The sequence below is a fragment of the Schistocerca serialis genome, chromosome 4, assembly GCF_023864345.2.
Source record: "Schistocerca serialis cubense isolate TAMUIC-IGC-003099 chromosome 4, iqSchSeri2.2, whole genome shotgun sequence".
Lineage (NCBI taxonomy): Eukaryota > Metazoa > Arthropoda > Insecta > Orthoptera > Acrididae > Schistocerca > Schistocerca serialis.
Window position 1 is genome coordinate 9,932,302 of NC_064641.1, and position 72,089 is coordinate 10,004,390.

The 72,089-nt window shown below is 43.3% G+C and overlaps 1 pseudogene; it reads left to right on the plus strand.

Moving 5' to 3' along the window:
* Positions 1 to 19,054: 19,054 nt before the first annotated feature.
* On the plus strand, positions 19,055 to 19,172 carry LOC126476083 (5S ribosomal RNA; annotated as a pseudogene).
* The last annotated feature ends 52,917 nt before the right edge of the window (positions 19,173 to 72,089 follow it).

Here is a 72,089-nt window from a genome sequence, read left to right on the forward strand (position 1 = left end):
AAAGTCAATTATAAATAGTGCATTGCAGGAAATAACGCAAAATGTCAAAAACTGCAGATTTCAAATGAAGCCTATCGACATTAGCCACTGCTAGCAAGAGGAGAAGGTGCAGACTATGTAAAGAAACACCGTAAGTAGCCTACAGACTAACTTCATAAAGAAAATGTTGTTTTTAGTCTAAAAGAAGCAAAAAGTAAATGTGCAGACGTATGTATCCAATTTACAGAATCCCCTAGAAGATGCTTTATAAATAAAAGCGAAACGCGTCTGGTCTAATTCTTCTTAATTACGTTTCAGTCAGCTCGAGACAGATAACCTAGAATAACAAATATAAATTGGTTATTAATTATAAACATTTGAAGGAACAACTAATAGTATTCTTAATGGATCTATTTGGCTCTATTCGAAAACGAGTTAGAAAAGCCAGCCCTTAATTAATTACAAAGTAATTAACAGTTTTGTCAAATGTGTTGTTTGCATAGTTGTATATGTTAATTGCATGATTTAAACAAATAATTCGGCTTTACCCCGTGTAGTAGGAGAAACTGTAAAAAAGACGGAAGTTTTCGATGTATTTAGTTAGTTTAATGAGTAAAGTTTAAACTGTAATTTCTGTAAATTAAACATCGAACAACGTGTAGTTTCAACACCTATTATTATGAGGATATGTAAGGGCCCGATTGTTGATCCAGAGTCAGTGTGTCCACAGCCGAGTTTCAGACAAGGAACCCGTATTGGTTAAATCAACAACAATGCATCAACTTAACTGTGAAATAAGTACAACACAATTAGGCCGTGTGTTAAAACAATGACAGTGTCTGTTCCATACGTACCTGATTATTCTGAAAGATCTGTGAACTATGTGGTTATGTTTTTTACTGCTCATAGATATTCAACAGTAAACTATTATAGCAGAGAGTGGATGTTTACCTGCAACCTATTAATGAGGCTTATCGGAAGTTAAACAACAGTGCACTGGCCATATAACTGCGCGTTATTGGGGGGTTGTGAACAGTGAAATTAAAGTACTGTGAAACGCAAGTGTGCACCTGTCGGCTACATCGCTTAAAGTAGTCAGTGCTGTACTTCCACATACCATTTTTCAGCCAGTATCACAACGCAGTGCGTCGACACCGAGGACCACAAACGAAGAATTAAGGCAGGCGAACGACACAAGCTGGCAGCCTCCTAAACCAACTTGAGGAACAAAAGTAATAGTATACCTTGCCTACAAGACATTAAGTTCTACAATAGTCATCAAGGTTCGCAAAGTACCGGATGATCAAAAAGTCAGTATAAATTTGAAAACTTCATAAACCACGGGATAATGTAGATAGAGAGGTAAAAATTGACACACATGCTTGGAATGACATGGGGTTTTATCAGGACAAAAAAAAAGTTCACAAAATGTCCGACAGATGGCGCTGGACAGCTAAACGTCAGTGACTGCGCATGACAATCGTGTATAAAAGGAGCTGTAATGAGAGAGAGAATCAGATGCGCCAGCAGTCGCAGCATGTTGACGTTACCTGAAAAGGCGCTTTTAGTGAAGCTGTATTATCAGAATGGGGAATGTGCTAGTTCAGCGTTACGATCCTATCGCCATAGGAAGGTGATTCGAACGGGTAAACGTCCGTTGACAAATGCAGCTGTGGCGAGAATGATTTCGAAATTCGAAGCCACGGGTTGTTTAGAAGATAGACCCCGTAGTGGCCGACCTAGCACATGGCGTAATGCTGCTGAGACAGTTCAGGAAGAAATGGAGACTCTAGCGGGTTCGTCTATGCACGGGGAAGTTGGCGCTCGTGCAGTCGCACGTCGGACCGGCATTCCATACACTACTGTTTGGTTGGCACTTAGGCGTACCTTCCGATGCTACCCGTACAAAATCCATCGGCATCATGAACTGTTACCTGGCGATTTAGTGAAGCGGAGGGCATTTGCGGCGTGGGCGTTTCAAAAGATGGCGGAAGATGACGATTGGTTGAGTAACGTGTTGTGGACCGACGAAGCTCATTTCACGCGCCGAGGGTCTGTCAACGCCAACAATTGCAGAACGTGGGCTACCGAAAATCCTAGAAATGTCGTGGAAACTCCATTGCACGACGAGAAAGTCACGGTATGAGTTGGATTTCCCACATCTACCGTTATCCGGCCTTCTTTCTTCGAGGAAATGCGTGACTCTAGTTTTGTAAATGCTACCGTGACAGGTGAGAGGTAGGCCGATGTGTTACAGAATCGCATCAACCGTTATCGCGCCTTTTTTCTTCGAGGACATGCGTGACTCTGGTTTTGTAACTGCTACCGTGACGGGTGAGAGGTACGCCGATATGTTACAGAATCGCATCATCCCAAGCCTTGCTGATAAACACCTGCTGGAACGTACGATGTTTGTGCACGATGGCGCTCCACCCCACATTGCTAGACGCGTGAAAGATCTCTTGCGCGCGTCGTTTGGTGATGATCGTGTGCTCAGCCGTCACTTTCGTCATGCTTGGCCTCCCAGGTCCCCAGACCTCAGTCCGTGCGATTATTGGCTTTGGGGTTACCTGAAGTCGCAAGTGTATCGTGATCGACCGACATCTCTACGGATGCTGAAAGACAACATCCGACGCCAACGCCTCACCATAACTCCGGACATGCTTTACAGTGCTGTTCACAACATTATTCCTCGACTACAGCTATTGTTGAGGAATGATGGCGGACATATTGAGCATTTCCTGTAAAGAACATCATCTTTGCTTTGTCTTACTTTGTTATGCTAATTATTGCTATTCTGATCAGAAGAAGCGCCATCTGTCGGACGTGTTTTGAACTTTTGCATTTTTTTTTTTGTTCCAATAAACCCGATATCATTCTAAGCATGTGTGTCAATTTGTACCTCTCTATCTACATTACTCCGTGATTTATTCAGTTTTCAAATTTATACCGACTTTTTGATCACCCGGTATTCAAAACAGAAGGGAACAATAAGCAAGAAGTAGATGTAATTTGCATAGTAACATAAAAGTGAAAACTTAATGAAAGTTCTCGTCCTCACCATCTCCAGAAAAGATAGCGTAAAAATTTATTAGCATCTACAGAAAATCTAGAACTACAGATAGAAACATGAATTCATCTCCATGCCACCATCACGCCTACAGACCAGAAGCATGTATGTCTATGAACGCGTGATGTAAAGTAATACCTCCGAGTTTTAATGTGAAAACTCTTAATACTTTTTAAATAAAACAAACATTATTGACATTCTCCACCTTTATTCTTCATGTCTACATATTTGTAGCTCTCTGCCGGTGGAGGGCTTCGAACTGTAGCGTATAACTGTGATGGTGCGTGAGAAACAGCTTGCTGTAATCTAGATTCGAATCCTAAGAGTTCTTTCACGTCTCCTGCAGCATTAAAATGCCAGATCGCACACGAGCACTTCGACATCTGCGACATCCGAAGCCCTGGCTTCACTGTCACAGTTCATCCTTCACGCTGTCACTACTTGGCCCCATCTGATTTTCACCTGTTTCCAAAATTTAAAGAACACTTTGGAGGACTCCACTTTGGCAATAACAAAGCCGTTCAAGCAGAGGTGAGGCTGTGGCTCCGTCAACAAAATCAAACGTTCAAAACTAACGATATCAACAAACTGGTCTCCAGTTGGAAGAAACGTGTTCATCGCCAGGGTGACTGTGTTGAGAAGTAAATACGTAGACATCAAGATAAAGACGTAGAATATTTGTAACGCTTGCTTTATTTTAAAAGCTTTAAGACAGTTCACATAGAAAATTCGGAGGCATTACATTTCATCACGCCGTCGTAATCTTGTCAGAGACGGCAAACTACTGGAACAACATTATGTTACAGTGAGCACATAAAATCGACTCTAGAATGAAACACATCAATATGATGTAGGAATAACAAATTAATTAGAAGTTGCAAGTGGTTTCCAGTCTGCGCTCGTAGATAAATGTCGAAGAACTTCAAGAATGGCACAGATAAAGGTAAACATAAGGACAATGTTAAGTCCAGATTTTGGTGACTTTTTACGGAAAATTGCAAATGTCCTGAGAACATACAACGCAAGAGTCGCTTGTGTGACGAGCAATAAATTATGCAATAGACTGCCACACAACGTAATAAGTATCAAAAAATTTCCACCCAGGTGAAAGTAGTGCAATGCAGTTAATGTTCTGTACAGTACTTAGGAAAGGCTGGGCTAATTTTCCGACCCTAAAATGAGAATCAGATGAAAGCAGTCAAATACAACACCCCAAATAAATCCGTTGTCGTTACCGACTACAACGACAACACAGACGATAATCTAGTAATAATCATAAACGACTCAAATGCCTCTTTGAAGAGGTGGAAATTTTCGTGTACAACAGAAGACTTTGACAGAACGTACTCAAGGGAACTTTTTTAGAAGTTTCTCAACCACACTAGATGACATACACTAACTTTTACTGCCACCTCCACTTTAGTATTGAAATAACAAAACCAGAACGTAATAATCAATCCATCAGTCGGATTCATTATCAAATGAATATGCGGAAATCAGTGTATATAATTCTTTAAAAAGGCACTTAACACAAACGCTGAGTAAGTTTCAATTAATAAAGAAAGAGCTTATCAGCTGTCGGAAGTGTATTTAATTAAACTTGAGCTAGATATGTATTCTACTATGAGTAACTTACTTACGACTACATGGCGTTGTTCGGTTACGTTAATTAAAACATTTAAATAAATGTTTTAATTAATGTAGCTACTCATTGTTGTATCGAAACCTAGGTCGAGTTTAAATAAATAAACTTCCAGTAACTGACTGACTGTTTACTTTATTAATTGAATATCCGAACATGTAAACAGCTGTGCGTATGTTATATGTGTCTTCGATTCGCGCAGTATTTCTGTATAAGTGCGATATCCGGATAGTTTATGTTTTGTATTTATGTGCGATATTCAGTGATGCAAAAGCGTGTATATAAAAACCTACACCGTGCTGTTGGATGACAAATTTTTAGTAGTTTCATTATTTTTTTAATATGTGATTCCAATGCTGTATTATGATAATAAGGGTTATATAACAACTATAGTGAAGTAAGCATGTGTCAGGCTACATCCAGGAAAAGAAATTGCACATGTAACCCAATGATCAGCCTGAAGATGATGGTGCAAATAGCTGAAAGATGTCGTGGTACAAAAAAATCAAAGTGAGACAGATAATTGGCTTGATTTGTATTTTTCATCGTAAACAATGCCAAATCACAAATCGCAAAGCAACATGGACTAAATATAATTGACTTCCGTCTTTATCTTTAGTATTTCAGAGCTAACAAAGTTCAAAAGTCTTCAAAAGTCTTCAAATGTTTAACTCTTGCCCATCCGGCGCGTTCACATTTTTTCCACACACCATTACCTTAGTTTTCCCTTCTCTTTTGTGTGCAAATTGTAGCCATCAGCTAAGACAGACCCATTTCAGTAAGCAGCCGGTAATAGTATAAAACATCAAACTGTGTACCGGACCTAGTTATAATTTAAAATTGTAGCCATCAGCTAAGACAGGCCCATTTCAGTAAGAAGCCGGTAATGGTATAAAATAGCAAATTGTGTACCGGACCTAGTTGTAATTTAAAACTACTCAGACGTTCTCGCGAGTGTTCTGCTTCGGTATTCATAATGAAGAATTGTGTTTGAAGGAACAGAATTAAATTCTAAACACTCAGCCTAACCTACATTTTTATAAAGAATACAAATCGTGTCATATAAGAAAAACTGTATCCTGCAAAGTGCCTCTTGTGAATTACATTGATATCTTTGTGACACGTTTCAAGTGACTGTATTGTTAATCAAGCACATCGTTGTGATTACTGATCAATGATACTACACACATCAAGAAAAATTTTGCATCACCCCAGTTCCCAGAAATGCTGAAGATAGATGTTGACTGTGGATATTGTATCACAGACACAGTGTCTTTGAATGTTCAGAGATGTCACTAAACCCGCCCAAAGATGTAAACAACTGTGCATGAGCAGCGCCTATTAGACGGAGGGGGTCCGACAGCCGATCGATTCCAGTCATTCCAACAGGAAGGAGGTACACGGCTCGTGTTGTCTGTAGTTCAATTATGCCTAGACGGTTAATACCGCGGTTCGATCGCGTCCGCATTGTTACTTTGTGCCAGGAAGGGCTCTCAACAAGTGAAGTGTCCAGGCGTGTCGGAGTGAACGAAAGCGATGTTCGGACATGGAGGAGATACATAGAGACAGAAAGTATCGATGACATGCCTCGCTCAGGCCGCCCAAGGGCTTCTACTGCCGTCGATGACCGCTACCTTCAGACTATGGCTATGAAGAACCCTGACAGCAACGCCACCATGTTGAATAGTGCTTTGCGTGCAGCCACAGGACGTCGTATTACGACTCAAAATTTGCGCAATAGGCTGCATGATGCGCAACTTCACTCCCGACGTCCATGGCGAGGTCCATCTTTGCAACCACGACACCATGCACCGCGGTACAGATGGGCCAAACAACATACCGAATGGACCGCTCATGATTGGCATCACTTTCTCCTCACCGATGAGTGTCGCATATGCCTTCAACCAGACAATCGTCGGAGACGTGTTTGGAGGCAACCTGGTCAGACACACTGTCCAGCGAGTGCAGCAAGGTGGAGGTTCCCTGATGTTTTTGGGTGGCATTATGTGGGGCCGACGTACGCCGTTGGTGTTCATGGAAGGCGCCATAACGGCTGTACGATACGTGAATCCCATCCTCCGACCGATAGTGCAACCATATCGGCAGCATATTGGCAAGGTATTCGTCTTCATGGACGACAATTCGCGCCCGCATCGTGCACAGGATAACGACAGCGGTCGACTAGAGCGGACAGGATCTTCTCCAGACATAAACCCTATTAAACATGCCTGGGATAGATTGAAAAGGGCTGTTTATGGACGACGTGACCCACCAACCACTCTGAGGGATTTACGCCGAATCGCCGTTAAGGAGTGGGAAAACCTGGACCAACATTGCCTTCATGAACTTGTGGATAGTATACTACGACGAATACAGGGATGTATCAGTGTAAGAGGATGTGCTACTGGGTATTAGAGGTACCGGTGTGCAGCTAACTGGACCACCACCTCTGAAGGTCTCGCTGTATGGTGGTACAACATGCAGTGTGATTTTCATGAGCAATAAAAAGGGCGGGAATGATGTTTATGTTGATCTCTATTCCAATTTTCTGTACAGGTTCCGGAACCCTCGGAACCGAGGTGATGCAAAAAATTTTTTTATGTGTGTACACTATCTGGTCAAAAGTATTCAGACACCTCTCAGTGGGTATTGATATTATGAGTGTACGCCCTTCACCTTTGTGATGGTTTGTACTCTGCTGGAGATTATTTCAGTGAGGTGTGGGAATGTCTGTGGAGGGTTTCCATCCCATTATTGCTCAAGAGAGGAATGCAGAGAAGGTAGTGACGTTGGACCTTGGGGTCTGCAGCAAAGTGGACGTCCTAATTCATCCCAAAGGTCTTCCACTGGGTTCAGGTCGGGATTCTGGGCAAGTCAGTCCTTTTCCGGACTGTTATGGTCAGCAGACCATTGTCTCACAGACGCTGTTTAACGACATAGTGCACCGTCACGTTAATACAATCTTCGCCTCCGAACTGTTTCTCTGATGCACGCACTACACGGTGGACCACACCCTAACCATGAAAACTAGCCCCCTAGCGTACCACCACCTCTTCCGTACTTCAATGCTAGCAAGACACTTTGGCAAGCAACGCCCTCTAGGTATTTTCCAAATCGAAACTCTTCCATCGGATTGGCACAAGCTCTAGCGTCATTCATATTTCCAAATCACTCGTTTCCAGTCATCCACTGTCCTGTGGCTCTGCGCTTTACACCACATCACATGTCGCTTAGCAACGACTACAGAACTATGTGGGTTACTTCGAGCTACTCGACCATTTTATCCCATTCTTTTTAACTCCGTTCACACAATCATTGTCCTATCTGGACTGCTGCTGGCACTTTGGAGATAGCGAGTGATTCAAAATGCTGATTCCGTGCGATATTTTACAATGACCCTCCGCAATGCTAGCCAGGTTCTGTCTATCAGTAGATGAGGTTATTTTTCCACTTCACAATCTAATAACCAACTGTCGACTTGGGCAGCTTTAGAAGGGTTTGAATGTCCACGATGGGTTTGCTACTCACGTGGCATACAGTGACAATTCCATATACGGAGTCACTGAGCTGTCCTGACCGACTCATTCTGCTGTTGGTGCTACTCGACAACACGATACCCCCTCGTTCCTTTTACAGTACCAGGTTTGCCTCTAGTAACACCTAGTGGGCAATTCCTATCTCATAGTGATATACGGATGCTTTTCATGGGGCAGTATATATATACAGGGTGAGTCACCTAACATTACCGCTGGATATATTTCGTAAACCACATCAAATACTGACGAACCGATTCCACAGACCGAACGTGAGGAGAGGGGCTAGTGTAATTGGTAAATACAAACCATACAAAAATGCACGGAAGTATGTTTTTTAACACAAACCTTCGTTTTTTTAAGTGGAACCCCGTTAGTTTTGTTAGCACATCTGAACATATAAACAAATACGTAATCAGTGCCGTTTGTTGCATTGTAAAATGTTAAATACATCCGGAGATATTGTAACCTAAAGTTGACGCTTGAAACATTGTCCTCACTTCATTGCAGGGGCCCAAACAGCTGCAACATACATCGCGTTTCTACAGAATGATCTGCCAACGTTGCTCGAAAATGTCCCACTGGAAACGCGTCGACGTATGTGGTATCAGCATGACGGTGCACCTGCACATTCCGCAATTAACACTCGGCTGACCCTTGACAGGATGTTCGACGGGCGTTTCGTAGGACGTGGAGGACGCATAAATTGACCAGCCCGTTCTCCTGATCTTACACCTCTGGACTTCTTTCTGTGGGGTACGTTAAAGGAGAATGTGTACCGTGATGTGCCTACAACCCCAGAGGATATGAAACGACGTATTGTGGCAGCCTGCGGCGACATTACACCAGATGTACTGTGGCGTGTACGACATTCATTACGCCAGAGATTGCAATTGTGTGCAGCAAATGATGGCCACCACATTGAACATCTATGGGCCTGACATGTCGGGATACACTCTATTCCACTCCGTAATTGAAAACGGAAACCATGTGTGTACGTGTACGTCACCCCTCATGGTAATGTACATGTGCGTCAGTGAAAAAGACCAATAAAAAGGTGTTAGCATGTGGACGTAATGTACTGTTCCAGTCTGTTCTGCACCTAAGGACCATCACCGTTCCCTTTGGATCCCTACGTAATTCGGTGCTCTCCGATACACATGATCGAACAGCGGAGGAGTGGTACTCAAGCGTCAACTTTAGGTTACAATATCTCCGGATGTAATTAACATTTTACGATGCAACAAACGGCACTGATTACGTATTTGTTTATATGTTCAGATGTGCTAACAAAACTAACGGGGTTCCATTTAAAAAAACGTAGGTTTGTGTTAAAAAACATACTTCTGTGCATTTTTTTATGGTTTGTCGTAACCAATTACACTAGCCGCTCTCCTCACGTTCGGTCTGTGGAATCGATTCGTCAGTATTTGATGTGGTTTACGAAATATATCCAGCGGTAATGTTAGGTGACTCACCCTGTATATATGGGCAGCTGTGTGGTGTTGCTTTCGTAGATAGCTGTTAATAAATTCTATTGCGCAATGTAAATTTTCTTCGCATGTGACTTAAAGAAACATGTAATATCTTTTTTGGCAGTTGCTTTAAGTGTCTTTATCAGTTATACAAATATAAAGACCTTTAACTCTTACTTTTTAACACACTTTAAGTTTGCTAAAGATTAATGGTTTGCCCTTTGGTTGCCCAGCTGGGTGAGTAAACGGAGGAGTTAAACGTTAAGACTGCTCCGCTTTCGAGGTCACTACACACAGCACTTGTGTTGCTACTTCCCACACACGGACGACTCTAGAGATGGAGGTTTTTAGGTTCCTTTTTAGGGAAACGTTCTTCTTCTGTAGTGTAAGATTCACAAATATTACCTGCGTGGTTAAGAGCGACGGTGTAATTTCAGTATTTTACTTGCCGGCCTCTGAAAACTAACGGAGTTACCGCGTTTGCTACAGCTGTTGACCCCACACGTGTATGGGCGGCACCTTTAATGGCAAGAGGCCGGAGAGTCTTACAGTGCCAGCAGGGTGACGTCACCAGGAAATTGCTCACACGCCTTCAGCCGTTCTATGATTTATGTTCCGCCTATCAGTATCTATTCTTCAGAATTTATACATTTACATCTGCCTAAGTGCTGCCGCTAAAAAGAAATCTACTGGTACAACAAGAGACATTAGTTTGAGGATAATATTTATGACAATATATGTTGGGAGCCAAGCACAGTTCAGAACTGCGTTATTGACTGTGGCAAAACCGGAAAAGAAGATATTCGAAGATTTTGAGATATGTTGCCACGAAAGGAAGTTAACATTAAGTGGACGGATAAAATAAGAAACGTGGTGACTCTCCGTAGAACCGGCGAAGAAAGGAGTATACGGCAAAGAGACAAAACGAAAGTACGCGTGATAAGTCGTTAGGGAATAAAGTCAATGATACCAGAGGGAGTCGTGGGTGAAGAGATTGGCACAGGAGAGAAATTCCTGGCGGGCTGCATCAAACCAGTCAGAAGGCTAAATGAAAAAATAATCTCTAACGTAACTACGATGTGTGCTGAAAGAAAAATGGTATAGAAAATTTCCAAAATTTTTGCCAAATTGACATACGCACGATGTCACCTATGTAGTCACTTAGTTAGCTCCTAATGCGGAACTGTTACGTTCGATTCCCGGTGACCATCTGTCATTTTTCTGTGGTTTTAAGGTCTAAAACGGAGTCTACTCGTCGTCGTAAGGTAAAATAAGAAGTTTTTCGACTAAATAAGCACTTAGTCTTTAGGCCACGAGTGGCCTACCTGGACCAACCGACCGCCGTGTCATCCTCAGTAGAGGATGCGTATAGGAGGGGCGTGGGGTCAGCACACCGCTCTCCCGGTCTTTATGTTGGTTTTCTTTGGCCGAAGCCGCTACATGCGGTCGAGTAGCTCCTCAATTGGCATCACGAGGCTGAGTGCACCCCGAAAAATGGCAACAGTGTATGGCGGCCTGGATGGTCACCCATCCAAGTGCCGCCCACGCCCGATAGCGCTTAACTTCGGTGATCTCACGGGAACCGGTGTATCCACTGCGGCAAGGCCGTTGCCTTCGACTAAATGAGAAAACGAAATTAACACTCAAGATGCCGAAGACTTCCACCAGTCAATTTATCACACATGGCACACGGTCGTCTCCTTTCAAAAGGCTAAGAATCCTCGTCTCTGCAGCCATAGCTTCCTGCCTTCGGCTGTTGTCTTCATTTTTATGTACCAAGAACACACCATCCCACCGATCATATTTTAAAAAAGAATGTTCTCCGTCGTTCCTTCTTTTTATTTCCTACAATCCCGCCCTCAAAAATGTTTTGTAGAAGAATGTCACGTATAATTCAGTACCCTACGAGTTTTGCTTTTCATTGGCCTGTAACTTTCAGTAGTTCTTCCGTCTCTCCTATTTCCTGCAGAATCACTTCATTCGTTTTTCTACCACTGCAACTACTTCTTCTAATTCTCCTCCAGAGCCGCATTTCCGCAGCCTCGAAAGGAGCTTTCTACTGCTCCGTTAACGTCGAGATTTCACGTCCGTAAATCAGAACATTCCAGCCTAACATGTTTACAAATCTTTTCTTAGTGTGGAAGATGATGTTCAGTAGAGATTTTTTCATATTTTGGAAAGCATTTTGTGATACAGTGAAGACAAAATAAAACCGGCTCCTTTACGAGTGTTATTTATGCCGTCACCTGTCTACATCTACATCTATCTACATCTACGTCCACTCTCCGCAAGCCACCTGACGGTGTGTGGTGGAGGATGCCTTGAGTACCTCTATCGGTTCTCCCTTCTATTCCAGTCTCGTATTGTTCGTGGAAAGAAAGGTTGTCGGTACACCTCTGTGTGCGCTCTAATCTCTCTGATTTTATCCTCATGGTCTCTTCGCGATATATACGTAGGTGGGAGCAATATAGTGCTGGACTCTTCGGTGAAGGTATGTTCTCGAAACTTTGACAAAAGCCCGTACCGAGCTACTGAGCGTCTCTCCTGCAGAGTCTTCCACTGGAGTTTATCTATCATCTCCGTAACGCTTTCGCGATTACTAAATGATCCCGTAACGAAGCGCGCTGCTCTCCGTTGGATCTTCTCCATATCTTCTATCAACCCTATCTGGTACGGATCCCACGCTGCTGAGCAGTATTCAAGTAGTGGGCGAGCAAGCGTACTGTAACCTACTTCCTTTGTTTTCGGATTGCATTTCCTTAGGATTCTTCTAATGAATCTCAGTCTGGCATCTGCTTTACCGACGATCAACATTATGTGATCATTCCATTTTAAATCACTCCTAATGCGTACTCCCAGATATTTTGTGGTATTAACTGCTTCCAGTTGCTGACCTGCTATTTTGTAGCTAAATGATAAAGGATCTATCTTTCTGTGTATTCGCAGCACATTACACTTGTCTACATTGAGATTCAATTGCCATTCCCTGCACCATGCGTCAATTCACTGCAGATCCTCCTGCATTTCAGTACAATTTTCCATTGTTACAACCTCTCGATACACCACAGCATCATCTGCAAAAAGCCTCAGTGAACTTCCGATGTCATCCACCAGGTCATTTATGTATACTGTGAATAGCAACGGTCCTACGACACTCCCCTGCGGCGCACCTGAAATCACTCTTACTTCGGAAGACTTCTCTCCATTGAGAATGACATGCTGCGTCCTGTTATCTAGGAAGTCCTCAATCCAATCACACAATTGGTCTGATAGTCCATATGCTCTTACTTTGTTCATTAAACGACTGTGGGGAACTGTGTCGAACGCCTTGCGGAAGTCCCAAGGGAAAGTGGCTTCATCAATAAATAGCATTAACGGGATTAATCGGCGATTTGCAATTACTCAGCAACAAAATTCCAATTGCATGCCTTCATCTTCTTTTCGGTGTTTAATCCACTGTAAAGTACAGGGGCTGTGTAGACGTAGTGTACGTAATATTCTTGTAGGAGGGGCGCTCAGTAAGTAATGCTACACATTTCTTTTTATGCAAAGAGATTGGCTTTATTCACGATCCCGGCACACCATGTTATTCCCCACTCTTCTGGCTAGAAAATCCTGTTATTCAACATAATCTCCGTTCATTGTGACGACCTTACGCTACCTTACAGGGGGCGGCCGTAAGCCAGCAAGGTACCACTCTACTTGGCACGTTTTGCTGCATCAACAATGTCCCGATCATCAACGTAGTACTTCCCGCGGAGTGTATACTTCATTGGGCCAAACAGATGGAAGTCCGAAGGTGCGAGATCCTATCGGTAAGATGGATGAATAGGAACAGCCCAATAAAATTTTGTGAGCTCCTCTCCAGTGCGCGGACTTGTGTAAGGCCTTACGTTGTCATCGAGAAGGGAAGTTCGTTTGCAAGCTGGTGGCGACGAACACGCTGAAACCGTTTCTTCAAAATAATTAGGACGGCAGAGTACACTTCCGAGTGGATCGTTGCACCATGAGACACCCCTTCAGATGCCCAGAGGGCCGTTTCCATGACTTCTATGAATGGCCGAGGCTGACGGCTTTGAACTTCATCTTCTGAAGAGTGTTGCACCACTCCATGGACTGCTGTTTTGTTTCTGGTTCGAAGTGATGAACCCTTGTTTCATCGCCCGTGACGATGTTCGACAAAAAATTGTCACGATCAACTCGTAACACGCAAGCGATTCCGCACAGTTGGTCCTTCGTTTCTCTTTACGGTCTTCTGTTAGCCAGCAATGAACCCATCTGACACATACATTTGAGAACCCCAACTGGTGTACGACTGTGTCAGTACTACCAAAAGAGACGCGCAGTTGAGCAGCGAGGTGTTTGCTTGTGGTCCGTCGATGACCTCGAATGAACGTGTCAGTCCGCAGGAGTCACAGCTGTGTGCGGCCGGCAGAAATCTGGAGGAGGTAGAAGTTTGCGCGACCTTGTTGCCATGGTAACAGGTGTCTCGCCCGACGACTCACCGTGCTTTTGTTCACTGACAGTTCTCAGTGAACAATCCTCAAGCCCCTATGATTATCTGTGATGCTGTGGTTTTCCGCCTAAATAAAGTCAATGAGAGCTCTCTACTTGGAATGCACCTCCGCTACAGACGCCATTTTGAAGGCTACGTACGAGTACAGCGGAGCCATCCAACGGGACTTCATGAAACTATAAGGGCTGAAGTGGGAATATTCCATGATGTTCGACAGCAAATTCCGCATTTTTTCAACCAAGACTGGCCGAGAAAAAAATGGTTGCATGACGTATTGAACGCTCTCGTATATGAAACACCGATGCGTGTAAAAATTCTACGTGTATTTGCTGAAGGACTATGATGCCTTCTAATTCATTCACACTCTGTTCATTTGCACCTTCAGATGCAGTATGACCTGATGGGCATGATCCATTCTCACGCAATCACAAGTAAACACTTTTTATTCGGCACTCTTTGGTGAGAAAATCATCTACCGTATTCTCTACGAGCAACAACAACCTTCCATTACAAAACCTGTATATCATCATGCTAAACATTTTTGAAAAGGTGCGGCAACCGTAACGATGAAGCACAATTAGCCAACAAGTCGGAATCACAATGACAGTTGAAAAATTCAGTTATATAAAATAAAGCACATGTTTATAACTTTACTTTAACCAATAATGACAATCGGTAAATCAAAAGCAACTGGAGTAAAAGCTCGAGAAATGAAAACTTATGTATCTAATCAAGTGTATTTAGACACACATTATACGCAATTTTTCATAACAGTTAATTCATATGGTTGCTTCAAATGGCTCTGAGCGCTATGGGACTTAACTGCTGAGGTCATCAGTCCCCTAGAACTTAGAACTACTTAAACGTAACTAACCTAAGGACATCACACTCATCCATGCCCGATGCCGGATTCGAACCTGCGACCGTAGCGGTCGCTCGATTCCACACTGAAGCGCCTAGAACCGCTCGGCCACACCGTCCGGTACGATCTACTCTCTTCTACAAGAAGTAAGTCAGTACCAAGACTAAGTTATCTGTGCACCGTTCAATCTTTCGACCAACTTTGCTGTATGGGAGCGAAAGCTGGGTGGATTCAGGTTACCTTATCAGTAAGGTTGAGGTTACGGATATGAAAGTACCTAGGATGATTCCAGGTACTAGTAGATGGGAACAACAAGGAAATCAAAGAAAAACTGGGAGTGAACTCTATAGATGTAGCAGTCAGGGCGAACAGGCTTAGACGGTGGGGTCATGTTACACGCATGGGAGTAGCAAGGTTACCCAAGAGACTCATGGGTTCAGCAGTAGAGGATAGGAGGAGTCGGGGTAGACCAAGGAGAAGGTACCTGGATTCGGTTAAGAATGATTTTGAAGTAATAGGCTTAACATCAGAAGAGGCACCAGTGTTGGCTCTGATTAGGGGATCATGGAGGAATTTTATAAGGAGGACTATGCTTCAGACTGAACGCTGAAAGGCATGATCAGTCTTAAATGACGATGATGATGATACAAATCACTACAACAGAGTCAGACCACCACCACAGCTCTCTTCCAAGAGCACTGACGTGGCACGTGTTTACAGCCAACAGTCCAGTGAATATCACGTGAACAACTCGTTGCGCTAGTGTTGACCTCTCGTGGTGATTCCGAGAGGTTTTTACACCACCCTCGTAATAACTCTCTGTCATAGCTGATAACTGAGAGACAGAAAGCGTTGCTCTAGATACGCATTAGAACGCGGCAAGTCCTCGGTGAGTCAGTCGCATGACCCCCTACTCGCACCGTGGAGTGGGCGGCTGTCACAACAGTGTGACTGTGAGTGAAGGGGTGTGCAGGCATTATGCGGCACCAGATCAGAGAAAGCAGGGCCGCACTGGTACGCCATGGCACCGCTTACTCCCAGCCGTTAAGAGCTCGGCCGCTTGCTGGCAATCGCTGCGCACTGCGCATACGGGCTGCCATATGTCTACCGACGGCCGTTGTTCCCACTCGTGCCATCTACATCTACATCCACTCTCCGCAAGCCACCTGACGGTGTGTGGTGGAGGGTACCTTGAGTACCTCTATCTATTCTCCCTTCTATTCCAGTCTCGTATTGTTCGTGGAAAGAAGGATTGTCGGTATGCCTCTGTGTGGGCTCTAATCTCTCTGTTTTTATCCTCATGGTCTCTTCGCGAGATATACGTAGGAGGGAACAGCATACTGCTTGACTCCTCGGTGAAGGTATGTTCTCGAAACTTTGACAAAAGCCCGTACCGAGCTACTGAGCGTCTCTCCTGCAGTGTCTTCCACTGGAGTTTATCTATCATCTCCATAACGCTTTCGCGATTACTAAATGATCCTGTAACGAAGCGCGCTGCTCTCCGTTGGATCTACTCTATCTCTTCTATCAACCCTTTCTGGCACGGATCCCACACCGGTGAGCAGTATTCAAGCAGTGGGCGAACAAGCCTACTGTAACCTACTTCCTTTGTTTTCGGACTGCATTTCCTTAGGATTCTTCCAATGAAGCCCAGTCTGGCATCTGCTTTACCGACGATCAACTTTATATGATCATTCCATTTTAAATCACTCCTACTGCATACTCCCATATAATTTATGGAATTAACTGCTTCCAGTTGCTGACCTGCTATTTTGTAGCTAAATGATGAAGGATCTTTCTTTCTATGTATTCGTACACTTGTCTACACTGAGATTCAATTGCCATTCTCTGCACCATGCGTCAATTCGTTGCAGATGCTCCTGCATTTAAGTACAATTTTCCATTGTTACAACCTCTCGATATACTACACCATCATCCGCAAAAAGCCTCAGTGAACTTCCGATGTCATCCACAAGGTCATTTATGTATACTGTGAATAGCAATGGTCCTACGACACTCCCCTGCGGCACACCTGAAATCACTCTTACTTCGGAAGACTTCTCTCTATTGAGAATGACATGCTGCGTTCTGTTATCTAGGAACTCTTCAATCCAATCGCACAATTGGTCTGATAGTCCATATGCTCCTACTTTGTTCATTAAACGACTGTGGTGAACTGTATCGAACCCCTTGCGGAAGTCAAGAAACACGGCATCTACCTTTGAACCCTTGTCTATGACCCTCTGAGTCTTATGGACGAGTAGCGCGAGCTGGGTTTCACACGATCGTCTTTTTCGAAACGCATGCTGGTTCCTACAGAATAGATTTTCAGTCTCCAGAAAAGTCACTACACTCGAACATAATACGTGTTCCAAAATTCTACAACTGATCGACGTTAGAGATATGGGTCTATCGTTCTGCACATCTGTTCGACGTTCCTTCTTGAAAACGGGGATGACCTGTGCCCTTTTCCAATCTTTTGGAACGCTGCGCTCTTCTAGAGACCTACGGTACACCGCTGCAAGAAGGGGGCAAGTTCCTTCCCTTACTCTGTGTAAAATCGAACTGGTATCCCATCAGGTCCAGCGGCCTTTCCTCTTTTGAGCGAGTTTGTTTCTCTATCCCTCTGTCGTCTATTTCGATATCTACCATTTTATCATCTGTGTGACAATCTAGAGAAGGAACTACAGTGCAGTCTTCCTCTGTGAAACAGCTTTGGAAAAAGACATTTAGTATTTCGGCCTTTAGTCTGTCATCTTCTGTTCCAGTACCATTTTGGTCACAGAGTGTCTGGACATTTTGTTTTGATCCACCTACCGCTTTGACATAGGACCAAAATTTCTTAGGATCTTCTGCCAAGTCATTACACAGAACTTTACTTTCGAATTCGTTGAACGCCTCTCGCATAGCCCTCCTCACACTACATTTCGCTTCGTGTAATTTTTGTTTGTCTGCAAGGCTTTGACTATGTTTATGTTTGCTGTGAAGTTCGCTTTGCTTCCGTAGCAGCTTTCTAACTCGGTTGTTGTACCACGGTGGCTTTTTTCCATCTCTCACGATCCTGCTTGACACATACTCAGCCAATGCATATCATACGATGGTCCTGAACCCCGTGCACTGATCCTCTACACTATCTGTACTTGAGATAAAACTTTTGTGTTGAGCTGTCAAGTACTCCGAAATCTGCTTTTCGTCACTCTTGCTAAACAGTAAAATCTTCCTACCTCTTTTATTATTTCCATTTACGGCTGGAATCACCGATGCTGTAACCACCTTATGGACGTCGTTCCAAACGACCGTGTCTCCAAGGTGCGTGGGTTGTGTAGGAGAGAGCGGAAGAGTAAAAGTAACACGTCTCAAAGCGTGACAGAGCGCTATTTACTTCACGCGCTGAGACAATATGTCAAACCGGCCCGCCGTACCGAAGTAGTTCAGAAACTGGACTCGTACTCGAGTGGACGGCGATTCAAATCCGCCTCCAGCAGTCCAGATCTACAAGGGGTGACCAAAAATATGGGAATACCAGAGACGCAACACATTACTGTGCCTAATAGGGTGCAGGAAAACCCTTGGCATTCAAAACAGTTCTCAATCGGTATTGACAAATGAAGGTCCTGTACGAATAGCGTAACACGTTATGATGAACTTCAGGAAACAGGAGCACAATAAAACTCTGAAAGCTGCGCAAAGCAACAAATAATTAGAAAAGTTTTACGAGCGTAGCACACTACATCACCGAGTAACAGAACAAACTGTTTCAGTGAATAAAAAAAAAGTTAAGTGTCTCAGTAAGTAGAGAACTGAATGGCTGCAGTGACATCTGAGCCGTTAACGGTTGAGTAACAGCAGTAAACAGGTCGTAACTGGAATAATAAACTGGATGCAAGCCGTGCTTGACTGTTAGAAAATGAAACAATAAAACCAATAAAATGTGTTAAGAGAGGGCAACTAAAAAAACGGTTGTAAACCATTACCGGGTCAACGGCCTTGCCGCAGTGGTAACACCAATTCCCGTCAGATCACCGCAGTTAAGCGCTGTCGGACTGGGCTAGTACTTGGATGGGTGACCATCCAGTGTGCCGAGCGCTGTTGGCAAGCGGGGTGCACTCAGCCCTTGTGAGGCGAACTGAGGAGCTACTTGGTTGATAAGTAGCGGCTGCGGTCTCGTAAACTGACGTACGTTGACCACATGCCCATCCATATCCGCATCCAGTGACGCCCGTGGGTTGAGGATGACACGGCGGCCGGGCGGTACCGTTAGACCTTCATGGCCTGTTCCGGCGGAGTTTAGTTTAGTTTTAAACCTCGAACGGACTGGCTACTGCACTGGTTTACTGCTGTATGACGTTGATCATCAACTTCTATTCGACTCACTGCTGCTTCAGCTCAAGCGTTGAAGAATCCCGGGTCAGCCTAGCGAGGTTATTTTACGACAGAGGTGAGCACCTAAAGCAAGTGGACAAAAAAAGGAAAAACTTTAAACCAACACATTAATATGCCCAATACGGTGCAGAAAACCCCGTTGGCATTCAGAATGCTTCCAGTCGTCCTCCAATGGATTAATAAGGTCTTTTTTCGTTTACAAGGGAATCTTATACCATTCTGAGTTCAGGCAACAATAATGTAAATGGATAGCGATCACTCCCACTTCCCTTAAATGGTTGAAATGGCTCTAAGCACTATGGTATTTAACATCTGAGGTCATCAGTCACCTAGATTTAGAACTACTTAAACCTAAGGACATGACACACATATATGCCCTGTTGTGTCTAGACAAGAAAGCCTAGACACAATGAGAGGAAGCCGAAAGGCACGCGCTAAGCTAAAGCAGGATGGCGTGAGGTCTGAAACAGGATACGTAATGAATGCTATAAAGAAAAGTACGTAGCTGCTGGAATACTTAACTTTAATCCATACTTGTGGTACATCGCTCTTGACGATACAAGTGAGACTCTGTAGATACATGCAATGTTACTAATGGCGCCTTGCTAGGTCGTAGCCATTGACTTAGCTGAAGGCTATTCTAACTATCTGCTCTGCAAATGAGCGAGGCTTCGTCAGTGTGCATCGCTAGCTACGTCGTCCGTACAACTGGGGCGAGTGCTAGTCAGTCTCTCGAGACCTGCCTTGTGGTGGCGCTCGGTCTGCGATCACACAGTGGCGACACGCGGGTCCGACATGTACTAATGGACCGCGGCCGATTTAAAGCTACCACCTAGCAAGTGTGGTGTCTGGCGGTGACACCACATGCCCGAGGCAGAATTCGAACCTCGCGACCGTAGCTTGCGCGTGGACACTTCCCTTCAAATTACTCCACAAGGGCTCGATAATACTGAGATCTGGTGACCGTTGAGGTCATGGGGCGTGCCACACTTTATCCTCAAGCTTACAAAACAGTCCTGCGGCGTGAGTAGGCTCCCTTGGAACAGAGCATAGCCTTTGGGAAACAAATATTGTACCATGGAGTAGGCCTGATCAGACATAATGATGGCATAGTCCTTAGCAGTAACGCGATCTTGCAGAGTTACCACTGGGCCCATGGAATACCAAGGCATGGCTGCTCAAATCATCACCGAGTCCCCGCCATGTTTCATCCTCGACCGCAAGCAGTCTGAATGGTAGGCTTGTGCCGATGGTACGTACATTCGGCCAGATGTTGCAAACAGGTGAACTAAATAGAAACCTAGTCCCAACAGGGAATCATATAGCGCTCTTAGAAAAAAGTGTTCCGAGACTGTTACCTGAAATGCTCCTCCATGATACTGACAAGAGGGAGATTGAGTTAATAATTAAATCACTAAAGACCAAGAACTCTCATGGATATGACGGGGTATCTAGCAGAATACTGAAGTATTGTTCCACGTATGTTACCTCAGTACTTAGCCATATCTGTAACTTTTCCTTTAGGAGTGGTCGGTTTCCTGACCGATTAAAGTACTCGGTAGTGAAGCCACTTTATAAAAAGGGAGACAGGGATAATGTTGACAATTATAGACCTATTTCTATGCCATCAGTGTTTGCTAAAGTTATTGAGAGGGTTGTATATACAAGGTTACTGCAGCATTTAAATTCACATAATTTGCTGTCAAATGTACAGTTTGGTTTTAGAAATGGTTTAACAACTGAAAATGCTATAGTCTCTTTTCTCTGTGAGGTTTTGGACGGATTAAATAAAAGGTTGCGAACGTTAGGTGTTTTCTTTGATTTAACGAAGGCTTTTGACTGTGTTGACCACAAAATATTACTGCAGAAGTTGGAACATTATGGAGTAAGGGGAGTAGCTTACAATTGGTTCGCCTCCTACTTTAAGAACAGAAAGCAGAAGGTAATCCTCCGCAATATTGAGAGTGGTAATGATGTTCAGTCCCAATGGGGCACTGTTAAATGGGGCGTTCCCCAAGGGTCGGTGCTGGGGCCACTGCTGTTCCTTATTTATGTAAATGATATGCCTTCTAGTATTACAGATGATTCAAAAATATTTCTGTTTGCTGATGACACCACCTTGGTAGTGAAGGATCTTGTGTGTAATATTGAAACATTATCAAATAATGTAGTTCATGATATAAGTTCGTGGCTTGTGGAAAATAATTTGATGCTAAATCACAGTAAGACTCAGTTTTTACAGTTTCTAACCCACAATTCAACAAGAACTGACATTTTAATCAGACAGGATGGGCATGTTATAAGCGAGACGGAACAGTTCAAGTTCCTAGGCGTACAGATAGATAGTAAGCTGTTGTGGAAAGCCCATGTTCAGGATCTTGTTCAGAAACTAAATGCTGCTTTATTTACCATTAGAACAGTATCTGAAATAAGTGACATTTCAACACGAAAAGTAGTATACTTCACATATTTTCATACGCTTATGTCATATGGTATTATTTTTTGGGGTAATTCTTCTGATTCAAAAAGGGTATTTTTGGCTCAAAAACGGGCTGTTCGAGCTATGTATGGTGTAAGTTCGAAAACCTCTTGTCGACCCCTATTCAATAGTCTGGGAATTTTGACATTGCCCTCACAGTATGTATTTTCTTTAATGTCGTTTGTTGTTAGCAATATTAGCTTATTCCCAAGAGTTAGCAGCTTTCACTCAGTTAATACTCGGCAGAAATCAAATCTGCATGTGGAATGCACTTCCTTGACTCTTGTGCAGAAAGGAGTGCAGTATTCTGCTGCATCCATTTTCAATAAGCTACCACAAGAACTCAAAAATCTTAGCAGTAGCCCAAACACTTTTAAGTCTAAACTGAAGAGTTTCCTCATGGTTCACTCCTTCTATTCTGTCGAGGAGCTCCTGGAAGAGATACAAAATTAAGCAAATTCCAGTGTACATTTTTGATTTTCTTTATTTAAACTAACGACTTGTCGCCTGAATATGTTTCTTATATTTCATTTTATCTGTTTCTACAATCGTGTTATAATTTCATGTATTGACTCGTTCCATGACTATGGAGACTTCTCCTAAATGTGGTCCCACGGAACAATAAATAAATAAATAAATAAATGAAACAAGTCTCGCCCTACCAAATGACTTCTTTCCATTACTCTACAGTCCAGGATTGTGACTTTTGCTCCACGTTCTCGTGTTGCGAGCATTTGTATCACTGATGAGTGTTTTTAGAATCCAGCTCGTCCTGCAGTTCGGAGCAAATGTAGAATCCTTCGTGTTGGTTTGGTGCTGGCAGGTTTCGCAGTGCGCCATTCAGTTCTACAGTGACTTTTGCACCTGCTGTCCTGTTATTTTTGTCTCATTCCACTTGAATGAACCTCTGTCACAACCACTCGACAAAAAATTTCGCCTGTATTCGGTGTATATTTTCGATACGGTGCTTCTCAAAACACCAAACACTTCGGCTAATTTGGTTACGTAAGGAGTCACCGTACGAGCACCAACAATTTTCGCTGAATCTAACTCAATCAGCTCCGACATAACGCCGGCCGAGGTGGCCGAGCGGTTCTAGGCGCTTCAGTCTGGAACCATGGGGCTGCTACGGTCGCAGGTTCGAATTCTGCCTCAGGCATGGATGTTTGTGATGTCCTTAGGTTAGTTAGGTTTAAGTAGTTGTAAGTTCTAGGGGGCTGATGACCATAGATGTTAAGTCCCATAGTGCTCAGAGCCATTTGAACCATCTAGGCGACTGATGACCTCATATGGTAAGTCCCATAGTGCTTAGAGCCATTTGAACCATTTTTATGCAGCTGTTGTCCTCTTATTTTTGTCTCATTCTACTCGAATGAACCTGTGTCACAATCACTCGACAAAAAATTTCGTCCGCGTTGTGACTTAGCGGATGATGTTTCTCTGCTTTCCCCGTATTCGGTATAGATCGACACGGTGCTTGTCAAAACACCGAACACTTCGGCTAATTTGGCTACGTAAGGACCACCGTACGAGCACCAACAATTTGCGCTGATTCTAATTCACTCAGCTCCGACATACCGCACTCCCAACTACATAGAGCTCTGCTCTAACCACGGCTGACGCTTGCAACGCATTGACGGCATTGCATAGTTGCTGTAAGAGGTCAAATACAACAGAGAACGCTGCAGGCTCGGCTAGCACCTGCATTTGTGTTCAAGCAAGCAGTCCTGCAGTGTTTCCTTACTACCTGCAGGTTTTCCGTGAATCCTTTTGCAAGGCCTCGGCCAGTTTCCTTGCCTGTCCTTTCCCTACTGGGATACGTCTCTAACAACTTCGTTGCCGACGGGACGTTAAGCCTAACTCTTCCATCTTTTCTTTCCTAGTGCCGTGTTTAAGTTGCAGTAGGACCAACGTATTAACGTTGATTTTCTACTGGCGTCTGCTTGACTCATACACTGTTTGCGTCAATATGACCAGAACTCTTTTTTTTATTTTTATTTTTTTACAAATTTCATTGTGGCTACTAGGTCTGCCATCTTATTGCTTTTTACAGGCTGTAGTGCTCCAGACAGACCTCTTAGCCAGCACCCATGACGACCACCGAGAAGCAAAATTACGCTATGCAGATGAGGCTTCGTGCACTGTTGCCCATGCAGCACCATGTAGCTACGCGTAGTTCTTTTGTCAGCTCTTTAGTGTTTTCTGTTATTTACTCACAGCAATTACACTTGCTTTTTAAAGAGAAATACATGAATTTAGAAATGGAAATTGTATGTTTATGGCATGTTTTAAGGCGAGAAGGAAAAGAAAACAGGAAAGAGTAAATATGCAGGGTGTTTCCATAGCCGGCCGGTGTGGCCATGCGGTTCTAGGCGCTTCAGTTTGGAACCTCGTGACCACTACGGTCGCAGGTTCGAATCCTGCCTCGGGCATGGATGTGTGTGATGTCCTTAGGTTAGTTAGGTTTAAGTAGTTCTAAGTGACAAAACTCTACCATCTGGTGAGCAAGATGTATGAGACAGGCGAAATACCCTCAGACTTCAAGAAGAATATAATAATTCCAATCCCAAAGAAAGCAGGTGTTGACAGATATGAAAATTCCCGAACTATCAGTTTAATAAGTCACAGCTGCAAAATACTAATGCGAATTCTTTACAGACGAATGGAAAAACTGGTAGAAGCAGACCTCGGGGAAGATCAGTTTGGATTCCGTAGACATGTTGGAACACGTGAGGCAATACTAACCTTACGACTTATCTTAGAAGAAAGATTAAGAAAAGGCAAACCTACGTTTCTAGCATTTGTAGACTTAGAGAAAGCTTTTGACAATGTTAACTGGAATACTCTCTTTCAAATTCTGAAGGTGGCAGGGGTAAAATACAGGGAGCGAAAGGCTATTTACAACTTGTACAGAAACCAGATGTCAGTTATAAGAGTCGAGGGGCATGAAAGGGAAGCAGTGGTTGGGAAAGGAGTGAGACAGGGTTGTAGCCTCTCCCCAATGTTATTCAATCTGTATATTGAGCAAGCAGTAAAGGAAACAAAAGAAAAGTTCGGAGTAGGTATTAAAATTCATGGAGAAGAAGTAAGAACTTTGAGGTTCGTCGATGACATTGTAATTCTGTCAGAGACAGCAGAGGACCTGGAAGAGCAGTTGAACGGAATGGACAGTGTCTTGAAAGGAGGATATAAGATGAACATCAACAAAAGCAAAACGAGGATAATGGAATGTAGTCAAATTAAGTCGGGTGATGGTGAGGGGATTAGATTAGGAAATGAGACACTTAAAGTAGTAAAGGAGTTTTGCTATTTAGAAAGTAAAATAACTGGTCATGGTCGAAGTAGAGAGGATATAAAATGTAGACTGGCAATGCCAAGGAAAGCGTTTCTGAAGAAGAGAAATTTGTTAACATCGAGTATAGATTTAAGTGTCAGGAAGTCGTTTCTGAAAGTATTGGTATGGAGTGTAGCCAAGTATGGAAGTGAAACATGGACGATAACTAGTTTGGACAAGAAGAGAATAGAAGCTTTCGAAATGTGGTGCTACAAAAGAATGCTGAAGATAAGGTGGGTAGATCACGTAACTAATGAGGAGGTATTGAATAGGATTGGGGAGAAGAGAAGTTTGTGGCACAACTTGACTAGAAGAAGGGATCGGTTGGTAGGACATGTTTTGAGGCATCAAGGGATCACAAATTTAGCATTGGAGGGCAGCGTGGAGGGTAAAAATCGTAGAGGGAGACCAAGAGATGAATACACTAAGCAGATTCAGAAGGATGTAGGTTGCAGTAGGTTCTGGGAGATGAAGAAGCTTGCACAGGATAGAGTAGCATGGAGAGCTGCATCAAACCAGTCTCAGGACTGAAGACCACAACAACAACAACAAGTTCTAGGGGACTGATGACCTCAGATGTTGAGTCCCATAGTGCTCGGAGCCATTTTTTGTTTCCATAAGAGCGTGCAAAAATGTAGCAAGACACAGAGAGTGCTCCACTGAAGTGAAAATGTGTAAATTACATGATTTTGAGTTAGTTATGTTTATTCAGTATAAAATGACACAAAATCATCATCTTCATAAATATTTAGCTCTACATGCGATTTCAGTCTTTCTTGGCGTATTCCACTCATGAATTCTTCTCGGGTTATCAGGCGAGTAGAGGCGTCGTCTTGTCGCAACGTTTCAGTGAGTTTCGAACCCGTCATCCCATGATTGACAAAAATAGGCCAGGAACGCTCCGATCTGAAGGCAGCACCGTCCGCAGACAGATTGAGTAGCCACCGGGTCTCGAAGCCGGTCCGCGCCGCGCTGCGCTTTTTCAATCAATGGAGTTGTTTGCTGTTTTTGTGAAACAAATGTCACTTCTCCACACACATAGCAAAATCCACTGTTAACACAAACTTGTGGCATTTTTGTTCACTTCAGTAGCAGTAAACTGCAACAACCGGCAGTTAATCTGGAAACAAATGTGCAAAAATTATTACAAGCATTAATAAAGTCGCTGAAGTTGAAGAGGAGGGAGACATAAAGATCACTAAAATTGCTATCAAAATATTTATATCAAAATATTGCACACAAGTAAGACCAGGAACAACAATATAATCCATTGTTAATAGTTATTATGACTTTGACAAACTATTGTAACATTTGATTTCAAACTTAACATGAAAATCCGTATACAATTATCTCACGGTAATAAAACAGTGTAAAATGAAAACTAGAGCTGATTTTGAATCGTCTTTGTGATATTCACGATCAGTACATTAGAAGTGATAGGAATTGACTATTTTCATGTGATTCAAATTTTCATAGTTGCTCAGTGTTTGATGCACGGAACCTGGTATCAGAGAAGTCAGCTTACGGAGATATGGAAGTAAACTTGACAACCGCTTAATCTAGCATTACTGTTTTCCAGCTTATTTTCAAGTAACATGCGTACAAGTTTACGTGTACTCTGCTGTTTATTTACATGTACATCCTTTATTTCCTGAAAGAAAACAAGGAGAACGAGCCTGATAACTAGGATCTCATGATGCAGGTTTTGTTTACTTTACTTGTCCCATGCAGAACGTGCTCTGAATCAACGACAAACCTATTGTTTCTGATCGCTATTAAGAGATGTACAGTACAATACGATGGAGCAGTACCATTACAGTATCGAAGAACTCACACATGTACCTTGTGTACGGGGAAGTACGTTGCAGTGCTCTCGCTGCCGAAAGGCTGTACAGGGAACGATTTACTGGCAGGCACCATCCGTCACGACGAGTGTTTATTTCTCTCGATCGACGAATGCGGGAGACTGTTTCATTGGAAAGAAGAAACTAGGGACCTGGCAACATGAGGACCCTTCGCCAGACCCGACTTTGAAGAGGAGGTGCTGGAACGCGTTGCAGCGGACCACACAACAAGTACTCGCCATATTGTTTGTTAGTGAACAACAAAAACATCAATATCACCCAAAACGAGTCTATGCAATGCTTGTGACTGACTCTGCACCAAGAGTTGTGTCGTGTCAGTAGTTGCTCCAACAATGGACTGATTGAGTAGATTTCCTCCAAATCGTGCTGTTTACTGGCGAGGCCTTATTTGAACGTGATGGTATTTTGAACAGCAGGAACAGCCAAGTGTGGGATGAGGAAAACACTCACGCTGTTTTTGAGTCACATCACCAAGCACATTTTGCTGTGATCATCTGGGACGGCATTCTAGGCGACAACCTCATTAACCATATCTTCCAGCTGGCCGTCTGAATAACCACCTGTACTTGAGACACGTGCAAAGATTTCTACCTGATTTGCTGTAGAACACCCCTGGCTGTTCATGACAAGATGCGGCTACAACATGACGATGCACCACCTTACTTCAGTGCGGATGCCCACAAGCATGTCACTGTTGTATTTCCTGGTCGCTAGACTGGAAGGGGACGTCCTATTCCATGGCCTGCGAGATCACATGATGTGAACCCCCATCATTATTTCCTATGGCGATATCTATAGTCGGTTGTCTATCAGACCCCAGTGGTCACAGATATGGAATTAGTTGCCAGAATTGTACCTGCCTGTAATGTGATTCAAAATACACCAGGGATATTTTTCAGGGTGCATCACAATCTTGTTCGCCGATGTCGTGCTTGCATTGAGGTTGATGGCCGTCAGTTTCAGAACGTTTTGTAAGATACAGTACAAATGGTACGTTCACTGTGTCATAGATGGTATTTGCAATTAACTGTAACTAATGTAAATAAAAAAGTACACAGTAATGTGACTTTATTCCTATTATCTAACTGGAGCTGGATTCTCTGACCCGAGGTTCCCCTACCTCAAACTGTTCAGTGGAGTATCCTCTATGTCCTGTTAAATTTTTCCGCTCTCTTACAGAAACACCTTGTAGATGTCCCTTCACCAACACCATGCGGCGGTACTGAACTTCAGGTCCAGCATCCCTGTGTAGTGTGTAACGGGTCACTGTGGGGCCTCGTGGGCAGGCAGACACGTGGTGCCGAACGTTAGCCCGGCTCCAGTGACCACATGGCGGGGAATTCCATGGTGACGCTGTGTCAATGAAAGAGACTTGTATGCCAATAGGGCCAATGATGACGAACTTTGTGAAACCATCATGGCAAACATTTCACAGTTCGTATAGAAATTAATAGTAGCCAGAGGAAGCATGACACCTTAAAAAGAAACATATACATTACTATTATTTGCAAAACGATTCTGATGGTGTAAACAGATTTTCTATATCTTTATTAGTTTAAAGTTTAGCATCTGACGCTAAATTAAACCAGTAACACCCAGCAACGAATTTCCAAAATATAAACGCTTCATTCGATTTTGTCGATCAATGTGTCTTTAGAAAGCTATTGGTGTAAACCTAAATTGGTATGAATTACAGGAATGTAACTTGAATGGTACATGAGTTATTGGAGGTCAAAGTGGCTGGTTACTACTAATCGCGTCAGGCTGGAGGTACTCCACAGTGACACGATAAAACGGTAGGAGCATGCTTATAAATATATTTATTCATCTATGTCTTTGTTTATATCCGATATATACTATTCATGAAGAAATTGGTCAATTATTTACAGCTCAGACACATTAGACTTCTGGCTTACTTCTGTTCTATTCCTTTGAAATATGTTTATTTAATATCTTTATGTATTTAATAATGTGTGTTAGAGCGCGTTTATGGTCCAGCCGTACGAATATTTATTTAATTTCAAGTTATTTAAATGTAAGTCCAGTATTTCGAATGTCTTTCAAAATGTTTATGAATGTGCGTTGGCTTGGAGGCATGACGGGAGTGCTATCGCCAATCACAGCGCTCGTTACTAAGTGAATGGAGGGGGAGTTCTGAACAGGGTGGTGCGGGGGAGAGTCACACAGGACACAGAGAGTCGCACAGGACACGGAGAGTCGCACAGGACACAGAGAGTCGCACAGGACACAGAGAGTCGCACAGGACACAGAGAGTCGCACAGGACACGGAGAGTCCCACAGGACACAGAGAGTCGCACAGGACACAGAGAGTCGCACAGGACACAGAGAGTCGCACAGGACACAGAGTCGCACAGGACACAGAGAGTCGCACAGGACACAGAGAGTCGCACAGGACACGGAGAGTCGCACAGGACACAGAGAGTCGCACAGGACACAGAGAGTCGCACAGGACACGGAGAGTCGCACAGGACACGGAGAGTCGCACAGGACACAGAGAGTCGCACAGGACACAGAGAGTTGCACAGGACACAGAGAGTCGCACAGGACACGCAGAGTCTTGGACTGTTCGGCGCGATGGACGCACAGTCGCGGAAAGACTTGAACAGTGGAGCAGTTTGTGCGTGGGCTTGGGAGCCGACTTGTGAACTTGTGAGATCTCCATGGTTTTGGCAGTGAAGATGTACTATGGGTTTACAAGTGAATATCTCGCGAGCTATGTTGTCGTTCATAACTAATTACGTGCAGTAGGAATCTATTGTTTCCCTGTTCTTCAACTTATATTTTATTTAACTCCTGGACCATCGACACCAATAAGTGTTTCGTAGTAGTAAACGGCATTCGTATAAGTAAGTTTACTATCGTACTCATCATTTAAAGTCGTTAAGAATATCACCTGCAGATTTTATTTAATTGCAATCTTTCATTTATAAATGTCCATTCAAAATTCGCAATTGCTGAGTGATAGGAACCTTCGGCCATTCGATTCATGTGTGTGTTTGTATTGTATACTGTAGACTCAGCAGTATTTGACCTGCAATGCGGCAACGACGTATCCCAGCCCCTAGACAATGAAACCAGCCAAAATTTGTAATATTTCAACTCTGAGTCTGAGGGTACGTAGTTGAAGGCCACCACACCACCATCATTACATTTTCTTTTATTGTGAAAGCTAGCAAATGCTTCGCATTATCATTATCCACATGAACATCACTCCTGGCGAAACTCGATTTGTTCAGTCCACGTCGAGTAAACACTGATCAGCCAGAACATGATGACCACTGAGATACTATCGATATAAACCCATCCAGGCGACTGCAGCGCCACCTGGCAGTCAGACACACGCACGGTGCATGCAGTATCAGTAAGCGTGGTGTTCTTCGTGTGTAAAACGGGAAACTCCAGTGATCTATCTGAGTTTGATCCAGAGCAGATTGTGATGGCCCAGAGACTCGGCACGAGCATTTCGGAAACTGCACGACCTACCGAGTGTTCGAGAAGTGCTGTGCTGAGTGTCTCCAACACGCGGGGAAACGAAAGTGGAACCACGTCCAGAAGTCGTGGGGTTGGGCGGCCAATACTCGTTTAACATGTTGGGCGTTTTAGGCTGGACAGATTAGTAAAACAGAGCAGGCGGCGAACTGTGGTGGAACTAACGTCAGACTTTAATGCTGGACAGACTACAAGTGTGTCTCAACACACAGTGTATCAAACCCTCCTAATGAAGTACCTTGGTACAATGTCAGAGCGTTGCATGGTCTGATGAATCCCGACACTTTCTTCATCATGCCTACGGAAGGGCGCGAATTCATTGTCTTCCAGGGGAATAGCTCCTTGACATTCGTAATGCGGGAGGGAGACAAGCTGACGGTGGCTCCATTATGCTCTGAATATTCACGTAGGCATCCATGGTTCCAGTGGAGCTCGTCCAAGGCATCACAACAGCCAAGGAGTGAACTGGTTGCAGACCACGTACAGCCCCTCATGACGTTCATATTTCTCGGTGGCAGTGGCACTTTTCAACAAGATAACGCGCCATGTCACAAGGCCACGAGCGTGGTGGAGTGGTTCGAGGAAAGCAGTGGCGAGTTCCAGTTGATGTGCTGCCCCACCCCCCCCCCCCCTCCTCCCTACTCACCAGATCTGAACCCGATCAAACACATCTGGGATGGTGTTGAATGTGGCTTAAGAGCTCGTTACTCCCATCCTAGAAATTACGGGAATCAGGTGCCGTGTGTGTGCAGATGTGGTGTGAACTCCTTCCAGCGACCTACCAAGACCTCATTACTTCCATGCCACGACGCGCCGTTGACGTTATTCGTGCCAAAGGCGAACATACTGGCTGTTAGACAGGTGGTCATAATGTCCTGGCTGGTCAGTGTATGTGGGTGTTGTTTGTTTTAGTGCTGTGTGAGTTTTGTTTGGTTACATAACTACTGCTATTATTTTAAGTTAATTAGTAAACAAGTTTTTTTCTGGCTTTTGGAGCAAAGTCCTGCCTGAAGTAATCCAATTAAGTTACGTGCAGATCTTAAGTGGCTGTAACAAGAAACAGCAAGCCACAATTAACAAAACTGTAAAAGTTACGCACAAACTGAAAATTAAATTTCAAAATCTTCAGTTACTGAAACACTAGGAATGTTACTAATTTCTGTGCACAGCTACATAGAACTTTCTTGAATAATGATGTTAAGGTCGCTGCACAAAAAATTAGTCACCTCAAATTCGACACCACGCTGAAACTGAAATCAGCGCATGGCATTATTGGCCGGGAGACGCCATCTGTGGTTGTTCGGTCGCATGCTGCAGGACTTTCTATTTTATGCCACTCTGGCGAGTTGCGTGTCTTTGCGATGGAGACGAGACGAAATGATCAAGGCAACACAAACACCCAGTCCGCGAACGAAGAAAATCTTCGACACAGGAGGTAATCGAACTCAGGACTCAGTGATCAAGATGCAGCAACACTAACCATGAGTTGCGAGAAACAGAGTCCACAAGTTCCTTCAGGTATGGCATATCGGGGTGAAGCCATTAATTGCTAATTAGATCCCATAAATATAGCAAATGTTGATTGCTTCTTTTCACGGCCTACTCGAGATACTCCCACCGATATTCTGCGGGATTAAGAATGACCGATTTATCTGGCCTGTCGAGGAGCGTTAGAGTGCCCAAGTAATCGTCAAATCAGCAACGTATCCTTGTAGAACAACGGCTGTTGTTGGCCTCTTGAAAGACACGAGTGGCCACAGCATACCCATCACGAATGTGTAGAACACAGTGCAACATTTAGCCATGGAGAGCATTGAAAGAAACACCCTAGTTCATGTTCCGGTAACTGGAGTAAGAGGGCCCAATCCGTGGTACCAAAAACCCCCAAAACGTCACAGAACAACGTAAGCCTTGAACTAGATGCTCCACGTATTGTGGTTCAAACTCCTCACTGAGCTGGTGTTTCACTTGAAGCTTCGCTTCATTTAAAATGTGATAAACTGCTACTCTTTGGACCACACTCCACGTCTCCAGTCAGGAGCGGCCCAGTATCTGTATCGTGTGGTCCAATGAAGACGTACAGCTTTACTTGCAGCTATGAGCAATGGCTTTTTGCGAAGTACGAGGCTACCAGATGTCCAATGCACGCAGTTCCCTTCACTCGGAATCTGGTAAACATGCGTCTGTTTTCACTGTCGTCAGAAATTCCTCTTAGGCTTGAAACCGATTGTCATTGACGAAGAGTGAAATTCGCCTCTGGCTTTCTAACGGTTAGGACGTTTATATGACAATGGTACACCATTTCTTGTATAAACGTTGGACAGCGTTTGTTGCCAGACCAACATGTCGGGCAGTTTCATTCATGCTGTGGTTATGGGTAAGTCGAAGCACTATATCTGCTTTGTGCCATACTGTAACGTGTCTGCGTCAGGTCATTTTACTGCCCTTACTTCTTACGGCTGACTGTAACTTACACACCACTCCACTCTCACGACTTACGTCAGCTTTACGTGGCCAGGTGAAGACCTGCTACGAGTTCTACGTCGCCTGTAGCGTTCCATAGCGATCAGGGTGCAATTGAAAGGGCTCACTAAGACGTTGGCCGGTGAATTGGGCGTTGCATTTATGTGAGGTGATTTAGCTCCCGCCATCCGCTGGGTTTTATACAATCTGCATCACCTTCAATAACACACACATCAGTGTCATATCCTCTCACTCGTAATGCGTAAACTAATAGTCCTACCGAAAAGTGAGCAGGACGTCTTGTAGAAAATGTAATGTAGTTAATTTTTGTACTGGAATACGTTTTCGGTAGAGGCCGTAGTTTTCTAACTATTCAAGAAAAACGCACAAAAGTGACCTTCAGACGTCTTTTTCAAGAGTAACTCGGAAAACGTACCCCAGTACATAATTTAACCACATTAAATTTCCTGCAGAAAGCCGCTGTTCATGTTTTTCTGTGGGATTAATAGTTTGTGCGTAGCGACCAAGAGAATATAAAAATCTCGCTCGTGGTTTTTGAAGGTGTTGTGGGTTGCGTGAAACCTATCGTATGGGGCACCTGAATCAAAATGGTTCAAATGGCTCTGAGCACTATGGGACTTAACAGCTAACGTCATCAGTCGAACTTAGAACTACTTAAACCTAACATAGGGACATCACACACATCCATGCCCGAGGCAGGATTCGAACCTGTGACCCTAGCAGTAGCGCGGTTCCGGACTGAAGCACCTAGAACCACTCGGCCACCACGGCCGGCTGCAGCTTTGTCGGCCTGTATAATGCATTGGTGCGTTAATGTAAAAATGTGTATGTTATACATATTTCTAATAACTTTTTGCTTTCTTTGCTTACAGTTTAGACACAAATAGATGACGCGAGCTTCGCAGATATACGTGTTACAGTTTCCACACAAGTTGATTTCACTGTTCGAAATTGAAGGCGTGTCCTTCATGCAATATGTTGCTTTACGAACGACACTTCCGTTGTTATAAATAGTAAGTTGATCAAATATCGACAAGTTAAATGGTATCCATGTCTAATGTTGATAGATCGATATTAAAAGGGCAGTATTAAAAATGCAGTATATTTTTATTTTATACTATATTTTTTTCACAATTTTTAATAAATATTTGAAGTTGTTCTTACGAAGCTGCAATAGAACATGACTTTACTTTCACTGTGTGAAGCAGTCTTATTAGTTTTTGAGCTTTCATCACGTCCAATCCTTCTCTTTGACTGGGTGAAGCAAGTATAGGTGATACACAGAAGAAGTCCGACTGCATTGGGGGCTGGTGGTGTGAATGGAATAACAAGATTTCCGATTTATTCTTCAAAAGCAGTTGCTAAAAATGATGAACAAAACTCTAAATGACATGATTTGTCTTTATGTTGAGCGGAGACGTCTGGAGGGAAATACTGATGTAATCGGCCTACCAACAGAAACTGCAACGTTTAGCTTGACCACGCAATTTTGACACTACAACACATAGGCCGCTGGCTTTGGCAGAAAAGAAAAAAAACTGACAAGTCGACATGAAGTGTTCCGGACAAATCCGATATGTGACGAAACCGGATGACGGACCCATCCGACACCTTTCATTGTGCCACTTACATGCAGTTACCATTGTTACCAAAGTGGTTATCGCCAAGCGTGCACGTGCATCGTTTTCCTTTTAATTCTTGCTCTAAGGGCGATAGGCAGGCTGCTGACTTGTTGATGAACAGAATATCAAATAATAGATCAGTACTTAAATATGCAGCTCTAAAACCGACAGTGTATTTACAACGTGCACTCGATATTTTATAGACAGGTTTTTCAACATTCTGTTCGTCGATATTTCGATACATCGATACTTCTTTCGACATTTTGAGTGATGATAATGACATTTTTTACTAAATATAGATATTTTTGAAACTATCAACAGTCGTAGTTCTAAGTATACTCTCCGTATCTGAATTTATTAGCATGTTGAGTATTCACGAACTAAGCTACAACGCTACATAGGCAAGCAACCCTGAGAACTCTGTCAGTGGCATAACGCAAAACTAGTAAGGTCATATCTCAGACTTTCTCGGTGTAAATAAATAATGGCTTGCTTCTGGGTATTCAGCCGAGTTGTTGTTTTAGTTTTTTTGCGTAATATTTCAACAACTGACCCAGTTGTCTTCTCCTTGCGCTGTGAGTTTTTACGTGTTCTCGCTGTCTGGAGTTCAACCTTATTGTGAATACTATTTATAGCTAATTATGAGTTCGACTCCCGACACCCACTACGTCCTTCGATGCTCTTTTACTTCTCAGAGCCCACACTGATATTCCGCCAAACTCGAAGTTTCTCAGTCTCCCCCAGCTCCACTAGACGTGAAGGCTAGTGAGATCTTAATACGCTGTGTGTCGTACCCTATCATTGTTTAAATTTTAGCCTTCCTCCACCTTTATTAGGCTTCCTAACATCTTTATTTAGACAGACTCTTTAATTGCAGCGTCACAGAAACTGGTCTCAGCGTATTTCATGTCATGATTGTATTCGAGGCAGCGGTCAGTGATAGCAGATACGTTTGATTGATTTACTCAGGGAGCGGATGTCCGTTGCATCTCTTCTCGTCTGCTATAATAGTCTGTCCAACATTACGCATGGCACATTGCCATGATACACGTCCAGCTTTCGGACACTTAGACCGCCTTTAACATTACTGAGAGCACTTTTCGTTTTTGTTGAAGGGAGCGAAATACACTGGATGCCAAGTTGCCAAAGACGTCTACCGATATTTCCGGACACTGGCCAAGCAAGAGGTAAAAAAGCGATTCTAGGCTAGTCTGTCTCAGTCTCTACCTCTTTCTCAGGCATTTGTGATTTTGACTGCAACGTCCGATCAATTTGATGATCAATCCTTCCCACTGCAACACTCGTAGGTGTCGAAACTCTTCGGCAAGGGTACTGTTGTCTGAACATGTTCGAGCTCTACGGGCCAGAGTCTTTAGTAAAAAATTTCTTCATGATGCATAGTAATGGGCTGAGACGTGGAGACAGAGGTCAGTGTTCGTGGGTTGATGCACTTTGACCCAGGATCCCTCCGGTTTGTGTTAGCTAATATATCTAAGGTAGCTGGCTCTATGTTTTAAGTTCAGCCTTGAATTTCACCTTAGGTTGGACGATACGGTTTTGGTACGTTATGCTTTTGAGAGGTAGTCAGTTACTGGAAAGGCTTACCAGCATCTCCTGGTGAGGCGGCAGTGCAGTGGTTATGAAAATCTCTACGGGAAACCAACACATTTTCCGCGCAACAGGTCTAAAAGACATTCTTCACAGCATGCTGTGACGCAAATAATTGCTTTTAGGTACTGGATATTGACCCGTGCTCCATATTAATTCCATCAGGAGTCCAATGATAACCCACTGTTTCCGCACAAAGGAGACAACTGCACTGCAGGTAATTTCAAAAAAATGGTTCAAATGGCTCTGAGCACTATGGGACTTAACTTCTTTGGTCTTCAGTCCCCTAGAACTTAGTACTAATGAAACGTAACTAACCTAAGGATATCACACACATCCATGTCCGAGGCAGGATTCGAACCTGCGACCGTAGCGGTCGCGTGGTTCCAGACTGTAGCGCCTAGAACCGTTTGGCCACTCCAGCCGGCAGGGTAATTACAAAGTAGTTCGTTTATAACCATAATCCGCATTACAGTTCATGTATCTAAATGACTCATCGGAGCGAGAGTAATTTATAGAATGGCTGGGAAAGGAAAATTACGATTTCTTAGTTTGACTTGAGGAATGGAAAATGCACCGGAGAAACAGTTCGAACTTTGCGCTAGCAACGGAAGCAACTCACGCTCATAGGATTCGTCGTCCTATAGACACTTTTTGACGACGTAAAATAGTAGAATGTGTTTTAAAGTCTCAGAGAAATAGGTATGAACTATACAAAAACTAATATTCAACATGTACAAGAAGTAAAGGGAAGCAATGAGAATGAAAGACCAAGAGAAAAGTCCTCGAATTAAAAACGGAGCTAGGCAGGGATGCCATCTTTCTTCCCTACTGTTCAGCTTACTCATCGAAGAAGCAATAACACAAGGAAAGGAAAGGTTCAGGTACAGAATTGAATGTCAGGATGTAAAGATATCAATGAACAGATTCGACGATGGTAATTCTGTCCTGCATGAATGTGAGAAGAAATAGTAGGTCCTGGTCAGTGGAATGAACAATATAATGAGTACAGAAACTAAAATAGCCTACGAATAAATAAAAGAAAGACGAAAGTAATAAGATACAGCTCAGATGAAATTAGCGATAAAGTTAAATAGCGAAACTGGAAACCACGAAGGAGTCGAAGTGAAGGAATTCCTACAGACGTAACAAGGAATTACGCTTCTAACGAACGTAGACCTTGTGGTTTACGAAAGCAGTTTCTGAGGAAGTACATTTGGAGCATGGCATTTGGTGGAAGTTATTCACTGATTGTGTTTAAAATCGGAAAAGAAAAGCATCGAAGATGCGATGGGATACGGTGTTACAGAAAGAAGCTGAAAAATAAGACGACTGATACGATAAGAAATCAGGAAGACCACCGAAGAATCAGTCACAATACAGGCTGTACAGATCCGTCCATAAAAGCAAAGAACACTTGTAATTGTGGGTGTAGTAAAAGGACTAACACATTTTTGAGATTAAGCATAAAGACGCACACGCAAGATAACTGCGCGTCATCATTCGTAGCACTGTAGAGAAAGTGAACGCACATCATTTTGATGTAGAGTCAGGGGCGGTAAAAAGTATGTGAATGTTCGCACATTTAGTATAATGCATTCGCGACAACGTTTTGTTTGTATGTGACATAATGAAGTGTTTTGCGTTGTTTCGGTAATTTGTTTAATCAGTAGAAACCATGAAATCAACAGAAGGAGCAGTTCACGATTCTGACTAAGGTGTTTTCGGTCCTCAAAGGGGCACAGCATGTGGCTCCCTTACAACATTCTGACACTCCACTCCAATTCTCTGTCATCAGACATCAGCAAAAACACCCTGTGAGTCCGTTAGTGTCTATAGAATAAATGATTGGTGTTAGGAGTGGACCCTTGTTCTATGACTGACCACAATGATGTTTACCTGCACACAAATTGTTTTTAATTCAAGATTATTGTGAAAGAAGTACACGGGTTTACATAGGTTGTTACATGACAATGTTAGGACAGTTGTCAAGATAACGCATTTCGTCTTGTTTAATCGAAATAACTCCAAACATAACAATATGAAATTTTAACTAGAAGATTCTCTAAAAAATTATTCTTACTACTACGTCTTGAAGTTGGCCTATATTATGACAAATCACCCGATTCGGTTCTAAGTTCGGTACTATTTAGCATGACAATCAAGTCTACAGAAGATGGTTAGTTTTTGTGACAAGCTGAACAAAAGATTACTCAAGGTTGCGCGAGTTCACAGTGGACGCAAGCTGGTGAACCAACAAGTTTATGCCTCTGCACGCGGTATTTACCTTAGCTGCGATGAGCTGTCAGCTGCATGGCTGCTCTCGTCCTCTGAAAGTCCTATAAAAGCTAATCAAAACCTTTGCTAATTTTGTCAGCAGGAACTCTCCTATGTTTCTCGTTTGGCGAGAAAACATGTGCTCATCCCTAGTCTTGGAATATAGCGATATGCACGCGCTTGCTGGAGCAGCGTGCATATTACAATGCCCTCTCAGTTCTCGCAAGAACAGTTAACTGTTTCGTTTCTCTGCTGTTGGAGCTCAACGATGCTACAGTTAATATACAGCTGAATGTCAGCCGAAGTGAACGCAGTGTTCACACAAAATTCCTCCTTTGCATCATACAGAGCGTGATGCACCCTGTTCTGCACTTAACGCTGGTTGAGGGGAGAGTCCCCTAAATTTTCGGTCTTGTGTTTCTCGTAGCAAAACCGTCCCCCACCAGGATCCTTTCATGATCCGTGTCACGGTTTTTTCTGAGCAACAGAAGCATTCCTTTCATTTTGTGGAAATTATCTCAGCCAGTCACAAACGACCTACCATCAAACTTCATCGAAATTTCGGCACTTTACTGCTTCCCAGTTCATTTAAGCCAATAGAACATTTTGTGCACTCTCCAGACGCCAAAAAAATTACATGCTTACGTCACCTGTGTACCCCGTGCCATTCACGTAATCGACTGCGTCGCTGGTCTGTTTGTTTCCATCTGGAAATTCTCCAAATCAGTTTTTTAAAGATTCTCTCCATACCACGCCACTGCCTCGCTACCTGCCCTCTTCGATGAGACACACAGCGCATTCGTTGTCCCTCGCCACGGTGCTTTAAGAGCATTCCGTTGTACTCAGACCGTGATGTCACAACTCGCATCTGCTCCCAAACTAAGACGTTTCCTCCTGCAGATTTGTCTTCTTCCCTCGCTCATTGACATGCAGGATTTAGGTTCGGTGTGTTAATACCGTTGACTGAGTGTCATCCCTCTGCGTTACATACTGTACGTTTTAATAGGCAAATCTGCTCATTTTCGCTGAAGTATGTCAGGTGACATGTTCACCTTCCTGTTATAATGTATATGTATATAATCTCTCACGTAAGGTGCGAACTTGACATTCATTTAATCTGCCATCTTACAACTTAATACCTCTTCACTCCAATCACTATATGCAATCGGCGAGGAATAGAGTCTAGGAAGTGGGCGAAAAATCTCCTGTTTTCTGCCACATCCTCCGAGGCAGTTAGGATACCGTTGCAAAAGTCATCAAGGATCTTTGATTGGGTGGGGGAGGAGGGGGAGGGGGAAAGGTTGGGCCACTTCTGTCGCATGGTCTGTTTTATGTACTCCCATGCTTATCTAATAGGGTTAAGATATGGTGCAGAAGAAGACCAATCGACATGAGAAATCTCATTCTGTTCTGCAAACCAAGCCTGCACCGTTGCTGACATGTGTACTGGGGACCGATTGGTCTTGCTGGAAACTGATGTAGTTGTCGCAGTGATGGTCCCATAATATCATTCTTTTTATGGATATACTTGGCAGCAGCAAGTCGACTGTCTATTCTACATTCCACATCCATGGGAACACATTCAGCCTCAAACTGCCACAGATACACAGCCACGGCGAGATGACTCGTGGACGTATTTGGAATCGGGACGGGTTCTTTGTGGCGTGTACACTCGCACTGCATCATTGTTCCCTCATTACAGCACTGATTCGTCGGCGAATATATTATCGTTTAATCAGCTCGACTGCTACTGTCCTCGGTAAACGTTACTCCGTACAGGAGCTTCTCCTGCTAAGCAGTCGCGCCTTCGTAGCCGGCGCCGATTCGTATCCACTGACGCGGGAAACGCACTAGTAGTCGTATGTTTCAACTGCTCCGTGTTTAACCCTAGAACACTACCGGTAGTCGTCCGCCTCCGGTAGCTGGCTGGTAAGCGCGACAGAATGTCATTCCTTAGGGCCGGGTTCGATTCCCGTCTGGGTCGGAGATTTTCTCCGCTCAAGGACTCGGTGTTGTGTTGTCTTAATCATCATCGTTTCCTCCCCATCGACGCGCAAGTCGCCGAAGTGGCGCCAAATCGAAAGACTTGCACCTGGCGAACGGTCTACCAGATGGGAGGCCCTAGTCACACATTTACATATTTTTTTTACTACCAGTAGTCGGTTCGACGAACACATTCCCCTTTAATAACCCCTCTCTTGTTTTCGTGGGGTCTGATTCGCTCTGTGATTCCGCTCTTCGATCAGGTAAACCCTATTTCGTCCCGAAATTACAGCGTCGAATCGACATTGATATAGGCGTACACGTAAATGTTGCTTCGTCGTCATTGCGTTTAACAATGAGCGACCAGTTTGCTACAGCTATCTAATTGGATTTTTGTTGAAAAGAACCTTTTGGTTTAAAGTGGGTGAAGGTACAGGGGATAGGCAGTCTAATGTGAACACCTGTACTTACTTGAGAATAGATTATTAAAAAGGGGTTGGATCCCCATTTGCCCGTAATACAACTGCGATTCTTCCTGGAATACTGGCATAAAATCAATGCATAGTCTCCAGTGCAATGTTATGCCACTCTTCGATCAGAACCCCTTATAACTCCTCTAGTGACGAGGGAGGCGGAAATCTTCTCCGGAGTCTGCGCCACAGTATCGCCCACGAGGGTTCGATAATGTTCAAGTCCGGGGCTGTGCTGGCCAGGGAAGACGCTGCAGTTCAGTTGCATGCTCCTCATATCATGATTGTACTGCCCTGGCTGTGTGAATGGGTGTATTATCGTCCTGAAATATGGCATGATTGTCGGGGAACATCATTTGATTCATGAAGTGCACCTGACCAGCTAAAATGTTCACATAATCGTTGGCTGTAACACGGCCTCTGAGAGTAATGACGGGACCAGCAGAATACCATGACATGGCTGCCCACACCGTCACACTTCCACCCCCATACTTAACTGTTGGAATCAAGCACGATTGTAAGCTTCTTTTGGCGTTCTCCAGACGTAGACCCGGCCCGATGTTGGAAATAAAGAAAACGTTGACTCATCGGACCGTATGACATGTGTCCACTGATCAGCCGTCCAGGATTTATATTCCTGACACCATATTTTATGCTTCTTTGCTTTCGTTGTCGTCTCTAATGCTTTCGGCATAGCAACTTGCCTATGAATATTTGCTTTGTGGACTTCTCGCCTGAGAGTGTCAATAGACACGGGTCTCGAAGATGGCTGTTGACATCTGCAGTCACTTTATCCGCCATAGTTTTATGTTGTTTTAACACAATTCGTGTTAGCGTACGACGATCTCTGTCAATTAGTTTTGATTTGCACCCACTATTACGTTTACGCGATGATGTCTGCTCTTGAAACATTCAATAAGTTGGCTTTCTTGGTTACTGATGATGCTCCAGCTAATCAGGCCCCCACAGTCTGCCTTCTTTTTAACTCTTTTAGGTCTTTCATTGTCCGTCGATCTCGGCCTCTGAATACGGATACGAAGTGTGCACTACTCGTAAACAACCTTCACTGATGCCTAGTTCGTACTGAACACACACAGTGCAGCGTGACACGTGCCTTACCTATGTTGCTGACCGTCAAACAAAAACAGCCAATTACTACCACTGTGCACATTATTTTGCCTATCCTCTGTACCTATACCTTAACTTTCCTTTTCATGTTCAGGTGAGTTACCCAGATTGGATAGTTACGCATGCGGTAGAATCATATCTTAACGTATCATCATCTGATGCTTCTGACGAAGACCACAACGTCGAAGAAGGAGACATCTTTTCCGACGACACTATCGACTCTATCAGATTGGGATGAAGAAACACTCAACGGAACGGTGGCCTAAATTCAGAAGGAAGAGTTCGTTGGGGAAAAAAAGAAGAAAAAACAGTCAACTATTGCATCAAAAATTCTGGCCTGCAAAATGTGCAGAACAAAAGCAGTGACAACGGTTCAAGGAAGAAGACTTCCTCAGGGGCTTGCCAGGAGTCAGCTACAGTGTTGTCCTCTGGAAACAACTACCATTACACTTAAAGGCGAGCTAATGTCTAAGACAGAAACAGCCTGGAAAACGAAGTTTGCTGGAAACCATTGGTACAACACCAGCAATGAACGAAGTCCATACTTTCCACATACCGACTATTTCACTAGAGACGTGTGACATTCTAAAATGTTTTGAGTTATGCTTCTCAGACGACATCCTTCTTCCATTGTTTTGGTATGTATTGTTTATTTTCAATACCCCTGGCACGTGATCACTCAAATTATCGTGTAAGAGTTGTTGCAATTGTCTTTTGGGTACTTATTCCATAGTGTTCCCCGAGGGTGAAAAATATGTATCAACGACCTTTTGTTTATGAACATACGAAGTGTGATTTTCTGTGTTTTATTTGCAATAGGAAGACTATGTAAACCCTGAAATGTACTTTTCTTTAACTTACATGCAGTAAAGGGTTTTTAGTTCTACTGTTACGTCGCTTTTAAACTTTTTCATAGACAAACGTATGTGTAGCAGTCGAATCGACGAAGGTATAGACATGAAAGGGTTCAAAATTTGTATAGCGTTCTAGTGTTAAAAGAGAATTTCGTTGTGATGAGTTTACAAATCCATTTTCCTTGACAGGTGTTGTTACACGCCAAAGTCCATTTCTCAGATGCCTACTGGATTCTGCAGTATCTTTATCGTTTTATCCGGCGCCGCGAATTGCACTCTGGAATACGATATCGTGCCCCGGCCTCCGATCCCGTCAGATTCTCTTCCCCCACAAGAGCAATGACGCGGTCAGGATAGTGTGCTGACGTCGAGGCATGGGGTATGAATAATATGACTCGACGTAAAGCGTTGTGGTGCACTTATCTGACCTTGCTCTTGTGCTGTCACTGTCTATTATAGCAGGAATGGTGCGCATGCTGTCCTAACTTGTCGCAACAGACTGTCATTCGATTACAGTGTTTTAGCAAAGAAACTGTGTGAATAATTCTCCCGTATTATACCAAATAGAGATAGCAAATTTATTTTTTCGACTCCAGGGAGCCTATTATCCACAAATCTCCGCCATATCTTCAGTGGAAAATTAGATACACGATATCGAAATGTGTTCAACTAATACGGTGAAGGGCTTCAAAGACAAAAAATTGTTGAACCAGAAGAATGTGACACAGACAACAAATATCTGAACCAGAAGAACGCGTCAGTTTCTATGGAATAGAAGGAGATGTCAAGGAGAAAGTTTTTTCAGTTTGTTTTCAAACATTTTATATCCGCGTGTAAGTGATCAGCATTGTACTTGCAACACTGTGCACCCGTTTTTGTGGTAAGGACAACCTTAATGTCGAGAAATCAATGTAATTAATGGCATTGTAACGGTAGTGTAATTGTTACATCATTTCACCTTTTGAACTGTAGTTGATTATTTCCAACAAATTTCACGAGGGAAGAACTATACTGTTAAGCAATAGTCACAATGCTCAACTTAATAAGCCGATGTCTACGAGATGATCGTGGATGAGCACCACATATTATTCTTACAGCTCGTTTTTGAGATATGAAGACTTTGTTTCTTAAATATGAGTTACTGTAGGACGTTATTCCACATGGAATTATTGAATGAAAATTGGCAGAATATGTCAGCTTGTAAGATTTCTCTCCCCCTGAGGTTTGCTATGATTTTAAGTGCAAATGTGGCTAAATTAAGTAGTTTTAGGAGTTTCAAAACGAGGTTTTTCCACTTTAAAACCTCCTCAATACGGACACTTATAATTGTTGTAGTTTCCATTCCATTTATTATTTTCTCACCACGTGTTACATTTATGAGGCACAGATGTGCAGAAATAAATATGTTGTGTCTCTAAAGTTGAAGGTGAAACCGTTGGCAGGTAATTAGTCAGTGATGCTGTTAAGAACATTGTTTACCATTTCTTCTGTTTCTATATGTATGTTTGGATCGATCACCATGCCAGTGACATCTGCAAAAAGAACTTATTCTGCCTTTTGTATACTAGACAGAAAATCGTTTACATGTATCGGGAAGAACCTAGTACTGAGCCCTGGGGAATCCCATACGTGATTTCTTCCCTATCAGGATATCTTCCCGGATTGTTTAGGTTGAATTACTAAGTACAACTTTCCAAATGATTCTGAGCCCAGATTTCAGATCTGTCAATGGGTTATCAGAGCATCACAATAGTGCAAAACGTCGTACAGTTTGTATTGTTCATGCATGAGGCCTGTTTCAAGTATGATGATATTTTTAATTGCCGCAGTAACCATGACTGGAGTGATGTAATACAACACATCACAGTTGTCCCACGTTATCAGCACCGATTGTCGATCAAATTAAACTATGCAAGACTAACGAATAGCAATCTATACCCCGTCACTCGGCTTCGTGAGGTCATTCGAAAAGCAGCGTCACAGCCGTTAGAAGACTATATCTCTCGCCGTGGGCGATAGGTTAAGGTCGCAACGCTATGGCGCAACGTCCCAATGCGATTGTAATGTCGGTGAGCTACTCAACACAACCACTGTCATCGTTGGATTTGAAGACAGTTCCAGTCCCAGTAGAAGAACTATATCTCGCTCTCAATTCCATGAATTTTTACTGGGGCGTTCCGTGAAGTCGTTAGTATACGAGATCTCAGTGGAAACTGAGGAGAAAGTGGATGGTGAGGTCGTATCTTGTTGTCTTTTTGTACTGGAGACAATAGGAATATGACTGTCGGAATAGATGCATTCGACCGGCACCTTGTACAGCTGCCGTGAGCGTAATTTGAATATGGCAATACAAAGCTAAAACATTTTGGATATACCCTATGTGGGAGAGGACGAACTTCGAGGTCCTTGACCGTATGCATCTCCTCTCATGGCGGTAATGCGACTTTTATGTCGACCCTGCGCCGGCCGGAGTGGCCGAGCGGTTCTAGGTGCTTCAGTCTGGAACCGCGCGACCACAACGGTCGCAGGTTCGAATCCTGCCTCGGGCATGGATGTGTGTGATGTCCTTAGGTTAGTTAGGTTTAAGTAGTTCTAGGGGACTGATGACCTCTGATGTTAAGTCCCATAGTGCTCAGAGCCATTTGAACCATTTGAACAACCCTGCACAAAAAGCAGTCTCCTTGGAAAGTAACAGCAACTGAGTAATTATTTTCCTAGGAACATTATATCAATATTTATGGCTATTCCCTAATTGATGGCGCTGACGACTCAGTCATTTTCGTGTTATAACGCAATTAATAGTTCAGCATACCAATTCAGTGAGCGCTACAGACATATTTACATGGTAGTTAGACAAATTTCCCAAGAAAATATTAATATTGACCGTACTAATGCAACTTAAGTCAAATTCCTGGTAACTGTAAGTGAGTATACAATTCTAAATTCATAGCATAGATTGCGGGAGTATTTTAAAATGTGAACAAGTACCATTCCGTAAGTCATGGCAACTATGATATACTTTGCTCCCTAACGCGACAACATGAAAATTCCACGGTGTATGCTTCACTGGTAAGGCAGTGCGTATCTGAATGCCAACTTAAAATAGGTTTCTGGCACAGGAGGTCATGGTAAAGATCGAAGTGAAACACAAGCATTGCAATTCTGTGTAAATTTACTGTGCACGAGTACAAATAGGACGAAAATGGATCTAAATCAACTACTGCGCCTCAAAATGGTCCACCTTTGCGTATAATCAGCATTGCCAAAGTTGGATAAAGCGATGAATGCCATTGGCATTACTACGAAAGTGTGCACCTACCGCCGAAATGCCGTGAAGACATTCGACCTGTTTGCAAAACGCCGTCCCCGTAGTGGTTTCCTCAGTTGCCGAATGACGGCGAAGTCGCATGGACTGAGGTCTGTGGAGTACCGCGGGCAGGGGAGGTTGGTTGATTTGTGGGGAGGGGACCAAACAGCGAGGTCATCGGCCCCATCGGATTATGGACCGTCGTCCTCCCGAATGCCAGTCCAGTGTGTGTTAACAACTGCGCCACCTCACTCGGTGATCCACCGTGTAGCGCTTCTGTACAAACTGTAAATAGCCTTTCGCTCCCTGTATTTTACCCCTGCCACCCTCAGAATTTGAAAGAGAGTATTCCAGTAAACATTGTCAAAAGCTTTCTCTAGGTCTACAAATGCTAGAAACGTTCGTTTGTATCAGTATAAAATGGTATTCTCCTTTGTAAAAAAAAAATAGTCTTTTTAAGAGGCTCTTTATGTGACAGTTCTTATTGTGGTAACGCCTAGATTCACTATTAAAAATATGAGCTTAGCTGCTTTTGTAGCTTGAAATACCATGAATGTTAGTAGGAGGTACAGACTCACAGGGTAGACGTTGTCTTTGTGAAAAATAATCTGCAGTCATACGTGTTGTTTGACACAAAACTGAAAGTTTCAGTCATTGGTACAGGGCCATCCTCGTGTGTGGTCGCAATCTGTCCGTTGATTTCGGTAACGTTTGTCGTGGGATTTCTAATATATTCACTGTGATTACGGTATGCCACACGGTCGCACAATATATCAAAGTTTCCCTAGTATAATACTGTAAGTTTTGTGTCAAATAACACGTATGACTGCAGATTATTTTTCACAAAGACAACGTCTACCCTGTGAGTCTGTACCTCCTACTAACATTCATGGTATTTCAAGCTACAAAAGCAGCTAAGCTCATATTTTTAATAGTGAATCTAGGCGTTACCACAATAAGAACTGTCACATAAAGAGCCTCTTAAAAAGACTATTTTTTTTTTTACAAAGGAGAATACCATTTTATACTGATACAAACGAACGTTTCTAGCATTTGTAGACCTAGAGAAAGCTTTTGACAATGTTTACTGGAATACTCTCTTTCAAATTCTGAGGGTGGCAGGGGTAAAATACAGGGAGCGAAAGGCTATTTACAGTTTGTACAGAAAGCAGATGGCAGTTATAAGAGTCGAGGGACATGAAAGGGAAGCAGTGGCTGGGAAGGGAGTGAGACAGGGTTGTAGCCTCTCCCCGATGCTATTCAATCTGTATATTGAGCAAGCAGTAAAGGAAACAAAAGAAAGTTCGGAGTAGGTATTAAAATCCATGGAGAAGAAATAAAAACGTTGAGGTTCGCCGATGACATTGTAATTCTGTCAGAGAGAGTACAGGGCTTAGAAGTGCAGTTGAACGGAATGGACAGTGTCTTGAAAGGAGGATATAAGATGAACATTAACAAAAGTAAAACGAGGATAATGGAACGTAGTCAAATTAAGTCGGGTGATGCTGAGGGAATTAGATTACGAAATGAGACGCTTAAAGTAGTAAATGAATTTTGCTATTTGGGGAGCAAAATAACTGATGATAGTCGAAGTAGAGAGGCAATGGCAATGAAAGCGTTTCTGAAGAAGAGAAATTTGTTAACATCGAGTATATAATTAAGTGTCAGGAAGTCGCTTCTGAAAGCATTTGTATGGAAGTGAAACATGGACGATAAATAGTTTAGACAAGAAGAGAATAGAAGCTTTCGAAATCTGGTGCTACAGAAGAATGCTGAAGATTTGATGGGTAGATAACGTAACTAATGATGAGGTATTGAATAGAATTTGGGAGAAGAGGAGTTTGTGACACAACTTGACTAGAAGAAGGGACTGGTTGGTAAGACATGTTCTGAGGCATCAAGGGATCACGAATTTAGTACTGGAGGGCAGCGTGGAGGGTAAAAATTGTAGAGGGAGACCAAGAGATGAATACACTAAGCATATTCAGAAGGATGTAGGTTGCAGTAGGTACTGGGAGATGAAGAAGCTTGCACAGGATAGAGTAGCGTGAAGAGCTGCATCAAACCAGTCTCAGGACTGAAGACCACAACAACAACAACAACAACAACAAACGAACTAAATGCTTTCGAATTAAAACAGTGAATGTACTAATTTTTACATAAATATGATGCTCTTTTTCAATAGTCGCCTCATTGCTAAACTGTATTTGTACATTACGTTATAATCAGTTGCACATGATTGATAACATATATTGTTCTCTCTTAGATGAATAGTAAATGCAAATGAAGAAAATGTGTTGTGTTATTGTTAGATTTCCTATAGAGATCTCTTCAAAAGTTACGATATTCAGAACCAAGAAACCAGGAAACGGACTGATCGGTCGATGTTCTTATGAGTGGTTGCACTGTGACGTTTTACGAAAACATTTTTTTTTCTTTGGAATTCAACAAGTAGATTAACCACTGATAATAAACTGTGTAACAGCAAGCGTTGGAAAAAAAGCACGATAAATGGAATAATAATGCAAGGTGTTCGCCGACAGCCTTACTGAACTACTTGTAACAGAAGTATTTCAATGAAGTGCGTGAATAGTAGTGGTTCAGCACAAGATCTTGCTGTCGCCCTTTACGTATGAATTTTTCCTCGCATTAGAAACTGGAATGTATTCACAAAAAGCTACTGTTAATTATAACTGCTTCTATAAAGCTTTATGAATGCTTTAATTGAGTCTCGCGGAATGCAGGTACGTAGCCTGTGGACTCAGTTGTAACTCACTATTTCAAGTTTTTTATCACATGTTGTCACAGCGTAAACGAATCGGTTCGTTTTGAACAGATACATTGCCGCTTAATGTGTCAATAAAGAACTTCCTGCTGCGGCTATGAAGTATCGAGATTTATGAGGCATTTTTGCGCATTCTTTCGTTTGAAAACAAATTTCTAAGAGCAACCAGTGTAGTGAAAAATAACGCCCTAACGACTGTTGTTATTGATTGCATTTCGTTTCGGTGCGCGAGATTGGTCATTATATCCTACTGCCTAGGTTTAATTGATATAACCTAACATTTCAGTTTCTGTTCGATCAATTGCTGTACGTAATGAATTTACGTCGATACAGCATTGACATGTGCTTTTCTGCTGCTCCCAAGCGACTAGTCAGAAAAAAACATAAAATTAACGTCATAACGTTGGTAATTCCATCTTGGAATTACTATTGTTTGAAGTATAAAATTAAGTAATTCATACGTAAAATGATGTCATTATAAATACTTCACGGAGCTACTTAGTCGAAAAAACATGAAAAGTTAGAGTCGTTAACCAAGTATAACTTTTGAAACAGCCTACGTTATTCGGGTTTGATTGGGCGGCTACTTGGCGAATGAAGTCGAGAGAACTAGTGATTACGCTACTGGTCTTTTGTTCTACTTAAGTGGATTTAAAATTTGTCTCTACGCTTCCAGATATATACACCCTTATACTGTTTTGGGTAGATGACGGGGTAGTTTTTTTGCACGGGACTGCGCTTCTTTCCAACCCCACGGTTAACCTTTATCTTGTCCATGTCACTATTGACATCGTCGTCGTAGCGGTGCTTAAACCTTGATTTCCAAAGCTTCCTTCCTTTCTTTCAGAACTTTTTGCCCAGATTATGGATTCAACATTTTTATTCACACATGACGTACGAATATGTACCATAAGACACTGAGCCTGAAGTAATGCTGAAAGCGGTTGCTGATTTACTTTAACATATACTTCTGAAGATATCGAACAATAGACGATCATTTAACCAACAGAGGAATTTACTGGTCATGTAGTATATTGTGTGTATTAGAAGGAAAGCTATGAACGGTGATAGCGGCTAAAGACACTTGCTTTACAAGAAAGGAAGATTAAAATTTATCACCCTGTTTCCTATGTCAAATAAATACATAACAACAATCGTAATAATAACAATAATAGTAACAGTAATAACAGAATCAACTTAAGTACATACTACTGTATGAGAACCCATCTGCGTCGCTAGGATATCAGCTCACAGTAATAGTTTCCTTGGTCGAAACTGAAATTACACCAACTTCTCCGGTGCAGAAAGTGTAATTGTGAACTGTTTGATTTTGGAAACCCGAGGAAGGATCGAAACTACAGTTCCTCACTACAAATGAAAGCTAGCTGAACTGATTTTTGAAGAGGCAGGTAGCCAATGTGTACACATTTTAAAATGTAGATTCGTCTATGAGGTATTCACTTCAAAATAGAATGTTTTTGTTGTCGTCTTTTGTCTGAAGACTGGTTTCATGCAGCTTTCCATGCCGATCTATGTTGTGCAAACTTCTTCATCTCCAAATAACTACTGCAACCTACACCCTTATGACTCTGATTACTGTATTCGTCGCTTGGTCTCCCTCTACGATTTTTACCCCACATTTCCCTCCAGTACTAAATTCGTAATCCCTTGATGTCTCAGAACATGTCGCATCAACTTAACCTTTTTTCTAGTCAAGTTGTGCCACAAATTCCTTTCCTCCCCAGTTGTATCCAGTACATCTTCATTAGTTATGTAATATATCCATTTAATCTTCAGTATTCATCTGTAGCACCACATTTCAAAAGTTTCTATTCTTTAAACTGTTTGTCGTCCAAGTTTCACTTGTATACAAGACTACACTCCAGACAAATACCTTCAGAAAAGACTGCCTAACATTTAAATCTGTATTCGATGTTAAATTTCTATTCTTCAGAAACGCTTTTCTTGCTGTTTCCAGTCTACATTTTATGTCCCCTCTACTTTGGCCATCATCTCTTTAAGCTTCTCATTTCCTAATGTAATTCCCTAAGCATCACCTGATTTAATTATACTGTATTCCATAACCCTCGTTTTTATTTTGTTGAGGTTCATCTTATATCCTCCTTTCAAGACACTACCCATTCCTTTTTACCGCTCCTCTAAGTCATTTCCTGTGTCTGACAGAATGACAATCCCATCGGCAAACCTCAATGTTTTTCTTTCTTCTCCCTGAACTTTAATTCTTATTCCAAATTTTTCTTTGCTTTCCTTTACTGCTTGCTCAATGTACAGACTTCGACATGCAAGTCGCCGAAGTGCCGTCAACTAGAAAAACTTGCACCAGGCGAACGGTCTACCCTACGGGAGGCGCTAGCCACACGGCTATAATGTACAGACTGAATAACATCTGGGATACGCTACAACCCTGTCTCACTCCCTTCTGAACCACTGCTTGCCTTTTGTGCCCCTCGTCTCTTACAACTGACGTCTGGTTTCTGTACAAGTTGTAAATAGCCCTTCGCACCATAATTTTACCCCTGCTACCTTCAGAATTTCAGAGAAGTATTCCAGACAACAGTAACAAAAGCTTTCTCAGAGTCTACAAATACTTTAAATATAGGTTTGCGTTTCTTTAGCGTATCCTCATTCGTAGGGTCATTATCGCTTCGCGTATTCCCACATTTCTCCGAAATCCAAACTGATAAACTGATGTTCCCCGAGGTAGGCTTCTATCACTTTTTCCATTATTATGCAAAGAATTCGTGTCAGTATTTTGTGACCATGACTTTTTAAACTGATTGTTCGGTAATGTTCACATCTGTCAGCACCTGTTTTCTTTGGAATTCTTCTCGAAGTCTGAGGGCATTTCACCTGTCTCATACATCTTGCGCACCAGATGGAATAATTTTGTAATAGTTAGCTCTCCCGAAGCTATCAGTAATTCTGAAGGAATGTCATCTACTCCCGGGACCTTGTTTCGACTTAGGTCTTTGAGTGCTCTGTCAAATTCTTCTCTCCCATCTTTTCCTCATCTACATCCTCTTCCCTTCCTATAATATTACTTTCAAGTTTATCTTCCTTGTATAGACCCTCTATACAATCCTTCCACATTTCAGCTTTACCTTCTGTGGTTATGATTGGTTTTCCATCTGAGCTCTCGATATTCATGTAGCTGCGGCTCTCTTCTCCAAAGGTTCTTCAGTTTTCCTGTAAGCGGTATCTGTCTTTCCCCTAGTGAAATACACTTCTGATTTCTTATATTTGTCCTCCAGGCATTTTGCAGTTGCTATCAATCTCATTTTTTTGACATGTGTATTCACTTTCACCTGCTTCATTTGCTCCATTTTTAAATTTTCTGCTGTGGTCCATTAAATTCAATACCTCCTGTGTTATCCAAGGATTTCTACTACACCTGGTCTTTTACCTATATGATCCTCTGCTGCCTTCACTATTTCATCCGTTAAAGCTGCCCATTTGCCTTCTACTGCGTTCCTTTCCCCTGATCGAGTCCTGCGTTGTCTAATGCTCCCTCTGAAACTTTCAACAACCTCTTGTTCTTTCAGTTCATCCAGGTCCCATCTAAGTTTCCTACCTTTAGTTTGCAGTTCATAACCAATACATTGTGGTCTCCAGTTCACATCTGTCCCTGGAAATGTCTTACAATTTACGATCTGGTTCCGAAATCTGTCTTACCATTGTATAATCAATCTGAAATATTCCGGAGTCTCCAGGTCTTTTCCACCTATACAGTCTACCCTCATGAATCTTAAACCAGGTGTTTACGATGATTAAATTATGCTCTGAGTAAAATTATACCAGGCGTCTTCCTCTTTCATTGGTTTCCTCCTGTCATTATTCACCTACTATTTTTTCTTATCTTTCTTTTCCTGCTATCGAATTCCAGTCCCCCATCACTATTAAGTTTTTGTGTCCCTTAACCATCTAAATGAACCATGGACCTTGCCGTTGGTGGGGAGGCTTACGTGCTTCAACGATACAGATAGCTGTACCGTAGGTGCAACCACAATGGAGGGATATCTATTGAGAGGCCAGACAAACGTGTGGTTCCTGAAGAGGGGCAGCAGCCTTTTCAGTAGTTGCAGGGGCAACAGTCTGGACGATTGACTGATCTGGCCTTGTAACACTAACCAAAACGGCCTTGCTGTTGTGGTACTGCGAACGGCTGAATGCAAGGGGAAACTGCAGCCGTAATTTTTCCCGAGGGCATGCAGCTTTACTGTATCGTTAAATGATGATGGCGTCCTCTAGGGTAAAATATTCCGGAGGTAATAACTGATGGTGGTCGAAGTAGAGAGGATATAAAATGTAGACTGGCAATGGCAAGGAAAGCGTTTCTGAAGAAGAGAAATTTGGTAACATCGAGTATAAACGTAAGTGTCACGAAGTCGTTTCTGAAAGTATTTGTATGGAGTGTAGCCATGTATGGAAGTGAAACATGGACAATAAATAGTTTGGACAAGAAGAGAATGGAAGCTTTTGAAATGTGGTGCTACAGAAGAATGTTGAAGATTAGGTGGGTAGATCACGTAACTAATGAGGAGGTATTGAATAGGATTGGGGAGAAGTTTGTGGCACAACTTGACTAGAAGAAGGGATCGGTTGGTAGGACACATTTTGAGGCATCAAGGGATCACAAATTTAGCGTTGGAGGGCAGTGTGGAGGGTAAAAATCGTAGAGGGAGACCAAGACATGAATACACTAAGCAGATTCAGAAGGATGTAGGTTGCAGTAGGTACTGGGAGATGAAGGAGATTGCACAGGATAGATTAGCATGGAGGGCTGCATCAAACCAGTCTCAGGACTGAAGACCACAACAACAACAACAACAACAACAACCATCTAAATAACTTCTTTCATCTCCTCATACATTTCTACAATGTCTCCCTCATCTGCGGTGGTAGTTGGCATATAAACTTTGCTACTGTGATGGGTGTTGCTTGGTGTATTTTGGCTACGATAATGCGTTCACTACGCTCCTCGTAGTAGCTTACCCACAGTCCTATTTTCTTATTCATTTTACGGCTACTCCTGCGTTACACCTATTTGGTTTTTATTTGTAACCCTGTATTCACCTGATCAGAAGTCCTGTTCTTCCTGCCACAGAACTTAACCAAATCCCACCGTATCTAACTTCAGCCTATCCATTTCCCTTTTAAAATTTTCTAATCTACTTGCGCGATTAAGAGATACAAAATTCCACCCTCCGATCTGTAGGACTTCAGTCCTGACGACAACATCCTCCTGAGTAGGAGTGTTCCAACTAAAACATTCATATTTCTTTACGTACTACACGAATATGTAATTAAAAATGGGGGTTCCTATTTTTAAAAAAACGGAGTTCATATCCGTTTGACCTATGGCAGCGCCATCTAGCGCGCCAACCATAGCGCCATCTGGTTTGCCCCTTCAATTAAACGAGTTTCGTTCTTTGTAGTTTTTTCGTTTGGCGCTTATTTCGTGAGATATTTGGCACGGTCACTATCAATGGAGCACCCTGTATGAAGGAAAAGCTCCGAAATTGTTAATTGGTTTATTATTACAGGTATCTTTTAAAAAAAAAAGAACAGACCGGTAGGCAATCATTTGTTGTTCGACTGTCTCTCTGTGCGTTTGTGTTTTAAGGCGTCTTTTCCTCGCGAATGGGTGGACGTATCAAGCTGAAATTTATGTTGCATATTTAGGTCTATGGTCTCAAGGTGGTGTAGAAAATGAAGCGTCTCGGTCAGTGCAATCAGAAGAGACGACCATTTACCTCACATATTTGCGCACTCGCAAGTTCACTCATTAAAATTTATGACATCATTCCTGTCGAAAGAGAACCATGAAATTTGGAAGCAGCAAGGTTTCACTGTGGTGTCACCGCCAGACACCACACTTGCTAGGTGGTAGCCTTTAAATCGGCCGCGGTCCGTTAGTATACGTCGGACCCGCGTGTCGCCACTATCAGTGATTGCAGACCGAGCGCCGCCACACGGCAGGTCTAGTCTACAGAGACTCCCTAGCACTCGCCCCGGTTGTACAGCCGACTTTGGTAGCGATGGTTCACTGACAAAATACGCTCTCATTAGCCGAGACGATAGTTAGCATAGCCTTCAGCTACGTCATTTGCTACGACCTATCAAGGCGCCATTACCAGTTACTATTGATACTGTAAACCATGTACCGTCAAGAGCGACGTTCACCATTAATGGATTAAAGTTAAGTATTCCACCAGCTACGTCCGTTTTTTCTAAATTCTAATTTCCTTGTCCTGTTCCAGACCTCACGCCAGCCTGCGTGAGCTAAAACGCGTGCCTTTCGGCTTCCTCTAGTAACACGGTGTTGGCTCTCCTGCCAGCCACAACATTCACAATACAAAAAATTCGAAAATTGACAATTTGTAGGAAAAAATATTTAGTTTATCATTTATTATACGACTTCAGACTTAAAATTGAAACATTCTCGGAAGTCTTGGAGTTCTTGAGACCAATATTTTGCCAGTATCAATGTCGATAACAGGCCAGTATCGTTTAAGTTCTCGATTCCCGGCATGGATGAATCGTCTGGTTGGTTGGTTTGGAGAAGGGGACCAATCGGCGACGTCATCTGTCCCATCGTATTAGGGAAGGAGGGGGAAGGAAATCAGCTGTGCCCTTTCAAAGGGAATATCGCGGTATTTGCCTGAAGCGATTTAAGGAAATCACACAGCAGGCGGCTACACGGGTAGCAGGGGTTGTGTGGCATGACCTGGGAGGTTTTTTAGGTTAGATGGCCTCGGGCAAGTACAGAAAGGGCACAGCCTCAAAGGGTGCGGGGCAAAGTCAGGACATGCGGGGACCAAGCAGCAATCGGTATTGTAATTGTAAACTGTCGAAGCTGCATTGGTAAAGTACCGGAACTTCAAGCGCTGATAGAAAGCACCGAAGCTGAAATCGTTATAGGTACAGAAAGGTGGCTCAAGCCAGAGATAAATTCTGCCGAAATTTTTACAAAAGCACAGACGGTGTTTCGAAAGGATAGACTGCATGCGACCGGTGATGGCATGTTTGTCGCTGTTAGTAGTAGTTTATCCTGTAGTGAAGTAGGTGGATAGTTCCTGTGAATTACTATGGGTGGAGGTTACACTCAACAACCGAGCTAGGTTAATAGATGGCTCCCTTTACCGACCTCCCGACTCAGCAGCATTAGTGGCAGAACAACTGAGAGAAAATCAGGAATACATTTCACATAAATTTCCTCAGCATGTTATAGTCTTAGGTGGAGATTTCAATTTACCAGATATAGACTGGGACACTAAGATGTTTAGGACGGGTGGTAGGGACAGAGCATCGAGTGACATTATACTGAGTGCAGTATCCGAAAATTACCTCGAGCAATTAAACAGAGAACCGAATCGTGGAGATAACATCTTGGACCTACTGATAACAAACAGACCCCAACTTTTCGACTCTGTAAGTGCAGAACAAGGAATCAGTGATCATAAGGCCGTTGCAGCATCCCTGAATATGGAAGTAAATAGGAATATAAAAAAAGGGAGAAGTAATAGAAGGCAGATTTCAGACTAGCTAACAGATCAAAACGAAAATTTCTGTTCCGACACTGACAATGTTGAGTGTTTATGGAAAAGGTTCAAGGCAACCGTAAAATGCGTTTTACACAGGTACGTGCCGAGTAAAACTGTGAGGGACGGGAAAAACCCACCGTGGTTCAACAACAAAGTTGGGAAACTACTGCGAAAGCAAAGAGAGCTTCACTCCAAGTTTAAACGCAGCCAAAACCTCTCAGACACACAGAGGCTAAACGATGTCAAAGTTAGAGTAAGGAGGGCTGTGCGTGAAGGGTTCAGTGAATTCGAAAGTAAAATTCTATGTACCGACTTGACAGAAAATCCTAGGAAGTTCTGGTCTTGCGTCAAATCAGTAAGTGGCTCGAAACAGCATATCCAATCACTCCGGGATGATGATGGCATTGAAACAGTGAATGACACGCGTAAAGCTGAAATACTAAACACCTTATTCCAAAGCTGTTTCACAGAGGAAGACCGCACTGCAGTTCCTTCTCTAAATCTTCGCACAAACGAAAAAATGTCTGACATCGAAATAATTGTCCAAGGAATTAGAAAAGCAACTGAAATCACTCAACAGAGGAAAGTCCACTGGACCTGACGGGATACCAATTCGATTCAACACAGAGTACGCGAAAGAACTTGCCCCCCTTCTAACAGCCGTGTACCGCAAGTCTCTAGAGGAACGGAAGGTTCCAAATCATTGGAAAAGAGCACAAGTAGGCCCAGTCTTCAAGAAGGGTCGTCGAACAGATGCGCAAAACTATAGACCTATATCTTTGACGTCGATCTGTTGTAGAATTTTAGAGCATGTTTTTTGCTCGCGTATCATGTCGTTTCTGGAAACCCAGAATCTACTCTGTAGGAATCAACATGGATTCCGGAAACAGCGATCGTGTAAGACCCAACTCGCTTTATTTGTTCATGAGACCCAGAAAATATTAGATACAGGCTCCCAGGTAGATGCCATTTTCCTTGATTTCCGGAAGGCGTTCGATACAGATCCGCACTGTCGCCTGATAAACAAAGTAAGAGCCTACGGAATAGCAGACCAGCTGTGTGGCTGGAGTGAAGAGTTTTTAGCAAACAGAACACAGCATGTTGTTCTCAATGGAGAGACGTCTACAGACGTTAAAGTAACCTCTGGCGTGCCACAGGGGAGTGTTATGGGACCATTGCTTTTCACAATATGTATAAATGACCTAGTAGATAGTGTCGGAAGTTCCATGCGGCTTTTCGTGGATTATGCTGTAGTATACAGAGAAGTTGCAGCATTAGAAAATTGCAGCGAAATCCAGGAAGATCTGCAGCGGATAGACACTAAGTGCAGGGAGTGGCAACTGACACTTAACATAAGCAAATGTAATGTATTGCGAATACATAGAAGGAAGGATCCTTTACTGTATGATTATATGATAGCGGAACAAACACTGGTAGCAGTTACTTCTGTAAAATATCTGGGAGTGTGCGTGCGAAACGAATTGATTGTTGGTAAGGCGGGTACCAGGTTCAGATTCATTGGGAGAGTCTTCAGAAAATGTAGTCCATCAACAAAGGAGGTGGCTTACAAAACACTCGTTCGACATATACTTGAGTATTGCTCATCAGTGTGGGATCCGTACCAGGTCGGGTTGACAGAGGAGATAGAGAATATCCAAAGAAGAGCGGTGCGTTTCGTCACAGAGTTATTTGGTAAGCGTGATAGCGTTACGGAGATGTTTAGCAAACTCGAGTGGCTGACTCTGCAAGAGAGGCGCTCTGCATCGCGGTGTAGCTTGCTGTCCAGGTTTCGAGAGGGTGCGTTTCTGGATTAGGTATCGAATATATTGCTTCCCCCTACTTATACCTCCCGAGGAGATCACGAATGTAAAATTAGAGAGATTCGAGAGCGCACGGAGGCTTTCCGGCAGTCGTTCTTCCCGCGAACCATACGCGACTGCAACAGGAAATGGAGGTAATGACAGTGGCACGTAAAGTGCCCTCCGCCACACACCGTTGGGTGGCTTGCGGAGTATAAATGTAGATGTAGATGTAGACAACCTAAATAAGGATGGCCGGACGCGGATTTGAACCGTCGTCCTCCCGCATTAGAGTCTAGTGTGCTAACCACTGCGCCACCTCGCTCGGTGATGAACTATCTATAGTTAAGTTTAGTGTTTTATCCGTCTTCAGCAACTGTAGTTGTGCATATCGAAATAATCAGCAACCTGTTGCATAAATGAAATTTATATGAACCACATGACCACAGGAATATGCTGCATGCATCTTATGTCGAGACAAATAATGCGATAGCTACAACCTTCTGAAGAAGGGCACTACGCGCCTGAAACCGGCTAAGAGAATAACGTTTCTTTTATGCAACTTGTTGCTGATTATTTCAATACATAATTAAGTTTGTACAGGAACCTACTTGCACCTAGCCAGTTTTTCAGATATGATTCTATTTAAGTCTGTCGAGAACAGTCAACACTTACTAGTGTAGGCTGCTGACTTTCACTGCTCGCCTCTTATTGGTTGCGGGACTATATGTTGCCAGACAAAGCACTCATGACTGTCTCCTACATCAACTATTCCACACGTATTGTTTTGAGGTTGTTGCTGGCATCAGGACAAAATCGGTGATTCCGTGGAGTGCGAACAACGTAAACATTGAAACAGTGTCCAATTATTCCACGCAGGAAATGGCGTACGTTGATTTCTGTCACGCGCCCTGTGTGCCTAACATTATTCTCAATTACGGATCATGCGTGACTAGTTCTAGGGACGGCGGTACAACGTGCACAGTTGTCACGTGGAGTATGGAAGAGCGAGTGGTGCGCCAAGTACCAGGCGATCCTGAAACAAAATGTACAGAGAGCTGGTGCCGGCGAACAATTGTGGGTGACATACTCATACGTCTATACACTCTACCAGACAATTTAACAGGCGCTTTCCATAGCAAACCTCTCCACAACCAATTACTCGCGCTATTGTAGAACGTTACCCTTCGGGAAAGACATCAGATATGATTTATAAACTACGGAGCACCACCCCATTTTCTACACCTCGTACGAATGTAGTTTAGTGAGCAGTGGATTGATTGAGGTGGTCCAGTAGCAAGGCCTCCCCGTTCAACTGGCCTTTAATGCTTAGATTTTTATCTAGAGGACATTTAAACGCATTTAATGTGGTGCTGGCCACTAGCTGTCATGAGATGTGGGCCCGCCGGTATAAAAGGAGACGGAAAGCATTGTGTTGTCGGAAGAAATCAGCTGCGACAGAGAGGGTCTGTCAGGACAGCAAAGTGACTTCGAAGGTGGAGTAGTCCCTCTTATCACCTGGGTAACTAATCCATCAGCGACATTGCAAGCGTTCTAAAACTGCCAAAGTCGACTGTTGGCGATGTTCTTGTGAAGTGGAGAAGCAAAGGAACCAGGCATATGTCATGAACTGACAGACCGAGAGAGTTGGGCACTGCGAATAGTCGTTGTAAAACATGGCGTGAAATCAGCAGATGGAATCACTCGTGCGTACCAAAGCTCTACCAGCAGTCCAGGTAGCACAGTGACTGGGCCTAAGGATGTAAAAAGAAGGGTATACAGTGGTTGAGCAGGTCGTCATATGCAACGCAATTTTGTGGCCAATGCAGGGACACGCTTGAGATGGTGTAAAGAGCAACGACACTGGACAATGGATGACTGGAAATGATTCGAAGTGGAGAATCACGCCATATCCTATGGTAATTCGATGGAAGGGTTTGGGTCTGGGTTCTGGCAGTGCCTGTAGAAATTTACCTTCCTACATGTGTAGTGCCACAAACAGTGAAGTACAGATGAGGATGTCTTACAATACAGGGCTGTCTGTCGTGGTTATGGTGTGATCTCCTTACTGCACTTAAGAAACGCTAAATGTGGAAGGACATGAAGACATTTTATAGTATTGTTTACTGCGTACAGTAGGGGAACACTTTGGAGACCATGATGGTTTGTACATGGATCACAATGCACCCTGTCATGAAACAGCATCTTCGATGCAATGGTTTGTGGACAATAACATTCCTGAAACGGACAGGTCCGCCTGTAGCCTCGACTTGAACTCAACGGAACACTTTTGAGATGAGTTAGGACTTTGATTTCACTATCGTCACTGTTGTCCACCATTATTACTTCTCTGGTTTCAACTCTTGAGGAAGAGCGTGCTGCCATTCGTGTACAGACATACAGCCCCATCATTGAAAGTGTCCCCAGTACCGTTCAACCCGCCATAAAGGTGAAGGGTGAGCACACCAGACACCACTGTCCACTAACAGGTGTCCAGGCGCTTTTCACGACATAGCGTGTGTCCCATTTGGGCCAACAGGTGAATTTGCAGGAGTAGGTGAGGAGTAGGTGAGAAGGACGGCTGAAGGATGTGTGGAACTGGTTGTGGGCAATAAGTGATGACCGCAGTGAGAAATTGCTCTAGAGCAGTACGTAGGTGGCTCTCATGGGATGGAGTCGTTCATATTTCAGTGGGTACTTGTTTCCAGACATTGAGATTTTAGGGCACTCTCACTTCTGATTCGGTGTAGGGAATACAATCTACGGCGATTTGACTTCATACATTGTGATGAAATGGTGGGCAGCAGTTTATCATCTTGTTTGTGTGCTCTAGGGAAAGAAATATGGTAAGCTTAACCTGTGTTCAAAGGAACAGGATGCTGACTTAAATGACTGCAGTAAAAGCACAGCATTGGTAGGCCGACAAAGCGTGTTTTTTCTGGGGAACGATGAAGAGACATTTCCAGATGGCCACGTGCAGCGGTCGCATTGTGCAAAACACATTAGCTTTGGTGCCAGACAGGGGGCAGACGTCCAGGTATACGGCCTAGCGCCGAAAAGTCGCTGACAGCGCATTGTAGGCCTTGTTAGCGAGCAAGCCGCCAATAGAAATGTAAACATTCTGCAAATGTCCGTGGGAAAGGTAAAATAGCGCCCAGACGTCCAGACTCTGTTTCAAAACATGTTTTTGTCAATCCACAAAGCTGTTTCCCTGTTTATGGCCATTCTCTGCAAAATTTGAAATGGACGCAACAGGGGAGATAACAAGCTGTTTATGGAGGGCTGTGCTTCCACCCTGTACTGTCTTAGCAAAAGACATGGCAAACATGTTTAAAAGAGGCCACAAAGCCGAAGTTTTTTCCGTTTTCTGCCAGTTAACATTAAAGTCTCTGATTGGTGAAATCGGTTTGCAGTGCAAAGACCATTCTCCGAGCTTAGAATGCTAGGCTCCAGCTCACGATTGGCTTGTGTGTAAGTGGGGGAAGTCAAAAAAGAGAAATGTGCTTTTGGAACCAAGTTGAGGAGGAAACAGAGAAAGGCAGATCGGCACTCTTGTACAAGTCTCTACCTAACCAGTGAGACTTGTGTCCTTTGCTAGGGTGCGACTTAGACCCTATGCCAGTCACCTTATGAATCGTCAGAGGTACTGCTGATATCATAATGGTCACAATGAGTGATGCATGTGTGTACTTATTTGTCTTGAGTTGGCCATCTAAACAATTGACGTATTCTGACATGCACAGTCATGGCATGGAGTCAAATTGGTTTGTCAGACCAGCAAACAGGTCCACCTGCACACTGGAATCCACCGGGGTTTCAGAGGCTCAAAAGGAAGTACCTGCATTCTGAATTAACTGAACACGAGACCGCGTACTTGCATTTTTTTGTGAACGCGCTTTTAATAACAGATTGCCACCATACACGACTTCAGTCACCGAAAGCATTCTGGTGCACTGCCTTGACCAACAGGACAGTAAAGTATTCACTGCTCCAACATAGCACTATAATATATATTTCTCAGCACCCTGCTCTTTCGAACCATATTTTTCTTTTTTTGTATGGTAGAGTAAAGATGCTTGGTGGTGGCGTGGTGCCATAACCTGGATTAAAGTGTGTGAAGTGAGATAGAGCGAGTAGTGTTCTGGTTAGTGTCGTGTGTCGATCCCCAGCATATCACTTTTTCCACCATAGATCCCATTTTGGTAAGGCTTTTGTTAAATAAATATTTTTTGTATGATGTTTCTTTAATAATTTTGTTGTCTTGTCATGTTTAAGATCAATAAATCGATTGTGAATTAGACTACAACTTCTCCCTGAGTTCTGATTAACAGTTCCTTCGCATTTTTATGGCAGTCTAGATCTGAACCATAGGGAGTAGCTTTTTCATTTGGTGTCCACTGTGCGGATCCTTTACTTCATTAACAATAATTATCTTTCAAAATACTCGTTTGTTTAGAGGACTCCCTTTTCTAGTTTTGATCAGTGCCATCGCCTGTACTGCAATTGCAATGGGTCACTTTAAAAAATAACGATGTGTATAGCAGTCCTGCCCCAAGTAGCTTCAGATAGGTAAGATACTTAAGATATTTCACCCTTATGATTATTTGCAGTGATTGATCGACGATTACGTTTTCAAGTAATACCAGTTAATGTCGAATTCCTGTTACTTTAATGTATCATTCTGAAGAGCCAAAGCCCACCCGGTTGGCATAGGCGTCTAACGCACTGCTTTCCGGGCGGGAAGGAGCGCCTGGTCCCCAGCACGAATCCGCCCGGCGGATTTATGTCGAGGTCCGGTGAACCCGCCAGTCTGTGGATAGTTTTTAAGCGGTTTTCTATCTGCCTCAGCGAATGCAGGCTGGTTCCCCTTATTAAGCCTCAGCTGTGCAAACAAGTTCTCCACGTATGCGTACACCACCATTACTCTACCACGCAAACATAGGGGTTACACTTGTCTGGTGTGAGACGTTCCCTGGGGGGTCCACCGGGGGCGGAACGGCACAATAACCCTGGGTTCGGTGTGGGGCGGCGAAGGGGTGAAGTGGACTGCGGTAGTCGTCGTGGGGTTGTGGACCACTGCGGCTGCGGTGAGGACGGAGCCTCCCTGTCGTTTCTAGGTCTCCGGTTAACATACAATACAATACGCATTCTGAAGAGCCAAAGAAACTGATACACCTGTCTAGCATCGTGTATTTTCAAGTAATACCATTTCATTTCTAAATCCTGCAAGTTTAATGTATTATTCTGAAGAGCTAAAGAAACTGATACACCTGCCTAGTATCATGTAGGACCCTCGCGAGCGCTCAGAATTTCCGCAACAAGACGAGACAGCGACTCGACTAATGTCTAGTTGTGCTGGAGGTAGCTGACGCCATGAATCCTGCAGGGCTGTCCATAACCCCGTAAGAGTACGACGAGGTGGAGATCCCTTCTGAACAGCACATTCAAGGCATCCCAGAGAATGTTCATGTCTGGAAACCTTGGTGGCCAGAGGAAGTGTTTAATCTCAGAAGAGTGTTCCTGGAGCCATTCTGTAGCAGTTATGGACGAGTGGGGTGTCGCATTGTCCTGCTGGAATTGCCCAAGTCCGTCGGAATGCACAATGGACATGAATGGATGCAGGTGCTCAGACTGGATGCTTACGTACGTATCAGCTGCCAGAGTCGTATCTAGACGTATGAGAGGTCCCACATCACTCCAACTGCACATGCACCTCATCTTTACAGAGCCTCCACCATCTTCCACAGTCCGCTGCTGACATACATGGTTCATGGATTCATAAGGTTGTTTCCATACCCGTACACATCCATCCGCTCGATGCAAACTGAAACGAGACCCGTCCGACCAGGCAACTTGTTTCCAGTTGGTTGGTTCTGAACACTATGGGACTTAACATCTCATGTCATCAGTCCCCTAAAACTTAGAACTACTTAAACCTAACTAACCTAAGGACATCACACACATCCATGCCTGAGGCAGGATTCGAACCTGCGACTGTAGCGGTCGTGCGATTCCAGTCTGAAGCGCCTATAACCGCTCGGCCACACCTGCCGGCCATGTTTCCAGTCATCAACAGTGCAACGTCGGTGTTGACGGGCCCAGGCGAGGCGTAAAGCTTTGTGTCGTGCAGTCATCTAGGGTACACGAGTGGGCCTTCGGCTCCGAAAGACCATATCGATGATGTTTCGTTGAATGGTTCGCACTGTGACATGTCCAGCCAATGCTGCAGCAATTTGCGGAAGGGTTACTCTTCCGTCTACATCTACATCTACATCTATACTCCGCGAGCCACCTTACGGTGTGTGGCGGAGGGTACTTATTGTACCACTATCTGATCCCCCCTTCCCTGTTCCATTCACGAATTGTGCGTGGGAAGAACGACTGCTTGTAAGTCTCCGTATTTGCTCTAATTTCTCGGATCTTTTCGTTGTGATCATTACGCGAGATATATGTGGGCGGTAGTAATATGTTGCCCATCTCTTCCCGGAATGTGCTCTCTCGTAATTTCGATAATAAACCTCTCCGTATTGCGTAAAGCCTTTCTTGAAGTGTCCGCCACTGGAGCTTGTTCAGCATCTCCGTAACGCTCTCGCGCTGACTAAATGTCCCCATGACGAATCGCGCTGCTTTTCGCTGGATCATGTCTATCTCTTCTATTAATCCAACCTGGTAAGGGTCCCATACTGATGAGCAATACTCAAGAATCGGACGAACAAGCGTTTTGTAAGCTACTTCTTTCGTCGATGAGTCACATTTTCTTAGAATTCTTCCTATGAATCTCAACCTGGCGCCTGCTTTTCCCACTATTTGTTTTATGTGATCATTCCACTTCAGATCGCTCCGGATAGTAACTCCTAAGTATTTTACGGTCGTTACCGCTTCCAATGATTTACCACCTATGGCATAATCGTACTGGAATGGATTTCTGCCCCTATGTATGCGCATTATATTACATTTATCTACGTTTAGGGAAAGCTGCCAGCTGTCGCACCATGCATTAATCCTCTGCAGGTCCTCCTGGAGTACGTACGAGTCTTCTGATGTTGCTACTTTCTTGTAGACAACCGTGTCATCTGCAAATAGCCTCACGGAGCTACCGATGTTGTCAACTAAGTCATTTATGTATATTGTAAACAATAAAGGTCCTATCACGCTTCCCTGCGGTACTCCCGAAATTACCTCTACATCTGCAGATTTTGAACCGTTAAGAATGACATGTTGTGTTCTTTCTTCTAGGAAATCCTGAATCCAATCACAAACCTGGTCCGATATTCCGTAAGCTCGTATTTTTTTCACTAAACGTAAGTGCGGAACCGTATCAAATGCCTTCCTGAAGTCCAGGAATACGGCATCAATCTGCTCGCCAGTGTCTACGGCACTGTGAATTTCTTGGGCAAATAGGGCGAGCTGAGTTTCACATGATCTCTGTTTGCGGAATCCATGTTGGTTATGATGAAGGAGATTTGTATTATCTAAGAACGTCATAATACGAGAACACAAAACATGTTCCATTATTCTACAACAGATTGACGTAAGCGAAATAGGCCTATAATTATTCGCATCTGATTTATGACCCTTCTTGAAAATGGGAACGACCTGCGCTTTCTTCCAGTCGCTAGGTACTTTACGTTCTTCCAGCGATCTACGATAAATTGCTGATAGAAAGGGGGCAAGTTCTTTAGCATAATCACTGTAGAATCTTAAGGGTATCTCGTCTGGTCCGGATGCTTTTCACGCCGAACGATTCTCTTCAGTCGTTGATTTTTTTCCGGCCGCAGCGATGCTGGAGATTTGATTATTTTACCGGATTTCTAATATCCACGGTACACTTGTGTAATGGTTGTACGGGAAAATTCCCACTTCATCGCTACCTCGCAGATGCTGTGTCCCACCGCCCGTGCGCTGACTATAACACCACGTTCAAACTCAGTTAAATCTTGATAACCTGCCATTGCAGCAGCAGTAACCGATCTAACAACTACGCCATACGTTGTCGCTTCCGACCCTTTCGCCGTGTTATACCTGTTTACATATCTCTGTATGTGAATACACATGCCTATACTAGTTTCTTTGGAGCTTCTGTGCATAAAGAACGTACTACACACTCACATCCAAAACGCTTCTTGGCACCAGACACTGCGTTTGTGCTTGATCCAAGTTATTATTGCCTTTATTAACTACAACAATCAAACAAAACTCGTCTCGATCGCGTTTTCAGATTTTTATTCGTTATGAGACGGTTTCGGCCCTTTGCTCACACAATCGTCAGGATTTTCTCCGCTGCAATGCGGTAATAATACATATTCAGCATACAGGGATGGAAATATGTCTAAACGACGTCTAAAATACAAGCTACAATAATTAAAAAGAACGCTGTCAACCTTATTGTGGCTCCTGGTGGCGAGAGACTGAACGAGGTCAGTAGAAGTAAGGATGTCACTGCTGAATAAAGAAACTTTAGTCGAGATTGTGTACTGTAAGCTCCGCCCGTCGCCCACAGCATTACATCATTGGCACGCCATTGCTACAGCAACACGACACAGCTGTCTCTGTTACTGCGGCCTCATACAATGCCCACAGGGGACAGTCTGCACACAATAGCGATTACGGCATGCCTGTCATTTTGCTGACATTTTGTTTCTTTTACTTCAGTTAATTACAATAGAATTAGACACGTAAAAATTTTATGTATGTAATTTTTATATTTATATTTTTCTTATAAATTCGACTAAACCTGACAATGTAGCATATTTCACTCATGATTGGTTGTCAATTATGTAATGGTGTAGGCGATTGGCGGAGGTTACAGAATGTAATCTCGATTACAGCTCCGCCTATCGCCACCAGTAGCCATAATGGCATAACATCTTTATTTTAATTCCTGTAATTTATTTTTTAGACGTTGTTTGGCCATATTTGCATTCTTATATACTCAGTGTGTATTATTACTGTATTGCAGCGGGGAAAAGCCTGAAGATGGCTTAAGGAAATGGCCGAAACCGGTCGCTTACGAATAAAAACCTGAAAACGCGATAGAGATATTTTTTTTATTTGACTTTTAGCATTCTATACAGAATGCTTTCTGAAACTTTATTACTAGGGTCGTTCTATAACCAATGCCCCACATGTTTCAAAAAGGCATTAACACACACGGACAAACTTCCTTGTTGGTGCTTTCACATCTGATGTTTGTTCTGTGCGCCGGTGAAGTTTCGAACCGTTCTGGTAGATGGCAGAGCCGTAGTACAGATGTCTTTATTTGTGCCGACTGGCGCATCAAAACTCGACAGTCGGCTCTACATTTGTCGGTCAGCATTCGAAGTGCATCTGAAATGATCGACACTCTCGGATATTCAAAGAGGTGCTCACGACGGGTTCCATGAATGCTCACAGTGGACCACAAGAGTCAAAGAAAGGCCATTTAATCTGAATTGTTGGAGCGTTTTCGGACTGACGCAGTCCTATATGTCGCGGATGCAGTGAAAACATGGCTATAGTTACAGGACAAGAGGGAATACATTGTCTTCGACAATGTTGGCGTATTATTACCAAATTCTGACTCTGAACAGTAAATATGTTCCGAGGAAAAAAAATGTGGGGCATTACTTATTGAACGACCGTCGTAATAAATTATTTGCCACAGTGGCATGTCCCAGTGTTATTCTTTGCTTTACTTTTACATATTTTGGTTCGCTGCGAGCGAAGTCTGTTACTGCCAGTACAACGGTGGAGAGATGTTATTTTGTTTCATCTATAGCCCAAGTTTCTATTTTCTTTCTTACTATAACACTCGTATTTCAACTCATGATTGCTGCTATCATGCTTCCTCATCTCTCATGAGTTTCCCTTCGTAGACTCTACATTCCGGGCAAACAAAGGTCATCTTCCATGCAAATAGAAGTGTCAGCCATTACTTCCTGTGACCTTCGTCTTGAGTGGTTTACTATTGCTCGACCTCCATTTAGGGTCAGCCTGTCAGCGCCGATAGGGTATCGTGTGCGGTGCACTTTCTCGTCAAGTCCTTCCGTTGCAAGGCTGTCAACAGCTCAGTATGCCGTTAGAAACTTGTCCGTGAACACTTACCGCGAATGAGCACACGCGCTTTCAGAAGTAGCACACGGAGAGGGTAACACACTTCTGCCGGAAAACCCTGTCTCATATGTAGGTAGTTGTCTTCCAAGTACGACTCTTTGTATTGTGAATGCAGAACAAAAGATAATCTCTCATTTTCTTTGTATGTATTTTCCCTGTTTTTACATGGCACATCTCTGTTTTACAATATTGCATTAATTGATAGCCAAACATAACTTGACATCGAAGCAATTGACAAGCGGGCTGCTAGTTTTGTAACCGGTAGTTTCGAACAATACGTAAGTGTTACAAAGATGTTCCGGGAACTCAAATGGGAATCCTTTGAGGGAAGTCAACGCTCTTTTTGAGAAACACTATTGAGAAAATTTAGAGAACCGTCGTTTTAAGCTGACTGCTGAACGATTCTGCTGAAGCCAACATACATTTCGCGTGTGCACCAAGAAGACAATATACGAGAAATCAGGCCTCATACGGAGGTACATAGACAGTCGTTTTCCCTCGTTCTTTTAGTGATTGGAAGGAAATGAAAGTGAATGAACAAATAAATAGTGCTTCCTGGCAGATTAAAACTGTGTGCCGGACCGAGACTCGAACTCGGGACCTTTGCCTTCGCGGGCAAAGGTCCCGAGTTCGAGTCTCGGTACGGCACACAGTTTTAATCTGCCTGGAAGTTTCATATCAGCGCACACTCCGCTGCAGAGTGAAAATCTCATTCTGGAAATAGTGGATTTTCTTTCCTAAAAAATAAATTAAAAAGTAAATAGTACACAAAGTTTTCAAGAAACTTTGCAGCAACTCACTGGCAAATTCATCTGCAAAAACTGCTTTTCATCAAGAGAATATGTCTCTAGAGATTTCGTTGTAACTTCTTATTCGCCACGACTTAGAACTTTTACCCATTCATAGATACTAATTAGTGTTCGAAATATTGTCGCTCATCTTTTGTCGTCTGACAATTTAACTGACTTCGGAAATATACTTACGAGATGAATTTAAACTAGTCTATTGGAGCTGTTTCCACTGCAGTGGAAACACTGTTAAGACTTGCGAAGAAGGTAAAGTGCGTGACGACACCTGCATAGGCATAAGCATAGATTTAAAGACGGGTATTTATAATTTTCTTCATCATTTTCCTATTGTGCGCCATCTCATCACAACGGTCCGATACAAGTAAAAGTCCTAAATGCAAAGTAAACTATCAGCAATTGCCATCATCGTTATTTTGTAAGATGTCTACACTGATGCGCCAAACAAACTGGTACAGGCATGCGTATCCAAATGCAGAGATATGTAAACAGAATACAGCGCAGCGGTCGGCAACGCCTGTATAAGACAACAAGTGTCTGGCAAAGTTGCTATATCGGGTACTGCTGCTTCAATGGCAGGTTATTAAGATTTAAGTGAGCTTGCACGTGATATAGTCGGCGCGCGAACGATGGGACACAGCATATCCGAGTTAGCGATATAGTGGGGATTTTCCCGTACGACAATTTCACGAGTGTACCGTGAGTATGAGGAATCCGGTAAAACATCAAATCTCCGACATCGCTGTGGCCGGGAAAATATCCTGCAGGAACGGGACAAAAACGACTGAAGAGAATCGCTCAGCGTGACAGAAGTACAAGCCTTCCGCAAAATGCTGCAGATTTCAGTGCTGACCCATCGACAACTGTCAGCGTGCGAACCATTCAACGAAACATCATCGATATGGGCTTTCGGAGCCGAAGGCTCACTCGTGTACCCTTGATGACTGCACGACACAAAGCTTTACGCCTCGCCTGGGCCCGTCAACACCGACATTGGACTGTTGATGACTGGAAACATGTTGCCTGGTCGGACGAGTCTCGTTTCAAATTGTATCGAGCGGATGGACGTGTGCGGATATGGAGACAACCTCATGAATCCATGCACCGTGTGCGTCACCAGGGGAGTATTCAGGTTGGTGGAGGCTCTGTAATGGTGTGGAGTGTGTACAGTCGGAGTGATGTGGGACCCCTGATAAGTCTAGATACGACTCTGACAGGTGACACGTAGGCAAGCATCCTGTCTGATCACCTGCATCCAGTCATGTCCATTGTGCATTCCGACGGAGTTGGGCAATCCCAGCAAGACAATGCGACACCCCACATGACCATAATTGCTACAGAGTGGCTCCAGGAACACTCTTCTGAGATTAAACACTTGCACTGGCCACCAAACTCCCCAGACATGAACATTATTAAGCATATCTGGGATGTCTTGCAACGTGTTCTTCAGAAGAGATCTCCACCCCCTCGTTCTCTTACGGATATATGGGCAGCCCTGCCGACATTAGTCGAGTCCATGCCACTTCGTGTTGCGGCACTTATGCGCGCTCGCGAAGGCCCTACACGATATCAGGCACGTGTAACAGTTTCTTTGGCTCTTCAGTGTAAATCGTGCGTAGATTATTTACAAATTTGTTCACGGAAAAACAGTGCGTGACGTGCCAGAGTTTGTTTTTGCTGCCGCAAAAGGGGATCATATAGCAGCAGACTGCTTACGATTACAAAACAGACATGATTCCACTACTCTGACGAAACTACAGTTGTTGTTGCTCGTATCCAGGAACTGGCGGCCGCTATCGAATTAATGTTAACGTCGACACTGCAGGGTAGAGAAGTGCAGTTTGAGCTAGACCATAGTGTCTCTTTGTCTCTTATAAATAAAGATACGTATCAGGATGCTGGTTCATCAAAGTTGGTTTTGGTGCGTGCAGTGAATGAACTCCTAATGCGGCGAACAGCGACCTACACTAAAGTCAGTGCTCTCCACGAGATTTGAGAAATAGGGTTGAACTGTGATCGGTAGCGGAGACCACTCCTTCACCGGCTTCCGTCCAGTCAGTCTCCCTGTAACAGGTATAAATACGAGACACCCGTGGTCTCCATCCGGTACGAGAAAGTCCTGTCACAGCACTTCCTTCAGTAAATGAGGCCTTTCCTGACTTATGCACCGGTGTCTGGCATCTAGCGAGTTTTTTACATGGTGGCCAATGCCAAATAGTGCAGTTTTACAAACAAAATGGATCTATAAATTTATAGATAACCCATATAATGTTCTCCGATGTTTGGAAGTGTATGTTGAAGCTTTGTTAATTCCGAACCCAACAATAAACTAGTTAAAAAACAATTAAAGAAGAGAAATAAGATATTCCGCTTTTTAAGCTTTTTCTGTGATAAACCTTAACGTCTTGCAAAATTCTTTGTGGATTAACAGTTGCGAAATTTGTTAAGAGTAACAAATATTAACTTGTAACCAAATGGTTCAAATGGCTCTGAGTACTATGGGACTCAACTTCTGAGGTCATCAGTCCCCTAGAACTTAGAACTACTTAAACCTAACTAACCTAAGGACATCACACACATGCATGCCCGAGGCAGGATTCGAACCTACGACCGTAGCAGTCCCGCGGTTCCGGACTGCGAACTTGTAATCATTGGGAACTT